Source organism: Hibiscus syriacus, unplaced genomic scaffold, assembly GCF_006381635.1.
Source record: "Hibiscus syriacus cultivar Baekdansim isolate YM2019G1 unplaced genomic scaffold, ASM638163v2 tig00110858_pilon, whole genome shotgun sequence".
Taxonomy (NCBI): Eukaryota; Viridiplantae; Streptophyta; class Magnoliopsida; order Malvales; family Malvaceae; genus Hibiscus; species Hibiscus syriacus.
Genome location: NW_024062890.1, coordinates 1,624,975 through 1,697,063, shown reverse-complemented (window position 1 = coordinate 1,697,063; position 72,089 = coordinate 1,624,975). Strand labels below are relative to the sequence as shown.

Genomic DNA, 72,089 nt, shown 5'->3' with positions numbered 1-72,089 from the left:
AAAGCGAATTCAAGTGGTTGAATGAAGCCGTTAAAAATATGAAGGTTGTTAATGCCACTCACAAGGAGTTAGAAGCCAGAGAACTCACTTTAGTCCCTGACTTGGTCATCCCACATTAATTTAGGGTACCTAATTTTGAGAAATATGATGGCACCAATTGCCCCCTAGTTAATCTGAAAATGTTTTGCAGAAAGATGCAAGGGTACTTAGATGATGATAATCTGTTGATTCATTTCTTCCATGATAGTCTTGCAGGCCCATCGGTAGTGTGGTATAATCATTTGAACAGAGAACAGATCAAGACATGGGTCAATATAGCCGATGCTTTTATGGGGCAGTATCGATATGTTAAAGGCTTAGCCCCAAAACGTCATGACCTTCAAAGGATAAGGATGAGAGCTACTGAGAGCTTTAAGGAATATGCCCTAAGATGGAGAGGAGTGACATCACAAGTTCAACCTCCTTTGCTAGAAGAAGAAATATCATGTATGTTTCACGATTCCCTCCCAGCTCTTTTCTTTGAGTTAATGCTGGGAAACTCGACGAATGGATTTAAGGATCTTATGTTGGCTGGAGAATCCATTGAAGATGCAATCAGCAAGGGCAACTTGAAAGTCACTTCCAAACATCCAACCGATCAAGAGGGAAAAGCTGATGAGGTGAATGAATGTCACGTCCAGAGCTCCCACAATAGTAAAAGAAAAGGGGCAACAAGTTACTTGAGTCGTCCAAAGAAAGTCCCAATATCAAAAAATACTTTGAAAGTGTTCCCAATTTATATCTCGGATTTGTATCCCCATTTGGTTACAGGTCAATACCTCACACTGAGGCCAGTGAAAGTGCAACCAGACCCTTCTGCTCACAGCTATGATCAAGATAGTGTTTGTGATTTTCACTTGGGGGCATTGGGGCATTATACGGGGAATTGTAGGCCGTTGTTGAAGGAGATAGAGATGCTTGTAGAAAATGGGATGTTGACACAAGAATTGGTGAAACAATGGATGACGAGCTCAAGCGGGGCACCAGAGCACAATTTGTAGCACCCGGTCAAATCAAACACCACCGCATCATAAGAATAATGGGGCATCTTGACTGCGCGAAAATCATGTCATTCATCATGAAACTTTATGTTGTGTGAAACATCTTGTTTGAACATTTTTTTAAACTTTCTCATCAGATTTGCAATGATATTTAAATGAATTCATGTTACTTTAAGGATGGTGAGCATTGAATCAAATTTATGACTTGAAATTCTTTGAATATAAACTGAATTAAAAGCTCTTTAATGATTAGAGTTATAAATCTTTGACAAAATGACAAGGTTGAAACCTGATAAAACAAATACCTTGACCTTATCCCTAAAAGATATAATCAAACATCGTACCTTTTATTACAGGGATCGATATAGACTTCTCCTATCATAAAGGAATGAACCATAGGCTTGGTATTCAGGTATGCATAGGAGCGGACAACATGGGGCATCTTTTGTGTATGACATCACAAAACTGTCTAGACCATACTTTTGTTGACGACGTTCGATGATGATTATGATCTTTACGGACAGAATAGTTGAGTAGGTGAATCTAGTTTAGGTCAGCTGCTTGGAAATTAAACTCTAACGATGAGATTTTCTGACTTTCAACAACACCTAGACTATGACAGGTTCTTCTTGATAAGCTTAAGAAATTGAATTCGCATACCCAACAATATATGTGTATATAATAAAGTTGAGCTATTCCTCTAAGGCAATTGGTCATAGAGGAAACTCGAAAGCCCTGGCTTTATGAATATATTATATTCAAACCATGACCTTGATTGGGTACTTGGCAATTCGGTGTATGCTCCACTGTGATTGTCAAGTCAAAGACTTTGTGATGAGATGAATCCTTCAGCTAGCCCGATAAAGGCAAATTACAATAAAGTTGATTTCAGCTAGCCAGAAAATGGCAAATTAAATCAATTTTATGAATAAGGAGTTTCGGTAAAGATGGACTAAGGGAGTTAAGAAACACATGTTATAGTCAATTTTACACGAGCACTCAGAAATTTCATTTTTAGACTGATATTTCTGCACTGCCTTTGTTAGAGGAGCTTATGAAGTTTGAACAAATGAAAGATTTCAGAGAACTGAAATGGAAGTATTCTAGAAAGTCTAGTAATGGATTATGCTAGTTGCGTCATTTTGTCCGCAACTGATTAAAATACCAAGTCGAGAAAGAATGGCATATTATGATGTTTACAATGATCAAGAAAGAAATGACATTTTGGTGGTCAAAACCTTAGAAGATAGGAAGCCAACCTGAAGCCAACCCCTCAATTTTTACACTTGTCAAAGAGTTATAACCTTGAAAACATTAAATAGCTATTGATTCTTTTGATATTCTGTGAACTCATGTTTATGATTTCATTTGATTACAAGCCTGAATTAAGGGGTAATGTTATAAAAATCCTTTCATTCTTTGATCTTTGAAATAAGATAAAGAAAAAAAAAACATTTTCAAACAGGACATTTCAAATGTGAAAGGTCCTTGAAGCTGGTGAAGCTCATTATGCCTCTATTGGTGAAGAAGAATAAGCAATGTCAGAATACGAAGCATTCCACAATCTTGAAGTAGATGGTCTAAAGAGATCATAATTGATGAAGAATAAGAGCTTTTAGCTTTTCCAGATGACGTTGTCAATAACCCATTAAGAAGTAGATGCTCGCCATATTTGAAAGAGGCACATATCTCAACCCGAATGAAAATGCAAGACATTGTGTTAGAAGGGTTGATCATTTCTTAAGTAGCATGAAGAAAAGACCTCAAACTAGTTGACAACACTACTGTGTAGTGACACCAAAATGAGAACATTTAAGTTATGATATGTTGGGGCCCGAATGAACCCACTTCATGTTAAGATGACAAGATTCAGAAGAATGAGGCATGAAGAATGAGCCTTACAATTTGAGGTGGTGAGGTATTTTGAAGGCCTGTACCAGTATAAGATAAGGTTGAGGCACGACTGAACCCACGTCATGATGAGAAAACAAGATTCAAACCAAGAAGTTTGAGAATGAGTCTCGCAACTTGAAGTGTCAGGGGCAGACCGTGAATTTGAGAAGAGCTTACCTTGTAAAGCAAATCAACTGAGCATCGATCAATGGCGGAGTCCTAGAAGAACAACTCTGAAAGCATAATTGAGCCAAGGATGAAAATGGGGCAACACAGTCGTATTTCTGACTATAGCGAGATGTTGAGAGAGAAAACACTTTCTCCGAAATGAAGACATAAAATAAAGATGAGAAGAAGATAAAAGAAGATCAAAGGGCTCTTCCAAAATACAAATTGGAAATTATGAGTTGCTACACGGGTATATAAAACAAACCCAGGAAAAGAATGATCAAGTAGAAGAAGACTGAGTTCACCACTTTGAGGGCAAATGAAGATTAAATCGACATTTATGTATTCATGAGAACATCATTTACATAAAAGATAATGCATTACACTGATACATTTAATTGCATTTGTGTTTCATGCATAAACACATGATTGACAGGTCTTCCATTGAAAAGAGAAGATGCAGGTTGTTAAAATCCCAAGTTGAAATGAAGATTTCAAGCCTCAAATGCAAGGAGTTACGTTTAAAGAGGCATACCCTGAAGAACAGAGAGGTCTAATCCACAGAAGAAGCATGGCTTTGAAGTGAAGACTATCAGATGTAGAAGAAAAACAAAGATTTTCATGTATGAAGAGAGACTTGCACACATGAGATTGGAGCAAAGTCAATCTTAAGCCTTCACCGAAAAGGAGTGAAGCAAATTAATCTTAAGCCTTCAGCAAAGAGGAGTGAAGCAAACCATCTTAAGCCTTCACCAAAAAGGAGGGAAGCAAATCAATTTGTAAGCCTTCACCGAAGAGTAGTGAAGCACTACCTTGAGCCTTCACAGAAGAATAATGAAGCAAACCCATCAGTAAGTCTTTTGAGCATGATGCTTAAATCCTTCGGGTCATCTGTAAGCCTTTAGAGCAAGATAATAAGTCCTTCGGGCCATCCATAAGACCTTTGGGTAGGATGTTTTCACATGAATTTGGAAATAAAAAATGATGTTTTAAGAAGATGAAATTTTTGAAAACGAAGAATGCGATTTTCAAAATTTCACAATTTATAAGTCTTTTGGGCCATCAGTAAGTCATTCGAGCATGATGCTTAAAACCTTCGGGTCATCTGTAAGCCTTTAGAGCAAGATGATAAGTCCTTCAGGCCATCCATAAGACCTTCGGGTAGGATGTTTTCACATGAATTTGGAAATAAAAAATGATGTTTTAAGAAGATGGAATTTATGAAAATGAAGAATGTGATTTTCAAAATTTCACAATTTATAAGTCCTTCGGGCCATCAGTAAGTCTTTCGAGCATGATGCTTCAAACCTTCGGGTCATCTGTAAGCCTTTAGAGCAAGATGATAAGTTCTTCAGGCCATCCATAAGACCTTCGGGTATGATGTTTTCACATGAATTTGAAAATAAAAAATGATGTTTTAAGAAGATGGAATTTTTGAAAAAGAAAAATGCAATTTTCAAAATTTCATAATTTATAAGTCCTTCGGGCCATCAGTAAGTCTTTCGAGCATGATGCTTAAATCCTTCAGGTCATCTATAAGCCTTTAGAGCAAGATGATAAATCCTTCGGGCCATCCATAAAACCTTCAGGTGGGATGTTTTCACATGAATTTGAAAATGAAAAAAAATGATGTTTTAAGAAGATGGAATTTTCAAAATTTCACAGTTTATAAGTCCTTCGGGCCATCAGTAAGTCTTTCGAGCATGATGCTTAAATTCTTCAGGTCATCTGTAAGCCTTTAGAGCAAGATGATAAGTCCTTCGGGCCATCCATAAGACCTTTGGGTAGGATGTCTTCAAATGAATTTGAAAATAAAAAATGATGTTTTAAGAAGATGAAATTTTTGGAAACTTAGAATGCGATTTTCAAAATTTCACAATTTATAAGTCCTTCGGGCCATCAGTAAGTCTTTCGAGAATGATGCTTAAATCCTTTGGGTCATTTGTAAGCCTTTAGAGCAAGATGATAAGTCCTTCGGGCCATCCATAAGACCTTCGGGTAGGATGTTTTCACATGAATTTGAAAATGAAAAAAATGATTTTTAAGAAGATGAAATTTTTTAGAAGTAAGAAGGCGATTTCCAATACTTTGCACTATATAAGTCCTTCGGGTCATCAGTAAGTCTTTCGAGCATGATGATTAAGTCCTTCGGGCCATCTTAAGCCTTCACCAAAGAGTAGTGAAGCAAATCAATCTCGAGTCCGATATCCCCTGTAGAAATAGTGGAGCGGATCCCATATCAAATTTTTAAAGCATGGAGATGGAACTGGTCAAAAACTGTGTCTTTTTAACCTTTTCCCTATTCTTGTTAACACAAGAATGCGCAAAGAGGACAGCTGTAGACACCCGGGATTGAAAAATATTATAAATATAAATTATAATAATAATAATAATAATAATAATAATAATAATAATTATTATTATTATTATTATTATTATTATTATTATTATTAATATAATTGTTTTTTTACAGGTTGCAAGACTAAACCCGGTGACAACAACTCTACCACAGTTACCCATGCCTCCCACGTGGATCTCTCCAACCGAGCAACAGTTCGTGTACGTCCTGCTCCACTACATGTTGGCCACCCACGAGCGCCCATGCTGACCCAGCTTGTGCAAACCAAGACCTGCAAACAAGCAATTAAAATTTCATCAGCAGCAACCAAAGTCAAAAGAAAAAGAAAGCAATTTAATCCCGAAAATTTTGGGATTTCACTTAACCTGCTCTAATCAAAGTCTCACCAAAATGAAGAAAATCAACATACAACGACAAAGGAAAAGGGTGAATTGGAACACAACCAGAATGCAGGAGGCAACCATAAAAAACAGAGGGAACCAGAAACCAACGGGGGGAGGCTCGATTTTTCAGCTAAAAAAATACAAAGAAGTGGGCTCTCAGTTCGACAACCAGAGATTAACGAGAAGGTTTCCAATAACCATTCGAAGGGGGTTCTCAAACAGGGGACGAAAACAGTAAAAAAATGGTGGGGGATGATAACTAAAAGGCTCTCGGTCAGGAAAACAAGAATGAGAAATTAACCAAAAAAAAGGTTTATATTCGAAGAAAGCTCATCAACAACAAGGGATAGAGTTCACGACCAAAAGGCAGCAAACACCAAAAAACACAGGGGTCTTCGGTTGTTCAGTAGAAACAGAAAAACAGATTCGACCAACAGAGAGCAAGGATTAACAAATAACCATTTTGGTATTTTTTTTTGTATTCCTTTCGATTTCCATTGTGATGTATGTATGTCTTTATTTCAAAATAAATAGAAAATCAATGTAAGGGATTTAAGCCCCTCCTTTCGAAAGTAACTAAAAAAAAAGAATAAAAAATCAATCATTACTTTCATTTTGAATCTCTTCGAAATAACACACCGAAACAGAACATTTTCAAAAGCATTTCTAACGTAAAACCAACCCAAGGGGAAAAAAAAGGGTTAGACGTACCTGGTATGTTCGAGTGTCATTGCAGGAGATAACCGAGTGTTGGTGAGTAGTGTGTTCCTTGTAAATAAGAGTGTTGTTCGTAAGTTAAAGGGATTTAGAAGCAAAAAAATAGAACGAAGATAGAAAGTGATTTGTTTACCTTAGAAGAGTGGCGCCTTGATGAGAGTGAGATGAGAGGAAGGGATGAGATAGGGAGAGAAGAGATCATTGCGGCTGTGAGGAAGAAGAGAATAGATAAATGAGGACTAGGTTTAGTTTAAGGTAAGTTTTATATTAGATTTTTAGGGATAATTGCTTTAAGGTCACTACAACTCTGCCGTTTTTTTCATTTTTGGTCCTGAAATCGAGTCCTGTTTGTTTCGTAATTTGAACTTCATCTTTTATGCACATTTGATTTTAGTCATGAATACTTGTGTATGTGTTTTCTTTCGTTTGCACATTTGGTTATCAAGTTTTTGCATGTTATATTTCAGTCATTGATTAAATCTTTTTCTTTTTTTAATTTAGTTCTCAATTGTTGCGTGCATTTAATTTTTGTCACTAAATAGAAGTTTCCAATTTTATAATTTGATCTTCACATTTGTCATTGTTTCCTTTTTAGTCATCAGTTTATGTTATTTTCTTTTTTGTTGCTGGTTTACGTATTTAACATGTAATTTTGGTGAGTTAGTGTTTTATCCTTTAAATCTAATCTGTTGTATTTTAATTTGGTCTTAGTATTTCATTTTTATTTAATTTTAGTCATAAATGTTGATTATTTTGTTTTTGTCATTTAGACATTAGAGCTCCAAATTTTTGTATGTTATATTTTGGTCCTGTAGATTTTGGGTTTATTCTGGTTTAAATCCATAATGATAATAGTAATTTATTTCAGTTGTTGGTATTCAATATGGTAATATGTGCATGTACACTTTAATTCTTATTATGTTTGTATTTAAGGTAGCGAAGTTTGGTTTGATATAATTTAATCTTTATTTTAACAAGAATGGTTAATTTCTGAAACTTGTATTTTTTTTTACTTGTTATGTTTTTGCATGTTAGTCATATTGGTGCATTACATATTAATATATGTGTTGGGTATAATTTGTGGTAATATAATACGTGTGAAATTGTTTGTATTAAAATAATAATGCATGATATTTTAATCATAATATTGGTTTAATTAATTTTTACATGACATCATTTTTGTATGATTTGCATGTTAGCCTTATGTGCATAACTCGACATATTTACATAATTTAATTAAGGGTAATATCCTTTTAATTTAAAATTGTTTTAAGTGGGTTGTCTTAACTGATTAGATATCCGCTTTTGACGATTTTAAATTAAAAGTATATTCCATTATTGACACTTTAAAAAATTTTGATCCATCGTTTTAAAATTTGGGAATAGAAGAAAAAGAAATATTCGGTTATTTAAATTTATCGAGAAAATGCAGTTAGAACTTATCTAAAATCTCGTCTCGATATTTGTAAATAATCGAGTATTCTTTATCTTTCTAAAGGCCTAGTAATTTTAATTTAATCTATTTTGGGTGCTTTTGAATGTTGTAAAATTCATGTGTTGTTTTGTCGAGGATCATAAACCAAATTAAAATCGAATTTGTAAATTTCATTGCAAAGACATTAATTAATCGACGAGGTACCGATTTAGGGCATTGTGGTGGTGCTAATCCTTCCCCACGCGTAACCGACTCCCGAACTCATTTTCTGGTAACGCAAACCTAAATTTGTTGTTTTAATTAAAATTAAGTTTTATTTAAAATGACAAAATATTTTTGGATGTCCAATCACACCCTAATCAAATATTGGTGGCGACTCTTTGAACCTGTGTTTTTATCGTGAATGAATTCTCAAATTTTCGAAACGAGAGGTTTTCTAAAATCACATTGTTTTTAATTAAAAATTGTAATCTTAAGAGATTAATTAAAATGACGCGGTTTTCCAAATCTCCCCCACTCGGAAAAAATCATTTCGACATGTTGTTCTATACTTCTTTCAAGAGGCTAAAATTCCCCCTGCTTTCAACTCCACAATTATAGCCTTGATTCCTAAAATTCAAAACCCTAGTAAAGTCAAAGATTACTGACCCATCTCTTGTTGCTCAGTGATATACAAAATTATCACAAAAATCCTTGTTAAAAGACTTTCTTTGATGCTTCCTGATCTCATTACCCTCAACCAAACTGCTTTTGTGAAAGGAAGATCTATAATGGATAATACTCTTCTTGCACAAGAATTGGTAAAGGCTATGGAAGGAAAAGCATTTCTCCAAGGGCTGCTATAAAAATTGATCTTCAAAAAGCCTTTGATTCTCTCAATTGGGATTTTATTTCCTCTACCCTCTTTGCCATTGGTCTGCCTCCCACTTTCATAGGATGGATTGAAGCTTGTTACAGAGAAGCTAGATATTCCATATCCTTTAATGGAACTTTAATAGGTTATTTCAAAGGCCATAGAGATATTAGGCAAGGGGACCCTCTTTCTCCTATACTTTTTATGATGGCTATGAACATTCTCTCTAAAATCCTTAATCTTACTGCTGCTAGAGGTATCTTTGGATACCATCCAAAATGCAAGAAGCTAGGTAACACTCATCTCTCTTTTGCTGATGATCTTTTGATTTTTTGCAAAGGTAATCTTGAGTTTATTGTTGGTATTACCACTATTCTAAACCACTTTTATACCTTGTCTGGTCTTAATCTCAATATCAATAAGACTGAATTCTATGTTGCTGGTATTTCTGCTAAAACCCTAGATTCTATCAAATCTACCACTGGTTTTAAACAAGGATTTCTTCCTGTTAGATATCTTGGTGTTCCTCTGGTTACTAGAAAACTTACTGAAACTGATTGTATGTCTCTTATTGATAACTTCAAAACTAGACTTCACAATTGGTCAGAAAAATTTTTAAGCTATGCAGGACGCCTTGAGCTTATTAAAAATGTCCTCTATAGTGTTGTTAATTTTTGGTGTCAATAGTTCCTTATTCCCCATAAGGTTATCAATCGTCTTGAACAACTATGTGCTCGTTTCCTTTAGAAAGGATTTGATAAAGCTGCCAAGGGTGCCAGAATTAGCTGGAACAGAATATGCTGCCCCAAATCTGAAAAAGATCTGGGCTTGAAAGATCTTAGCTCATGGAATAAGGCTTGCATGGTCCAACTCATTCGTAAAATCCTTGCAAGCAATGGTTCCCTGTGGGTTGCTTGGATTCATTGTTATGTTATTAAAAACAGTGGATTAAGTGACATCAATATAAGTTCTTCTTTAAGCTGGAGCTTTAAAAGACTTCTTAAAATTAGAACAGAGGCTCTCCCTATCATCTCTGCAGGAATCACTAAAACCTCTACCATTTGGGATGAACTAAGGGAGCATAGAGAAAAAGTTCCTTGGCAGAAAATGCTCTGGTTTCCTCTCCATATTCCCAAACAAAGCATTATTTCTTGGATGATTATTCTTGATCGTCTTCCTAATCGTGGCAGACTTTTCAGAATGGGAATCACTACTGATCAGATATGTATCCTTTGCAATATTGAACCCGAATCCAGAAACCATTTGTTTTTTTAATGTGCCTTTGCTTCTACTATCTGGAACTCTATCTTGTTTCTTACCAACTTACGAGATACTCACAGGACTTGAGATACAAGAATTGAATGTGCTACTCACAAATGGAAGGGAAAATCTTTACTCTCCAACATCCTAAGAATTGCTTGGAACGCTTTTAACTATTTGATTTGGGAGGAAAGAAACAGGAGGATTTTCAAAGGTGGATCTAGAACAACTGACCAAATTCTTAAGCTTGTCAAGGAATTTGTTCGTATTCAGCTTAGTGATAAAGATATTAATAGAATGGATCATGTAAATTCCAATCTTTGTAGCAATTGGGATCTCGACTAATGATTTTTTTCTTTTTTTGTTGTATAAGGGGTATTTCTACCTCTTGGGTTGCCTGTTATTTGTTGAACTTTATTCTTGGATAATAAAATCTTACTTATAAAAAAAACATGATTCAACAATATATTATCGTATTTTCTTAAAAAGAGTTCAAATGTTCTGTTATTTTACAAGAATAAAGGTTTTAAAAGTCAATGTGACATCTCGAACTCGTATTCGGGTAGGATATGGGTTGGGGTGTTACAATTTTCTTATCTTTTCCATTTATAATTAACTCGTTAAGATAAGATTCTAAATTCAGTGGGAAAACTTTTTTTCAGTTCATTCTATATAAATATATTAATTTCTGTGATTATTTATGTTATCGATAATTACTAATTCGTTGTTTAGCAGCTCCCGACACTCACATATATAATCAACCTTTGTCTTATTGGGATTTAGAGGTTCTATGGGAAAAAATGCCAGAATAATGCATGTGGTTAATATTTTTTCCCCAACTAATACCCTTTGCCTATTATTTCCCCAAATGGGGTGAAATATACAGTGCTTAATGTGGTTCTTTGGATATCTCGGCGTTTTTAGGGTTAATTTTTCCATGATTGCTTTCTCGGCGTCTTTCGGGTTATGAAACTATGGGAATGCTCGGCGTCTTCAAGCAATTGGCCTGTGGGATATCTCGGCATCTTCTGCATGCTACAAGGAATGCCAAGGTGGATCTCTCGGCGTCTTCACCTGTCGTCTGGCGGAATCTCTGCATTACTCTCTGAATCGTGCATGCATTCTGGGGGCTGAACGTCTTCATCTCTGCATGCATGCAGAGTTGATTTAACAGTTGAATATAATAATAGGAGTGCTCGGCGTCTTTAGTTAATAGGGTTACAGGGGCGTTCGATTTCCCGGCGTCTTAAGCTATATATGGAGAATATTTGGTTGCAGGTGGTCGTGATATCTCGGCGTCTTCTTCTTCCGAGATTCGTTCTACATGCGCCTGTCTTCTTTGTGTCCGAAGCGTGAGATTCGTCTGAAGCGTGAGATTCGTCTGAAGCGTGAGACTAATAATTTACTCGAAGTCTTCAATTACTTGTTATAAAATAGGGGTGGGTATTGTATTTCATTGCATGCAGTTGGTTTTAACTTACAGAAGCAAGTGAGGGATTTTTTTTTTGCATTAGATTCAATTGAAGCTGCTGCTTGAAGTGATATTGGAGATTTTTGTTGGTTCGGTAATTTTTCGAGCTTTGGTTTAACGTCGTTCAAAAACACGTAAGTTCTTTCTCGTTTCCCATGCGAACTCTGTTTTTTTCGTGTTGAAAGAATGCTCATATATGTTAGGAGAATGATACATTTAAATTTTGTTCATGAGACCATAGTAATGTAATTTAGAGTACTAATGATAATTTAAAATTAGAAAATGTAAGTTTGATGATTAGGTATACAGAAAATTTAAGTTTGAGTATTATTGTTAATTTAAATTTTCGTGTAATTTTTAGTTGTATTTTTATATAATAATTATTAGAATTTTTATTTTGATTTAGTGGGAAAAAAATTCCCATTATGTAATCCTGATATTTTTACCGTAATAATAATGTATTTAAGTATTATTTTTATAAAACAATTGTTAACATAATTTATATTTATTATTTATAGTTTTGTAAATAATTAATTTTCATTACATTATTAATGTAATTTATTCTGAATATCTATATTTTTACGTGTAGAGAAATGAGCAACAAATTTTTCACGATTGTCCATTACAATGGACATATGATGGAAAATGAGGTCGGAGTTATTTTTCAGTCTGAAACACCTATAAATATGATGTTTAAAAGGGACATCACATTTGTAGAGATCAAGGAGGGGATAGAAAGAAAAATACGTGCTAAAGTTGATGGTTTGAGGTACAGATTTATGGTATGTCCCAATCCGGTCAGGTATGCTGCAGTACCACTTGAAGAAGACGATGATATTATAACTATGGTTGTATTACATGACTCAACAAATATTCCAATTATTGAGTTATTTGTTGAGTTGTGTAATATATCTAATGTGCCTGGGTCATCAATAAATGCGGTTGAAACTTCATCTCAAATGGGTTTCGAGAGTCATTTCGATAACCCAACATATAGGTCGATGAACAGCTTTGTGGCGATGTTGGAAAGCGCAAATGAAGTTGGTGGAACATCTGGAGCCGCAGAGTATGATGCTGAAAACCGCTGGGAAGAAATACTTGAAGATTCCAGTGAAGATGAAGAAACTGAGGAACCTCTTTTGGCTGAGGATGATGCCATGTTCCATGGTGATGAAGCTGATATCAATATTGATGAATATTCGACATCGTATCAACCTACCCCTCACATGCAGGAGATTGATTATGAAGCAATGAGGGCACCTGAATTCCCAGAGATGCCACATTTAACTTCAGGCTATATGATTGAATTGTCCGATAACTCTGGTGAATTAGCAGTTGGGAAGCAATACAGAGGAAAAAAAGAAGCTACACTAGCGATTAAAGAGTATTGCATAAGAGGCCATGTAGATTGCAAGACTGCAGAGTCCAACCAGAAAACTTTGTACGCAAAGTGTGTTAAATATGGGCCCGAGTGTAAATGGTTGATCAGAGTGTCCAAAATGCAGAGGCAAGATGCTTGGGTCATCACAAGGTACAATGGTCCACACACATGTTTGCAAAACTCTATCGAACAAGACCACCGACTATTGGACTCTGATGTAATTTGTCAATATGTGAAGGTTTTGGTTGAACAAAATCCAAGGATCCCTTGCTCGGTGTTAGCTGCATCTATTCGAGACCAGTTCGGATACAATGTAAAATACAAACCCGTGTGGCATGCGAAGGAGAAGGCAAGGAGGTTGATATATGGCGATTGGGATACATCATACAATGAGTTACCTGATTTGTTACGAGCTATGAAACAATTCATACCTGGAACCATCGTGAAGTCTCAGACCATGCCTGCATACGACCGAGAAGATCAACTTGTTCAAGGGAAGAGAATATTCCATAGACTCTTTTGGGCATTCAAGTCTTGCATAGAAGGTTTTCCATTTTGCAAACGTATGGTCCAAATAGATGGTACGTGGTTATACGGTCAATACATACATATATTAGTGATAGCAGTTGCGCAGGATGGTCAACGAAATATATTCCCAATTGCATTCGCCATCGTTGAAGGAGAGACAACAGAGGCTTGGGACTTCTTTCTCAATAATCTACATAAGTATGTCGTCCGAGAAGAAGGAGTTTCCTTGATATCCGATCGAGGAACTGGCCTTTTGGCAGCAATTGAACGACCAGGAAGTCGTTGGACACCTCCGCACGCATATCCCGCATATTGTATCCGTCATATTGGTAAGAATTGTATTGAGAAGTTTCATAACGGCCGTATTCGTAGGGAGATAGTCAGCATGGGTAAGTTTTATTTTCAGCATTTGTACTCATTTATGTGTTTGTTTATAAATTGACTTTAACACAATATCTATTTTGAAACAGGATATGAACTACGCCAACCAAATTTTGACAAGAGATTGGAGGATTTGAAGGCCATAGATGAGCGTGTTTGGAAATGGGCGTCGAAAATCGAGCTGGAGAAGTGGTCGCAAGCATACGATTGTGGTCGGAGATACGGACACATGACTACAAACCTTGCTGAGGCCATTAATTCAGTACTAAAAGGTACACGACATCTCCCAATAGCGAGTGTGGTGAAAGAGACATACTTTAGGTTGGCTAAAGTTTGGTCTGATAAAGGGAAAGAGATCGAGTGTCTGATAAATCGAGGTAAAATCTGGGCTCCGGCGGTGGTAGAAGCAATGGAAGCAAATGAGCGTATGGCAACCTCAATGTTTGTTCATGACTTCGATCGAATTGGACATACTTTTGTTGTCATCGCATGCATACGTCGCAACGAAGGAGCAGATCGAGAATCATTTACTGTTAATTTACGACAAAGATGGTGTGATTGTGGCCGCTTTCAGGCGTGGAGATATCTGTGTGCTCATGCAGTCGCTGCATGTATGCATACTGGAATCAATTCATACACTTATGTTGATGAGTGCTTTCACCTACAGAGGATATTAAATATATACAACCATGAGTTCAGACCGATCCCAAATGAATCTTATTGGGACAATCGCGATCATGATGAATGGTTGCCAAATCCACTACTTCGTAGAAGTCCAACGGGTCGACCGGAATCTACTCGTATTCATACCAGTATGGATATACATATTAGAGAGAAAGGCCAACCGAAGAGGTGTGGATTATGTAGAGGTGAAGGGCATTCAAAAAGAAATTGTCCAAACCTTCCACAGTATAGACCTCAGCAGTAATCTTATTATTTTATAAATTTTTATATTATATGCGATTCAATTACTCGAGTACATATTTAATAATAATTATTTTAATGATTTAACTTTAATGATTTAATAATAATTACTTTAATGATTTAACTTTAATGATTTAATAATAATTACTTTAATGATTTAACTTTAATGATTTAATAATAATTACTTTAATGATTTAATGATTTAACTTTAATGATTTAATAATAATTACTTTAATGATTTAATGATTTAACTTTAATGATTTAATAATAATTATTTAACTTTAATGATTTAATAATAATTACTTTAATGATTTAACTTTAATGATTTAATAATAATTACTTTAATGATTTAACTTTAATGATTTAATAATAATTACTTTAATGATTTAATGATTTAACTTTAATGATTTAATAATAATAATTTAATGATTTAACTTTAATGATTTAATAATAATTACTTTAATGATTTAACTTTAATGATTTAATAATAATTACTTTAATGATTTAATGATTTAACTTTAATGATTTAATAATAATGATTTAATGATTTAACTTTAATGATTTAATAATAATTACTTTAATGATTTAACTTTAATGATTTAATAATAATTACTTTAATGATTTAACTTTAATGATTTAATAATAATTACTTTAATGATTTAATGATTTAACTTTAATGATTTAATAATAATGATTTAATGATTTAACTTTAATGATTTAATAATAATTACTTTAATGATTTAACTTTAATGATTTAATAATAATTACTTTAATGATTTAATGATTTAACTTTAATGATTTAATAATAATTACTTTAATGATTTAACTTTCATGATTTAATAATAATTACTTGACTTTAATGATTTATATTTATTGATATAATAATAGTAAATATATTCGATTCAATTACTTTAATTTGATACAAATAATTAAAATAAGGATTACAACTCTTGTCGGTGTCGGGGTGTTGTTGAGTAATAATGTCGAGGCCCACGTAGGTTTCGTTGTTGTCGTTGCACTTGTTCAGGAGTTTGTTCAGCATAACCAACCTGCTCATTCATCGAGGGCATAGGTTCTGGTGTTGTAAATACATGCCCACCACCACTATGCTCTCCCATCTGAGGACAAACACTCGTACTTGTGATCATAGATGTCATCTGATCAAAATCATTTGTTGCCCCAAACATAGGAAGGAACATGAGTGATTGATGAGGAACATGCTGAGGAGTGTAGGGCGTAACACCAGAATCACCAACCATTTGACTAAATGATCTTGTGTGATCAAAAGATTCTGGTGGGATATTATCCATTGTCTCTTGTTCTGCTCCACGGTGAGAAGAACTCCCACTCCCACTCCCACTCCCAGTCCTTCTTGGTTTCTCGGGTTTACCGAATTTTTTGGTATACTCTATAAATTGTCGCCTTTCTCTGATCGTTGTCAAGAACGGCTTTCCATGTTCCCAAAAATAATTCAGGTAATCCGAACTCTTGAAGTCAAAGTCATCTGGTTGTATGGGAGTGAGCGTTGGCAAGTATGAACCCCTGTTGTTCCAATGATTGATATGGTTAGCATGCCTCACCGACCAATCCTCACCGACCCTACCCCGCCCATCTAATCGATGGAGAGCATCATGATTCTCTGGAATGACTGGAATATGTTGGTGGAAGCCGAACTGCCTCAACACTCTATCGGCAAATTGGAACTCCACAAACATGAAATGGATCAATGGTGTAACAGCACACCAATATTCACAACCCTCCCAGACATGTTGCGGTACGCACGACATAATTTCTTGATCATGGTACGGCCTCCAAATAAACTATAAAATAAAATTATATAGTTATTATTTAATTAAATAATTATAAAAATCAACAAATTAATAAATAACAATATTATAATATAAACATAATAAAAAATAAATTCACTTATTAATTTTATATATACCTCAACTTTGCATTTGATGTCAATCTTAAACCTAAACTCTTTCACGTTGTTGTGCGCCAACCCCGTTCTTTCTATTTTATGCCTCCATCTGTATACCAATCAAAATAAAATTTTGTAATTATTTTCATTTACAAAATATTTTTTATTTAATTAAAGATAAAATATTTTAAATCAATAAAATTACCTTCCGGCAAGAGGAAAGTCAACTGCAGTTCGGCTAATCGGTGTTAACCATGGAATTCTGTACCACGCCCACGATTGTAATAACATCGTGCATCTGCCGATTTCAGTCGTGTACGCATCATTAACAATTAATGATGCCTTGCACATCTCGCGATACAAGAATGCCAATATTGCTGATCCCCAACTATATTGACGGGTCATAAAGAAGTTCTCCAAAAACGGAAGATATTGTATATGGACAAGATTACTGGATTTATCTGGCATCAAGATTCCGCCGATCAAACGTAATATATATGCTCGAGTTGCATATATAATGTCTCGCTCACTACATTGTGGATCGAGCTTAAACTCATTTGCCAACCAGGATAATCTCAGCCGTGACCCTTTTGCTACATCTTTGTCTGGTACCTTCCCAAGGTAACGCTCACATATTGCAAACATGTCAAGATCTGTATTTCCAACCACTGCCATTCCATTTGTAGGAACCCCTAGTTGTAAAGCCACATCCTCCAAAGTGATCGTACATTCACCACATGGAAGATGAAAAGTATGAGTTTCTGGTCTCCACCTTTCAATTAATGCACTTATCAAACCGGGGATCAACCGAAATTCTCTTACAAAAGCAACATCATAAAAACCCACTGTTTTCAAATTATCAACAATACGTTGATCTGGCATCTCACAGTTGATAAGTCGAGGACGAAGGACTCGTTGTTTGTCATCCTGCAATTTAGTAGTCATTGTAATTAGAATTAATACACCGTTCTCAAATAAAAAAAATAAGTCGATCATATTACCAGTTCTCCCAAATTACTCGAAATGTGTCGACCATCTAGCCTCAAAAGAACATTTTCTTCGGCCATGTTTCAACAAATCTAGACAAAAAAAAATTAAATATTACACTCAATTATTACATTGTTTTATTCAAATAATCAATTGCATGTTATCTACTTTAATAAAAAAATAAACATCAAATATAAAATGATCCCTAATTACTATTTGCTTCTCAACATTTTCAAACTTTGCAATTTAATCACTAAATTTATAAATTCTTTCAAATTTAACCAATTAAGCATATTAATACTAAATTCAAGCATAGTATACCAACTTTTTATAATTTACTCTAATTTATTAAATTCCTCAAATTTTGCAAAACGATCCCTAATTACTATTTGGTTCTCAACATTTTCAAAGTTAGCAATTTAATCTATAAATTTTAAATTCTTTCTAATTTAACCAATTAAGCATACTAATACTAAATTCCAGCATAGTATAGCAACTTTTAATAATTTACTCTTATTCCTTAAATTCCTTAAATTTTACAAAATGGTCCCTAAAACTTTACAATGTTCCAAAATGGTCCCAACCTTATTTCAAATTATGTAACAACATATAAATTATTATTTCAGAGTGTAACAACATATAATCACAAAATTAATAAACTTATGAAACTAAAATTATGAGATCAATATGAAACCCTAAACCTTTAAAACAAGAATCAAATGAGATATAGGGCTTGAGTTTAAATTACCTCAGGCTATGCTTTGTGATCTTACTGCTGATCAATCTCCCTCTCAAACTCTCACTGCTTCTGTAATTGTGAATTGCCTCAGCCCCAAACTCTCACATTGCCTCAGCCTCAGCCCGAGCATCTCTTATAAACACATTCGTAACTCATCCATATTTATTTGTTAAGAAGACGCCGAGCTATCCAGATTTCCATGCAAAGACGCCGAGAAATCCTTACCTAAATGTAAAGAAGACACCGAGAAATCCAACAGTTGCATGCCCCCCACATGCAGACGTGCAGCCTTGCAGGACCCAGGACCCGTGATTTCTCCTTGCAGAACCCGTGCTCTCTCCTTGCAGAACCCGTGATTCTCACGTCCAGTCCCATGCACAGCACTGAAGACGCCGAGAGTTCCTATGAAGAATCCAACTGAAGACGCCGAGAGATCATGCACAGCTCCCACGCTTCCACATCTGCTGAAGACGCCGGGATATCCAAGTTGAAGACGACGACAGCCTAAAGACGCCGAGCTTTCCATATTTCCTATAGCAATCACCCCATTTGGGGAAATAATAATTAAAGTGCATTATTTGGGGAATTAAACCTCCCCGTATGCATTATTCCAGCAAAATAGCCAGGTTCTATGAGCCTAATTTTTTTGTTCTTTTACAATCCCCATGCAGTCTCGGGTGTATTAATTTTTTACAGTTAATTATCCATGTTTCCCATTATATATATTGTGAAAGCACAATTATTGATTATTAGTAAAAATATGCCAATACACACATAAGCAAATTGTCAAGTTGATTGGAGATTATCTGGTTTCATCGATGTTTCAAAATTTGTTGTTATCTTTTATGGTTTTGAATTCAAGTATTGTGTATGCAGATATATAAATATTCATTATCAGGAAATTTGGAGTTTTTAAATATATATTACCTTGTATTTACCTTAAATTTATCTAGAAAAAATTCATCAATGTTTGTCCTAAAAATTGTATTTTTAAAAAAGATTTATAATAAAACTTTAGAAAATATTAAAAAAAAATCAATTGAGTCTCATTAAAAAAAATATTTTCGATCCTTATAATTAAAATTTTAATCAATCAAGTGTCTTTGTTAATGTTAAATATATTAACCGTTATTTTTTGTTGACATGAGTAATAGGAAAATTTATTATATGGACCCGATTCACCACGTTATTTGTGGTTCCAAACAATAAAATTCACCTATCTTATTTTTTTTTCAAGGTGAATCTTCACATCTTTTCTACATGTAAATAAAGAGTAAGTAGTTATTTGAAAGTTGCTTTGAAATGAATAGATCTTACTAATTGACACCACAAATGACGTGATAAGTTGAATCTATCTAAGAATTTCTCGAGTAGTAGAAACGTGTAATGGTGACCGTGTATGATTGGTTGTTTTCTTTTATATTAATGACTTAATTTATTATTTTATTTGATGTTAGGAGTCTTAATTGAATGAAAGGTTTAATTATCTATACCCTCATAGTTTTTAAAATATTTAAAATTTAATCCGTTTATTTTTATTTTTCAATAATTTAGTTTGTCTCTAATCATCATATTTGAAAAAAATTAAAGTCTAATTAATAACATTGTTAATAGATTTATGTTAAATTCAAATATGTTATATTTTAATATTCATATGTTTAATTTTAAAAATAAAAATGAGTTGATAGAACATAGTTAAATTTAGCAGAATTCAATTATCAATGTTATTAATTAGATTTTAATTTTAAAATCAGACTAGTAAAAGGCCTAAACTCCTAGACTAAATATTAGAGAGATTAAGGGGTTGTTTGTTTGGCTTTGAATGGAACCATTCAGCGCTGAATGTTGAACCGTTCAACATTCAACGTGTTTGTTTCTCACCTCTGAATGATTCAGTGCTGACTGATTCAACAAAACAGTGTTGAATGATTTATCATCAAAGTACATTCTGAATGATTCAGAGTCATTATCAAACAACATGTCACATTCAGAGCTAATTCATACAGAATCTCTGAATCATTCAGCGCTTAATCATTCTGAAGTAAACAAACAACCCCTAAATTTGAGCATTTCATAAAATATATGGACTTTTTACATAATTAGAACCATTTTTATATGTCACATATATATGGGGTCTCTGTCCTAGCACAGTAGCAAGTGCTACTCCAGATATGCTCACAAATCTATGGGTGGAAATAGTGGTCCCTCACCCTTTTCTAATATATGCAATCCACCTGAAACTCAAATTAATAATTCAGGTATAATATAAAAAAATTAAATAAAATTTGAATTTCTCCAAACCAATAATGCAGGTATATTAATGGAATATTAAAACTTTAATTATCATCAAATAATACTCCCAAACAAATGATTTCACATTAATTAGTGTCTCGACAAATGTAAAACTTCAATCTCTATCACCCAAGTTATTATTAAAGAAAAGTAGTACATGGAACATTTATGATTGTAAAAGTGTTGGCTATGCCTATGCCTAAGATAAAATTAAATTATAAATTAAGCTTCAATTACGTTACTTTTGGTATATAAATATTAATATAAAAATTTTGGTTATTAACTGTTTTTGAAATTATTTGTTTAATATAAAGGAAAATATTTCATAAATAAAAAATAATACCTCTGCAAAACTATTAATTTATTGCTTGTTTATATACTAAACACAAAGTAAAATTAACACTCTAATTAAACTTAGGGTAAACTACACATTTATTGCCTCAGCCATCATTTTTATTCAGTTTTGGTCATCCAGTTATTTTTTGTTTTAAAATCACACTTAACGTTAAGTTTTGATTTTATTTTACCAACGTGACATATTTAAAAATTTTCAAAGATGATGTGACATTACCTTATGGTGACACACCAATATTACCATTAAATTTTTAGCAATGTGTGATCGAAATAAAATCAAAACGTAATGTTAGCTATGATTTTAAAACAAAAAATAATTCAATACCCAAAACGGAATATAAGTGATAGTTGAGGTATTAGAAACATGGATTTTATCCTTAGACTTATTAGTGTTATAGTTGTGCAGAAATGGAGAGCATAGGCGGTCGTGTAGGACTTGGGTTTAGTACATTGAATCGATGGAGCAGCTAAATTCAATGGGAAAAAAGAAAATGGCTTTCAATTCATGCGTACTTGTTGGCCACTTAACCCATGAATTAAGATCACTTTTCTTATGAGGACAATAAGGCATGGTCTTTTTTTATGAATGTTATGGGGATCATTAAAATATTAATTACCTTTAGACAATAATGTAGGACGCCTCCAACTTATATCTTGAAACTAGCAACTCTAAACAGTAACTAACTCTCTCTTTTTTAATTTAAATTTTTTATTCGACCATTATCATTGGTCTGTCTGATTATGTAACATGACATTTATAATTGATTCAAATCATATTTAAATTTAAGTTTTGTTTAAACCTATTAAATTTATAACTTTAATAACATTAAATATAACACCTTTATTCGACTCGACACCATACTACAAGCATAAGATATTAAATTCAAGATTGTTATATATATATTACATTCAAGAGTTCGGCGAAAGAACCTTGGAGATGATGCAATTTGGAATACAATTATCAAAGCAATCGAGCATTTGTCATAACATGAATCAAATAGTTTTATGCAGGGCATGTTTGATAATTAATTATCAATTTGTAAATAGTTAAAGTTTCAAGGGCAAAACCCTCATTTCCAAAGTCCTCATGAATCAAATATTTTTTTTCAAGGGCATGTTTGATAATTAATTATTTTCACTTCTTATTGACATGGGTTAAAGTATATGGAAATATATGTTTTAGGATAAATTTCAATAATTTAATATTAGACTCTTATATCATTGACATTTATGATGTTTGAGCACAAAAAATTCAATAAATAATAACAATTTATTTATCATCGATGTTACTTAATTAATCTCACGATTAAGATGTGAGATTAAATATATTTAATGTTCAATATCTTTTAGTGTTAATGGTGCTTGCCAGCTCTTTTTGACAATCCAACCGTCAACATTATTACTCAAGATAATTAGGAGTTAGTTCTCGCTGCTCCAGTCATTTTTATCGTCGAACCTAATGCTTGGGTCATCTCTATCTTTTTTGAAATATTTTGATCCTTCAACATTATACTTTAAAGTAAAAGATTTTTTAACATTTGTTTAAATAAATATTTTTTCACTTATTTTTTTAGAGTATTTTAGGACTGAATGTTTTATTTTATGGTAAAAAAATATTTATTTTAAAATATTATTCATTTGTTGACTAATAATTTTAATTCATAGATATATCTTTTTATCTAAAATGAAACATTGAAAATTAAAATAAATAGAGTTCAAAAAGATTATTTAATTAAATGTTAAAAGATATTTTAATAATATTTTTAAAAATAAGTATATAAATAAAAGGAAAGAGGTAAGCCGTTACAATTTACAACTCATCGGGATTGCGGTGCACGTGCACATTTAACGAAGAAGTGACTGTTCTTATTGTTGATTATGACATCGACACGCCACACGAGTGGAAGTGTGTACTATTTTTTACACGATTCGGGTCCCACCACCGCTCACAAACGATAAATTAAGGGTCATCATCTCATCCCTTAAGCAACCACCTTAATTTATTTATTTTAAATATCAAATAAAGTAAAAAAAAAAAACGTTCGCAATAACAAGTAAGAACCATAAAATATGATGCTCAAATTAATAAATGAAATTAATATTGCGTATCATCATCATCATCCTTATGTTAAATATTTTCATTAATAAAATTTAAATTTTATACATAAACGTTGCTAGTTTTTACCCATCTTTTCAGCAAGCTGAATTAAAGGGTTACTTAGGCTACTATTTTAGCATTTTAAGCTTATAGTGGATATGCCATCTGTTCTGATCATGCGGGAGGCGAACAATAAAACAAACATTATTCCACTAATTCCTTTGAAATTTTGTTGGAAAATGACAACATCCATGCATGCATTATTATGCTCCTTCGATTTTCCCTTTTTAGTCCAAATTGAATTAACATCAACCCATCTTTTGTCTTCCACGAATGAAGAATATACTTACAAAACCAGTGTCTTAATAAGGATGGACAAGCTTTGGTTGATGGACAAAGACCATGTTAGGGAATGATGCTAACGTTTGTAACTATTTAATGACCAGTCAAGCCGACACCCATGTTACATATGGGGCCATTTTTACGTGTATATCAGTTTATATATTGCAATAAATTTAGGGTTTTTTAATTAGAATCCATTACAAAATACCCTACACTATCTAACACACTTTCCATGATATCCCTTATTAAAATACCAAGAATCCAGACAAAAAACCGTGCACATATATAATTCCATCCATTTAAATTCTTAACCCGTGCACACACATATATATATATATATATATATATATATATATATATATATATTATGTGTATATTCATGTGAGGTGTAACTTAGTGTGGACGTTCATACATCGATTTCAACACCGAGAAGGTTGCATTAAATGAAAATGTCGTTGCATGATGATTGAAGAAACACATAGGCCGAAAGCTTCTTTTTTTTGCAAGTAATTTATTTTTTACTGATTTTTATTAAATATTTTTTAAAAGTCCTTGAAGTTTTATAAAATAAGTTTGCTTGTAGTTTGAAAGGGGGGCAAGAATTCAAAGTCCAAACCCTAAAATAGGGGCCAATGAAGTCTAGGTTTAGCTCAACAGTTAGGGCCGTGAAGTCATTTTAATTCTTATCAAGTGATAGAGATGATGGTTGAAGGTGATGGATTGGAGAAGGCTTCATTCTTTGTTTTCAGTATGGAGTAATTGAAAAGTTTAATGATGGAAACAAAAGTTAATCAATAATCATAGGTGGAGACAACCTGGAGAAGCTAATTAGGTTTAGTCCAAGACACAAACGACTTAATTACTTATTTGGCTAGCCAAATTGAAAGGAACCTCTAATAATGGGCAAATCTGGCCCTACACCTTTTTCTTAATGTGTATATAAATAGCAGGATCTCAATAGATAAAGTGATGGTTATTATTTTTAGAGGTGTCGGATTTGAGTACGACATTTACATGAATGTTTGAACATTTATTACCAAATGCTTGAGAATCTTTCGAAGATATATTACCCTATAATTACTTCAGAATAATAAAAGATAAAATGTATATCAATTAATAGTGAAGTTTGTCTTCGAAGTTAAAAGTCACATTAAATTATTCATTGAAAAAGAGTGTATTTTGTTTCCATGGATCTTCGACTTTGTGAAGTAGATGGAAGTTTCTTCCGACCAGAAATCAAATGTGGTTTGTAATTAATGAAGTTAAGATAATACACACATGCTTTTGAAGACGATTGTGAAATGGGTTGGCAATGTGTCCAAAAGTGTAGTCAGTCACAAATTAACCAGTTGCTTAATGTTCCAAAAATATTCATATAATATACGGTTCCTTCCTCTTTTTCCTATAAAGTATCACTTCTTTGTTCTTTCTCCAGCTTTTCATGTATAACACACACAAAAGCATTGGGTCAAGCTTAAATCATGAATGTTGGAACTCAAATTCGGTTTGTATTTTAAGCGGCTTTAATTTTTTTTCATTCAAGTTAATTGTCATACCTAATATTTTTATCCAAATATTTTAATAGTCAAACCTGGCTTTGAGCTTAAACGAATAATCCCATGAGTAAGTGCTGAATCAGAAAATAAAAAGAATAATAAAATTAAAAGTGGGAGGTAAATAAAATATGATAAACGTACTAATTACTTTGAAGCGGAGAGTAGTCACATATATAAGTATCGGCGGATTCAGAATATTTTTTTAATTAATAATTGGTATCTGATTTATTAATCGATTAATTCAGATCAGATACTGCAGAGGAGAGGGCGACTATCCCAACCCAATTTGCTTAATTCGTAAATGTTAGAGTTCAAACTCTGACTTGTTTAAAGAATCTAATATCTCATTTCATTATATCAATTGGTTGTTGGTGACTGATTCAGAATTTTAATAATATAAAATTTTTGTACGTGCTGAATACGGATATAATTTTAAGATCGATAGTCATTCAGCGGAGGATAAAGACAAACTACAACGCGGACGTGGTTGGACATACAGTTGAACGTTTATTTTCTGTGAATATTACCAGCAAAACAGACCTTCCAAAACTCAAGTCAATAGATTTTAATTTTCAGCTTATTAATTTTATAACTTTCCCCCCAAAAGAATATTTGTGCTTATGCCAGCGTAGATCAACGAAACTTTGCTCCTAAAGCAACTATTCTTTACTGCAGCAATGCTTCTTTATGTGGATAACTTTTATACATTAGCATAGCGTCAATATAATTTTGTACTTGACCGTCTCATTTAAAGCTACTTATATATAGCATACTTTTACATTATTAATTTTTATGTTACGTATAATAATATCGAGTTTAATATTGAATATGGAGAAAGATGAGCAAAACTTGAATCGAATAGAAAAATCAGTTTTTTCAATTCAATTCGACATTTAAGAAATCGATTTAATTTGACTCAACTTAACCAAAAATTTTCAAATCAAATTTAAGTTAAAAAATCAGATTTGAATAACTCAAAATTTTTAATGATTAGTGAATCAATTTTTAAGTTTGAATCGAATCTTTCAACTCCCAATTATATATATATATATATGATTATAGAAAATTGTTTAAATTAAAATCAATTAGTATCATAAGTTCATAACATCATAAGTATTTGCAATTAAATTTAAACATAAACTCGTACAATACAATTTGACTTGGATTTTATAAACTCGACTTTAAAAAATAAATCAAATAAAATAAGTTACGAAATAAGACTTGTCAACTTAACTAACTCAAAAAAAATTTATTCGAGTCAATTCGGTTGATTGTTCACCCCTAATAAGGGGGTTTACTTTACCTGGGATGCTAGAAGTAGAAGCCACCCTAGGATTAGGCCAAGGGGAAAAAGTTACCACCAGTTGGAGCTCAGCCATACCTTTCTCTAAGGCAGGTAATGGTGGGGAAGCTTATGATCATTATTTATGGAATGTATACACAACTATCATTAATCTTTGATAACTTGCATTCCATTTAAAAAAAAAGATTAAGAAATTTCGATGCTAATTAATCTTTAACTTCACTGCAAGCTGAAATCTCTGGTTCTGTTCCAAGTACAGAAGCATCCTTTGTTCCTGATTGTTGGGGCTAATGCTGATTGCTTTTTGATGGGGACTATCTGTTCATGTACATTAAAACATAGTTGTTAAAGGACACACGTACGTCTAAAAAATGTGAGCAAAGACAGTTGTGAATATGATTCAAGTAAATTGCACAAAAGATATCAAAGAGAACAGAATCAGATTGATGCAGTTGTCCAAGGAAGATTACCAGTTTATTGTTGAGTGCTAAACCAGCTGGACAATAGGTGCTATACCAGCTGGACAATAGGTGCCATACTTACCACAGGATTATTGTTTTTGCTTTCCAACTTTGAATATCAGTAGTACGGAAGAACAACCAGTTTTGCATTTGCAATCGAATCAGCCACGATCAAATGCGGATGTGGATCCCAGCTCCAAAAACCAGAATACTTTATGTGAAAAAAACAGACACCTCTATACCACATAACAAATAAAAACTTTTAACTTCATAAATAAGATCAGTAACTTAATTCAAGTTATTTACCCCTCCCCTAGCTACCGTGTTACATTCTTCTTGCACACATGAAATCAACGATTTCTTGAACGACAGAAAAAAAATACTTGTAAGAACAACATGATAAGTTTACCCCATTAATTATTCCTACAGCATGGGTGTAACAGCTTTAAGAACATGAAAGTTCCCAAACCTTGCTGGCATCAGGAACTCTTCACTCCGAACACTAATGTTAATCATATTAACGAACATAAAATAGAGAATCATAGCTCTCCATGCCAATTCTCTTAACACCAAATAGTTAAAAATTTAAATCACATCAAATTTTAGTCATCTTCATTTTTCCCATACGCTTCACCTCTTTAACAAGTAACATTACTAAACAAACTTTTCAGATATTCCCACTAATACCCCGCCCAATGGGCATTTTCTATAAAAAAAACATTCTGTACATGTTGCTTGACGCCGGAGTCTTTCTTTTCTTTGTTGGTTTCTTCCTTTTTTCTCAAAGTTGGGATTACAGTTCACACTAATGTAAAGTATTGTACTGCAACAATGTTCAGTTGTTCACAATACTGTAGCATATTTTACTTGTAAGAGTGTGTCCAACTTATTCTGTAGCATATTTTTGCTCTCTGTGTGTGTGCTCGCTCGCGTGCATGCTTGCACATATATTCTGTGTCAAATCTACAAAAAAAGAATGATAGATTTCAATTATATTGACATCACTTATATCATGTATTTTATAAAAGCATTAACAGCAAGATAGAAGGCTTCCTTTTTCTTAACCAGATTATTTTCACCTAACAAGGTAACTGGACTATGTTTTAGACTTTGACAAAAAATTAAAATGATTAGCCACAGGAGTGAAAGGAACAAAGATATTGGCCCTATTGATTAAAGAAGTTTATCACTATAACATCTAGACCTGATGGATTATTTAAATTAAAACCAAGTGGGCACTTCAATAGTTTTAGAGAATCAGGATTAGGCTGACCATCCAGGATTCAAACAGGCAAGAAAAGAATAAAAAGTAAATTAGGTCTAAAGCAATTCATAATAAAAGTTTTTTTTTCTTCAACGTCATCAAAATGACAAAAAAATGACCATCAAATCATAGAAAATACCTACAACTTGAATTGAAGCCAATATGCAAATGCAAGAACTGTTCTTGTGAAAATTTTCCCTTGACATCAATGCTAAATTAGGTTTGTAACATTATGAAACTCGAAAAGCTTTTATCCTCCAAGTATCTTTCTTTACATTTTTTTCAAAACTCGTAATGAAACATCAGCAGGAAAACTTTTTCATTAATTAGATAATATTTGGTTGCCTACAAGTCTGCTTGAGGAATTTCAATTCTTGACCTTGCTAGAGATGCTGGACTTAGAATAGGTACAATGTCATATTGTATGAAAGAGAAAACATAAAGCATTAAGTAAAAACAAACCTAAGGATACAAAGATAAACAGGCTTACCTGCAATATATCGGTCATTAAAAAATCAGAGTACCTTTCAGCAAGTTCTTTGGAAACAAGAGGAGTCACATACAGAGACGTACGCATGATTTTATGTTGGAGGGGCAAACTTATAAAAATTTAGGGGCACGAAAGCAAAATTTCAATAGAAAATACAAAGAAAATAATTAAATTATATGAGAATTTGAAATTTCAGGAGTGAGATCCCAGTTCCATTTTTGACTTCTTATGAAGCATCATCAAGCCATTGCAGCTATAAAATAACGTCCCACCTGCCGTAACTTAAATCCCAGTAAATGACCTAGGCTCGCTAAATGTACCAAAACAGAAACTCCAAGTTTAAAATTAACAAGTATACAAGAAAAGGGAATTGAAGGGATGCACATCTACAAGGCAGAGGGATTGAGAGAAACCTAAACACAATAAATATTTCAAAACAGAAGCAACATATTTAACTAACTCATAATTCTCGAACCATTTCCGTATCCTTCCTATTTTTAAAGGTTGCACTCAACCTTTCCAATCCCCAACAATCTGATGAACTCTTAGTGGAAGAAAAAGTTTCAGATTGTTGTGAATGGGAAAAGGCTAATTGCAACCCAACCACTGGAGGAGCCATCTCATCCGACTTTTACTTAATCTTACATTCACAGTAGCTTAGCATGATTTAGTTACATTCTACAACAGCAGTTTCCTTAATCTCAACGCCTCTTTGGTTCTTCCTTTTCAGGAGTTACAAAGTCTTTCTTTGAGTGAGAATGCCGTTGATTTTGTCGGCAGCGCAGGCTCATTCACTTTCAAATTGATTACAAACTACAACATCAATATTTTTCTTTTGAATTTCCAAAATCATTTCTATTACTTGTTCATCTTAATTTAATCTAATTCCAAATATTACAATTTCTGTTTTCGAAGATTAGTTCCTTCATATTATCCAGGTCTCATCACACTACTGACAATAGTTCTCTATAAGTTTCAGAATACTAATCTGTTGCCACCAAAATTGAACCAAAAAAGTTGAGATTTTACTAAAAAATTTAGCTTTAAATTAAAAACCCAGACAGGAATCGCATTCAAAAACTGAAAAAGGGTGATTTTTTTTAAAGTTCGTATTAATTGATGGAGGTGGATTAAAAGAAGAGCTGAGCTAAAAATACTTACAAAGGTGATGGGAGGATTGGTTAGCAATCACCAGAGAGAGGTAGAGATAAATAGAAAACGGAGAGTACAAGTGGTGGTAATGGACTCTCAACGAGCTTGAAAGACGGTCCATGGCGGAAGATACTGTACGTTAGGATCAGGTGATACAGGGGCATGGAAATAAGTCAACAAGACTTCTTTGGTTAGGGTTTTAAGTTGGGATGAATATTTTATTTGAACTCAACGGGTTATGATCTGATTCGACCTAATTGGATTGATTTAAGAATAATCATAATAATACGAATTTATATGATTAGATTAAATAGGAATTTTAATAAAAAGTTAAATCAAATTTTGATTTTGATAGAATTATTTTAAATCAAAATCGAACCAAATGTGAGTGAAAAGTTCTATTTTAAAGTTGGATTATTGGATCAAAACTCAAAAACTTATCCCATGATCCTCTTTTAACTTTTAACTTTTAACTCATAAAATCTTGTTTTAAGCTCAAATTTGTGAGGAACTCCCAACAAGCCGACTAATAATAGTGATATGTAAACATATAAAATGGTATTTTTATAATATACCGAAATAATTTTTTAAAATTTAAATTCAGTCCAATTAACTGGACCTAGAAATTTAATGTAAATCTAATCCGAATCAAAGCTCTTTGGGTACAATTTTTTATCATCCCTAATCAAGCATCAATAGTGTTATTGATTTTATTTAAGTTGAAGCAAAAAAATCACAAACAGACATGAGGCATATTCCTTTGATACGTTAAAAATCATCCTTTTAAGTAGTGGGTGAGAAAACCATACGCTTTAGTGGGTTTCCTCAACTTGCCCCACAAAGGGTATAGATTACAAGGGCCATTCATTTTGTAGCTTTAGCCTTTAGGGAACCCAAGGGTTTCACTTGAGCCCAGCAGGCAATGGTTTTGCTCATCAATTGACATGGCTTACTTCAAACACTCATTCATAATCACTCACACATTTATGAAATTACTGAATAAAATAAATCATTCAATAAATAAACTTATAATTTAGTCTGAGACGATTACAAGATAATACCTACTTAAAATATTTTCGATTATTTGTTAATTAATGCTCAAAAATCCATACAGATATCATGCTTAATTAATTTTATTAAATAATGTTGAATGTAGACAGCTCCTTTAGCATGCGGACACGACTTACTTTGTTGACAGAATTGTGCGAAAGATGTGCTAAATTAAATGGATTATAATAATCCGTCTTAAAAAAATCATTTAAACACATGTTAGCCGACGTTTGATTAGAAATATTCAGAGCACACGTAAAAACCTGATAGTCTAAAGCATGGAATGTATGTTGGATGATTCCATGGGTAGAAATGGAGACTTTGGAACCTGAACGAACCATCACTGTTATAGACTCGCAGGATCAGACAAAAGAATGGGATTCTGTCAAGAACCCCATAGATATAGACATCCACTCATTACATTTAATAAAACCATGGAGATGCCGAGCAAACGTGACTTACAATGTTTGATCCCATACTAACCACGTATCTGATGTTGTTATTACCAGCCACAGATGAAACTGGATTCGGTGCCATTTCATATTTTTGTCGTGTCTTCTAACGGTGGCTAGTTAAAAGAATATTATCGCCTTCTAACGTGATTACTTGTATTGTCTGAGAATGAGGCCGAGACCATCCAACTTGTCTCAATTCCAATATCAGAATCTTGATCGATATTATTTTAAGAGGGAATAGTCGGTGATGCCTTTTCATTCCGACGTGGTGATGACATTTGAAGAATTCAAACTCCTTTTAAGATGTCGGAATATTTCATTTAACATCATTATTATTCCTCTCTACATTACTTAACCATATTGTTTACCAGTATCTTAATCTTTAATCATAAAGATGAAAAAGAAATTATTAAACTATGTTGAGTGGGATTTTACTATGAAAATAATAATAAACACAAATTTGAAAATTTCCAACTAATAATAAAGGCTCCAAGGAGCTTTATCATCTATGACTTGGAGCTTACTCATACTACTGCCCTGCCGATTCTGCTGCAATTTATAAAATATCTGATGAGAATGGAGAATAAAAAAGGAATTTGCATTACACAAAACTCTATAACAAGTTGAATCCGATGCATAATTGCATTAATTTCTGGTGCAGATCTCCTTTTGTCTTATAAAGAAACACACGAATTTTGTTCAATTGTCAAAAGATAAAACTATTTTAAGATAGCCAAAATGCAGTGGTTGAAACCAAACCACCAATAATTCCCTGTCCCACTTATCTGCTCCAATATGGAGTGGAAGAAATGACCAAACAGCTAGAAGAATCTATAATTTCAACTTATTATCACACTTAATTGGTGCTAAATTATTCCTTGTCTCCTCTTTAAATGTGTGGAGATAATGGATAATCAGCATGCTGAAGTTAGAATTTTAAAAATTAATATATAGAATTCTTATAAAATAATAAATTTATACGTTCAGCTAAACGAAATACATGATATTTTTTAAAAAAATCAACATATCCGTATTGAACACGTATAAGGTACATGACAGTCCTTCAGCTTTGAATATGGATAAGATAGCCTTCTAAGTCACTTTTTCTCATTATCTCCTGTACTGTACAAATGGGAAAATGATAATGCCTGAAATTTTGTTGGCTGTTGAAGAAGTGGATTGGTACTTTTCTTGTAGAAGTAGTGCACCCCTGAAAACTGTAATGAAAAGGGTTTGTCAATTTGGAAACAATCATAACCTAAAATGATAGTAAATCTCTACTGTTTTAATACAAAGACTTTACAGTTTGGTCAGAGTCCTTACTCAAAATCGTAGACTAAATTTCAGCATCAGAATCTTAGAGACAGAAGATTATCCTTTTGTTGTACACAAGACTGATTACTACTGCAATGACATTACTATATATAGATCCATGAACAAACAAACAGAAAGGGGAAGAAGAACAAAAGTTTGAGAAGATAAGTGATTGTTTTAAACATAAAGTTTTAAATTAAAAAATATACATATAAGTGATATTTAAATTCTTTAACATTGTAATATATACATTTGTTGCTGCTATTTTCAACACCATTCCTGCCTGGACTTTTGTAATTGCCATCATACTCAGGTAGAGTGCAAGACTCCATAGTCTATATGTGCAGTGCACTACATATTCTGGTCGTCGTTGGCAGGGTTAAATACCATCACTTTGTACAAAGGATTGTCGTCGTTAGCAGAGCACTATTTTACCCCAAAAGAGATTTTCGTAAACAATCATCTTCGTGTGATGGAGGTTGTCGTCGTAAAGAACCCTGCAGTGCCAAACTTGTGGTCTGCTTTAGTTCATATAAACATATATACATTCAGATTTCAGTGCATGAGAACCGGGTGAAAGGACCAATTCTTACGCTTGCGAGTTGCGTAACATGGGGTACATTCTGCAGGTAATCAGTTACCAATGCCGGATACTAAAATAGAAGTAAATTCGGATTTTAGGATGAACCCTTTAGGTGTGCATCCGTCACTGCGTGCCACTAACAACATGGATTAACAGTATCGGTGTAAGCACAAGCATCATATTTGGTGCATGAAAGGGAAAGGAGCGGTGTTCGTCGCCATGTTTAACTTGCTTCAAACGGTTACAGGCAGGTAAGTTATAAAACACACTGTACACATTTAAAACGAAGTATAGAGAAATGTATACCTAAATGATTCAGTATTATTGGTTATGATTGCCCTATACCTGCTCTTATGGGGGAAGGATCGAGAAAAGTCTTCCAACAAAGAACCAAGAACAATCATCTTCGCATTGTAATCAGATAATGGTTGCTGACAAGGAGACAGCTTCCAGTGGGGGAAAGTAGAACCATCAACCAAATATTCAATTAAATTTACTTCCGACAAACGAGGAAGACGAGGGTATTGCCTAAGAAACCTATTTCACCTCCTTTACATATTAATTTTTTAGGCCTTTAAATGTAGTTTTTTTTTTATTTTTGATTTTGTAACATGAATTATAAATGTTTGTTTTATAAAATTAATACATTTTATTTGGAATTATAGTTGTTATAGATATAGTTTTATAATATTTTATATCTTTTATTATCATAAAAAATAATTAATTCAACTATAATTTAATCTAAATATTATTTTTAACAATATATTAATTTTTTTGATTTGGTGTAATGCCAAGGTTTTAGATCCTTTTTCTCAAGACACTTAAATTTGACCTACGACTTGTAATTCATATTTATTCATTTTCTTTTACCAATAAAATGATGACATGTATAATCTTCCTATTATTAGAGGATGGCATTTTATTAAAGAAAATGACATATAACATGTTATTTCAGTTATTAATGTCACATCAATAGTAAACAATAGTGACCGAAATAAAAATATAATAAAAAAATTGACCACTCTAATACAAGTTTTAAAAGCATACTAATAATTATCTAGTTTGCTCTTTTTCAACTTTCATTTTATTATTATTTTTAAGTAAAAACAATTCTCTTTTTACTTTAAAAAAATCAAAAACATATTACCAATAAAAAATGTAAATAAAAATATTTAAAATATATTATAATTTGAGAATTCTAGAGGGACGTTTGCTCCCTGTTCTTTCTAGGTCCATCATGTGTTGAACCACAGGCTGATACTATAACACAGCAGAATTCGAATCAGCTGCATATCGAATAAACCTTTAGAGTTTAGACCCGGATTTCAATTTCTTTTCCTTTTTCTTTTAAACAATAAGAAATGGGCAAACAAATTAAGTCAAATGATGGAACAGTGAAAAGCAATATTTGAGGTTGGAGAGGGCACCAAGAGGGTATTAGAAGAAGATGGCGGTGGGGAGAAATTATAAGAATATTAACGCTATTAAGATTATCATAATGATTACGTAGGTAGTGCTCCAAGTTTTCAATATCATTCAAAAACCCACAAAAAAGGGTCTTGCTGTACAATCAGCATTATTCTTGGCACTTCACAATTCACTTTGCTAGGTTACATGTGTACCAAAAGACCTATAACAATGAATGACACTAAACGTCTTCTGGTGTCCCTTTTACTATACTAATCATCATGATCGGGATGAACCGAGCAACATTGAAAATGTAATTTTATTTTCTAAAACTTTTAAACTCTCGCATAGTTAAAATATTTTCTATGGTTATTTAATTTCGTATTTTTAAAATATTTTAATTTTAGATCTTTTATATTTGTAACATAATTCCTAAGTTTACACCCCGAAATAAATTCTATGTTTGTATTTACTATGGATGTATACAAAATCCATTTTTTCTTTAAAAATATCCTAAGAGGTCGTTTGGTTTACAGAATATAAGATTACTATTGGGAATAAAATTACCAGAATGTTGTATTAGTTAACACATTACTGGAAATATATATTGTATTATTTTATCTTCTTTGTTTGGTAAGAATGTAAGAGTACATTGTTTGGTTGAAGAAATATAATATAAGAAAAATGTATATTTTACTAAATTATCCTTGAGATATATTTTCTTTTTAACAAGTTGGATTCTTAATATTGAAGTTAAAATAATATATTTACATGAATTCTTATAGAAAATGTAATTTTCTATTATTTCTAATTTATATAATTTTCAATAAAATTTATACACAAATAACTTAATATATATTTTTTTTAAATATTAAAGCATACTTACATCAATATAATTATGTGTTTATTTTTAGATATCAAGATATTAAGAGATGTACATAGTCGTTTATTTGTATTAGTGTCTTATCACTTTATTTCATCCCTGGAATAATGCATTACGTAGATTAACTCAAATTGATGGGTTTAACTTTGTTCAAAAAACCGAAACAAAATCACTTAAACTAATAACGTTAAATAATTCTAATTGATCATGCAACTTTAGCTTATCTCTCATTAACAGTCCGACCAAATTAAAGTCAATTGATGGATTAAACTTTGTTCACCAAACCTAACCTAAATCACTTCAATTGACCCGTTAAATAATTCTAATGGCCACAAAATAAGGTTCTGTAAGTTGAATAAATAACTTATACCGATGTAAGAAAGTAGTGATAGTTTAGTAAATAAAAAGACTAACTTACACCGGAGAGAATCGAAAGAGTTTTAGTTTTTCTCTCAAAAGGAACCTAAATCACCAGTCCAATGAGAAATAAAAAATAGTCAAAATAGGAATTTCACATAAAAACAAAGAAAATGATATGTTTGCAATAAATATTTTATTTTAAGAGTATTTTTGTCTAAACTGACGAGAATTGTTAAATACCTAAGAAATATAAGGAAATATATTTTCGGGAAAACACTCTAAAAAATCTACTATTGGTAATACTTTAATACTCCTTTGAGGAAATGTTTTTAAAGGTTATTCCGAAAAGAAATATTTCTCTTAATAATAATCTTTTTAGCGAGCTAAACATACATAAAATTCTCTAATTTTGTTAATCATATGTATTTTGCTTAACATTGATATAGCTTGCAGTTGCCAATTTAATGTATATAACTCTTCATAATTGGCCAAATATACTTTAGATGCAGTGCCGTATATGTTAGTTATATGATAAAACCGAGTTTTAACTACCACGCCAAATCGCTTTAAATCCCCCAACTAATTTTAATGAAAATGTTAGTTTATAATATATATATATATATATATATATTATAATGGACATAGGTATAATTTTGAATTAGAGTAACGAATCTATAAAATTTTAAGGAACAAAAATAGATTTTTAATAAAAAATATCTAATATATATAATAATTTAAAATATTTTAAGGAGAATGACTGTCATCTTCGGCTCTCTTCTATTCATCTGTGTACTATATATATATATATGGTGGCAAATGTATGTGTACTTTAGGGTGGGCACATATAATGAAATTTGAATTTCTTTATATTAATTGTGTTTACACTAAAATTTTATTTATTATTATCTTATATACTTTTTTATTATTAATATATATGTGTATCTACTCTTGGATCTGCAATTATATATATTAAAAATGTTATCCGTAGTGCTCGCCGGGTACGTGAACATTTGTTAGTGCTAGCCAGATTGTGAGTAGCTCGACATAGCAATATATATAGATATATTTATTCATAATAATATAATATAATTATATTATAGATAATTATTTGGTACAACAATAATGAAAATATTTTTATAAGTACCGTTAAAATAATGCAAATGTTTGTAAAAATATTTTAAATATTTTATAAAATAAATCAATAAGACATTTATCATCTTAATAATGTTCGTAAAATTAATTTTTATCAACGGTATATGAAATAATTATTTTTATAATATGATATATAAAAAATACGAGTTGAGAGAAAATTTTGAATAAATTAAAATTTAATTTATCTGTAACATGTTATTAATGTAACATTTTAAAAAATTAAATAAATTATTATTGTTTTAGATAACAATTTATACTAATAAAAATTCATTTTATATGAAATTTATTAGCTCAATTTAACGTTTAAAAATAATTGTTTAAAATAATTAAAAATAGAGATGCATGTATTAAAAATCCCACGTGAAACTGATTGTTAATTTAAGATGTGTGCATTAATAATTATTTTAAGATTATGGATGTGAAATTTGGTTAACAGAATTTAGCAGTTAAAACTATTTTTCAATAATATACATGAGATGAGATAAGATCCAATTACATAAGGTACTTTTTTTTTAAAATTTTATATAGATTTAAGAGTGTTGGATGTGTGAAAATATATAACTAATATTAACAATAAGAGAAGATATTCACATAAAAAATAAGGAGTTAATCTTAGTCGTTTATTAGTTTTACATAGATCTAGGACTATTGGATGAGCAAAACTAGATGGATGAGATCAGAACCGTGTCAAACATTTTCGGAGCCTTGAGCGAAAACTCAAAATAGGTCCTTATAGAACAAAAGTATATTTATTACTTTCAACCATTAATTTAATATTATATAAATAAATAGTAAAAATGATTATATTTTGTTAAACAATATTTTCATTATTTTGTTAAGAAAACACCTTAAATAAAACCAAGAGAATAATAAAAAAAAGAATGATCTATTATTTTATTGTTAGATTCAGATTGGAGAAGACTACAAGTTAAAGAATATTTGATAAGCTCAAGAATGCAATTTGAAAAAAAAGAGAAAATTATGATTATATTTATTTCAAAATTAAATAAATTAGCGATAGAGATGGGGAAATGGATGTGAAATTGAGAATTTTATGGAACTTAAAAAATTAGGGCCTCGATCATAAAGGTAGAAATTGAGATTGAAAAAATTAAGGGCCTCAATTATAAAGATAGATAGTGGGATTGAAAAGGATTAGAGACCTCAATTATAAAGCTAAAAAGTGATATTGAAAAAATTAAGGACCTCAATTGTAATGGTAAAAGGTAAGATTGAAAGTTAGAGGATTCAATCATAAATGTATAAGGTGAGATTAAAAAAATTGGAGACCTCAATTATAAAAGTAAAAAATTGGATTGAGAAAATTGGAGTGAAAAAATTTGAGGCTCAATAAAAAATATGGACCCTAAGTGGGTGTCTCAGAATGCTCCCTCAACTAACCAGCTCTAACTGAGATTAATTCCTTATTTTTTAAGGACGAAGGTACTTTATCTATCCATTTAATGGTATAAACAAAGATAAATTTCGTCGAGCTGAGTAACTTACTCATAATGACAATAAAATTCTCTTAACAATTATTTAACGTGGATTAATTCATAAATTTTCGAACCCATTCAATATTGGGGGGCAGCCATTAATTAAAAACAGCTTATGGCATCGTGCACCAGAAATTTCGTGGAGGAAAATGATGCTTACAAGATAAAACACCCAAGCATATGTATATTATGTATCCCAAGCATATCTATATATGGTGAAATAGAATTTTATATCATTTTCAGCAATAGTATCAAGATGCCTTTCCTGCTTTATATATAAGCCAAGAGAAATAGGCGAAAGGTATCGTTACATAAGCAAAAGATATATGGCATACACATTGATGGCCAACTTTGCAAAATATAGGCACCATCTAAGCATGGTTCTAGTCCAAATTTTGTCTGCAATTGTCTATTTCATTACAGAAGCTGCCTTCAATGAAGGCCTAAACACTTTTGTCTATGTCAGTTATCGGTTTATCCTAGCCGGCTTGTTGATGTTTCCCGTCGCATATTTCATCGAAAGGTTCGACACTAACACAGCATGAAGTAACCAACTCTTAGCTTAATCTTGTTGATTAGCATGGGAAGATTCACTGCCTAATTTGTTCAGCTTTTTTTTTGTGTGCAGAAAATCCAGGCCAAAGATGACGTTAGTAATGTTTTTGGAGATTTTTGTGGTTTCTCTCTTCGGGTAGGCAATATACAGCTACTTTTTCACTTGTATATAATGCTAATGAATAGCATTAAAAGCACTCACAATTTTTCTCTCTGATGCAAAAAACAGGATATGTTTAACCTTCATTATGTTCTTCATAAGTATGAGATGCACTTCTCCGACATTCGTCTCAGCGGTGTACAACACGGTGTCGTCCTTGACTTTTTTGATCGCCATCCTGTTCAGGTTCAAGACTAGGAATATATAAGTATTCCTTAAAGTTTTATGAACAGTTAAAGGAGGTTTCATGAATAATATTCTATTAATGATCTTGATGCAGGATGGAGGTTGTCGATGTAAGGAGCTATCGTGGGATGGCGAAAATCCTCGGTACCTTAATATCGTTAGTTGGGGTTACCATCATCACTTTATACAAAGGACCAGCACTGCAAAATATGTGGGGCACTCCAATTCACATGAAGAGACTTTCTATTCGCGAAAACTGGATTAAAGGGTCAATCCTCACCATTGCTAGTTGCATAACATTGTCTTCATGGTACATTATGCAGGTAACAGGTTCTATTTATTCTCTATAAACTATAAGATGATTGTGATAGTTATCTGTCAACTTTTTTGTTAGTATATTTTTTTAAAAGCATGTTAATAATCCTTTGCAGTCATTTACCATGAGGAAATATCCAGCAGAGCTGTCACTCACAGCATGGATTAGCTTCATCGGAGGAATGCAATCCGCTGTTTTTGCGGTGTTGGTACAGCGTAAACCGGGTGTTTGGTCGATCAACATGCTGGGACTTGATTTTTGGGCCATTACATATTGTGTTAGTAACTTCATGACCATTACTTATCTGTGTTTTTTTCTTCTTCTTTTGAAATCAAGTACTAAGCCCTGCTATATATATTACAGGGAATTATCGGCTCGGGGCTCCTCATCTTCATTCAGTTGTGGTGCATGAAGGAGAAAGGGCCAGTCTTTGTGTCCATGTTTAATCCTCTTCAAACAGTCGTAGTTGCGGTTCTAGCATACTTCGTGTTCGGTGAAAAACTGTATACGGGCAGGTAAGAAGTGAAAGAATTAGAAATGCCAAAGCAAGGCACTGCTATGGATCATATGCTCATTAGTGTTAATTGACTTTTGTGTTTCAGCATACTAGGTGGAGTCACTGTTATCATTGGCTTATACCTTCTATTGTGGGGCAAAGAGAAAGATGAATCTTACACCAAGGGCCAAGATCTACCATCTTCGCATTCCGTGGAGCTGAAGGTATCCAACAAGGAAGAGGTAGCTTCAGCACTAAAAGTGGAACCATGAAGGAACATCAGAGAATATATTAGAATTTGGCAGTAGGAAAAATAAAATTGATTTGTCACTGATGATTGCAAATTGTATTAGAAATTAGTGTTTTGTGGGGTGGAGAGCTCAACAATATCTGTAAACCAATCCATTTCTGCTATAAATGAATGGTATTTAGTATTTACCTTATTATTGCTGATCTACTTCTCCAAGTTGTTCCAAAACAACATAAAATTATCTTTGCAAGATGAGATATCAGTGATCATATAGCTATGAACAGATGCTGAGATTCTCTGTCTCTTGTTCGGTAGATTTCAATGGAGTTTAGGGTCGCAATCTCAGGCATTCAGTACTAATGGGAAATGAGTTAGTGTATGCCACATTAAACAAGTTGTCATTTATTCTTCATACAACAAGATTCGAAGATTTTTGACAATATTCGTGAAGGGGAAATGAAGGAGACCGCTGAAAGGGTAGGCTGAAAAGTAGTACAAAATCTTGAATGTGTCAAGGGACATATATGCTCTTTTCTATATTCTTCATTCCACCTTTGTGCAGTCGGCTGTTAGTTTTCTACATCAGAATTTTATATATCATAAGAATATGATGCTGCACGGACTAGATGCGGAAACCCACATCTAATCCGGCAATGTATTGTCCGTTTCAACCCGGTAACCTAGAAAATATGGATTCTCGATGGCAATGGCATTCAAGGTGATATTTCCAAGATACATGCCACACCTGAACACCCTTCAAGCACAGATACATGTCTCCTATTTACATATTTCGTCAAAAGGTCGATCAAAAATATTCCTTTACAGTTGTTATTGTTATTTATAGGAAGGTTGTGGATTGCCTAACTGATGCCTTTCTTTTCTCTGCGGAAAATAAAGGATAAAGATGGCACTTGCGCTGTTGCTGGAAACTGGAGTTATTTTTGCTGTGTCTCATAGGGTAGGGAGTACTTATGCTTTTAATAATAGGAATATTGAGTTTCAAAGGATTGATTTTCACCATAAATTTTGAAACAACAAACACAGATTTGGTTCTAATTATTCCTTTAATGGAAAGATAAGAGTGGCAGTAACGATGAACATGTACTTTGCCAGCTTGAGATACACTTCCCCAACATTCGTTACATCTGCGGTCAACATTGTTTCTTCTCTGACCTTCGTCATAGCCATCATTCTCAGGTTCGATTAGACTGTTTATTCCATGAATAAATCTTTCTTTCTTTCTTTCTTTTTTCACATCATGCATTTGGCGCCGGGATGGAGGGTGTCGATATAAGGAGCCGCCGTGGAATGGTTGAAATTGCTGGGACTTAAACATCATTGACGGTGACTCATCACGATGGTAATCATGCCCTAAACAGTGACTTGATCAATACATTATTTTCCAAATATATATAATTTATGTGAGACAAACGAATTGTGAGTCACAAATATTTAATTTCATATTGGTTCAATTATACTAACCCTACCGTGTAACTCTATAGTAAAAGTTGAGTTATCATGCATTATTTTCCAGAGTTTTAATAGATTTTTAAAAATTAGGTCATGCATACATACTGCAGCAACTCTTTACATCAAAAGTATTCAATGAAATTAGAACAAATTTTCATAAATTTTGTTAATAGTATATGCAGGTGAACTTTGTAGGCAGTTGCTTTGAAGAAATATCCAGCGCAACTGTAACTAACGTCCTGGATGAACTGAATCGGGGCTGCGCAATCTGCTTTCTTTATGGTGCACGTACAGCGCAGCTGGCTGCATGGCCAATTAAGATGTTCGGTATCCGTTTCTGGACCGTTACATATTCTGTATTTTCATGGCTGCTGCCATATATATATATATATATATATTTGTTGGGAACATTGCCAGGGAACTGTATGCTCTGGTATTTTTATCTTCAGATTTGGTAGTTGAAAGAGAAAGCGCGAATCTTTGTTGGCTGTGATTTCTCTGCATACTTTATTCTGGGTGAAAATCTATACGTCGGTAGATAAAATAAAGCCATGGTTTGTTTCATACTTACTAAAGCATTATATTATCTCTAGAAAGCACTATTTCTTGTTTTACCATTCAGCTTACTAGGTGGAGCCACTGCTATCATCAGTTCATATTTGCTGCTGTGGAAAGGAAAAAAGTTCACATTATCATATCAAAACTCAAGACCAACAACAATTTTTTTCACATTGTGATGGTGGTAAAGGTAACAGACCAGGGGTTCGGGTTCTGGAGAAAGGGAAGTACCCTAAAAACAAGATATCAAAAGCAGTCAAGGAAAGCATTTATGTTAGCATGGTCAATAGGGGCTTTCATCTTTTCATCCCTACCATCTAAATACATAAATATGGGTTATATATACGTCTAAATTGTGTACAAAAGCTGAAGCTAGGCAGAAACTTCAAACTCCTGCTGTTAATATGAATAATATAATGAAATAACACTGATTCTCCACTCATTTTACCTATTTTGCCTCTTGAAGTCGCGTTTTTATTGATTCTGGGCTTGACACTTTACTGATTCTCCACTCATTTTACCTATTTGCCTCTTGAAGTCGCGTTTTTATTGATTCTGGGCTTGACACTTTATTGATGCTGCAAATAATGGATAATTCGATTGATTAGAAGCATTTCTTAAATACAAACATTTGTTAGATTTTGTAGTGGACAATCATCAACAATCATCAGCATGCCGAATAAGGGTAACAATTTAGTTAAGACTCACCAAACAAGTAAATCCCCAGCAGAAGCCATTTTTTCATATATCCATTCTGGAACTAGCTCTTGCAACAGTTTTAATTGCTCTTCAACTTCTCCTGTGAATGAAGATCAAAGACATAGTTCAGCTAATGTTTTCATAATCCAAGGTGCAAACTGTTTAGCAAAAAGGTTTACCTCTATTTGCAACATCACAATGACCAGCAATTAGTTTGTGCATAAGCTCCTCTTTTGTAATAACCGAGCGATTTATGGACTGGAAAAAATAGTGAATCATGTTGAAGAGCTTAGGTAGGCAGGCAATCATTCATTGCCGTCTCTTTGCTTGTGAGATTGCTGGATCTCGCTCCTCCAATGCTTTCCTCTCTTTCTCCCTTATCTGCAAGGATAATAAACGGTTACCAAATGCTTTTTACTCATGAAATCAAGGCCAAACCCTTACAACCCCCATGCACTATTTGATTTCACTTCCAATTGAATTTTGTGCTAAATGATGCCAGGAAATCTTAAGAGTAATACTGTTGGGAAATACCAGTTTATGATCCTCCATTCTCCTTGGGATAGGATAAGAAAGGTGGATGGCTCATTTCCAGATGGAAGTATTATATCTAATAGAAACTAAAACATGCATAAAATTCATGATTAAAAAAGGTGATAGCAAAAAGATATCTAAGTGGGCTTACTGAGTGTCGAAGGCTTTCAGGCAAAATAGAAAGATCATCTTTATCATTATCAACTGGTTTGCCTGCCATTTCTTGCATTTCACCAACAAGTTTCTCTTCCTTTAGAGGAGTGTCAAATTTCAAGGACCTGGTACGCGGTGGTCGGTATACAAGCTTGTTTGATGAAGTAACAGAAACCTCATCTGGGCTCATGTAACATCTCTTCTGTGGCTGTAGAGTAGGTGTGGCAGTCATCAGCCTGGCAGGAGTTGAAGCGAGTTTCACAGGAGTGGAATCGATACTAATAGCTTTCATCGGGGACTCGTCTGCAGTTTTCAATGGATTTAACTCTTTGACTGGAGTTGCAGGGAGGCAATTTTTGGGATGCGTCTCACTGGTAGTTTGTTTAGATAAAAACTTAGTTGGGGATGGAGTTGGCACAAATGTAGTGCCACCACCGGAGGCAGATCTGTCGGCACATATCTCTGATACTTGAAAATCTGAACATTTTTGCAAAGCTTCCTGTGCTTTGCTTGTGGTTTTCAGGGAAAAGCGCTTTCTAAATGATCTAGATACATGTGATGCTACCACAGGTTGCTGGTCATTAACAACACCAGATAAAGTCTCCGAAGCTAATATTGAATTGGATTTTGTTTGATTGGATGGATGTGGCTCTACTTTCTCTAGAATAACTTCATCTTGCATTGCAAAAGTTTGCTTCTCTGTGAGTGTATCAATTGATGACGCATTCGGTTGCAAATTCTGCTTTGACCGATTGAATGGCTCTGGGAGATCTTCTGGAATTTCATCACCCTGGAAGCACAATAATTGTAGTCAACACAACATGGTACTTAAAAAACAGTTAGAACAGCATTAGGTAAGTTTTATCTTTCAGAGTTAGAATGTTTTTTTAATCACTTCTCCAAAAATGTAGGCTTTCTAACACAGCCACTGTATGTTTGCTTTAACTTAGGCCTATTGTGGACTTATTAATCGTTTACTGAATAGTAGCCACAAGACTTTACTGATTAAGCTTTCATTTTCAAGTACAAGTAAAAGCGAAAAAACAAATACTATAACTAAAAAAGTACCTTGACCAGGAATGTTCCATTCTAAATAGGTGGTCAATTGCTACAAACAAATACTGAACTTTAATTAATGAATAGCTTCAGAATGATTAGTGTTTCATATTTAGAAGTATATCAAGTAACCTTAACCATCAGTACCCTAGAACTAAGCACAAATTTTTGGTACCTAAGGTTAAAAAAGTAATGGGTCAGTATGTATTTGCTATAACTAAAAGTGTACCTTGACCAGGGTGTTATTGCCAGAACCAGCCATTGGAATTCATCAATTAAAGGCTGAACAGGCCTCACATACCAGCAAATCATATCTATCAGATAGTTACTGGTACAAATAAATGAGTTTCTAGCATTTCCATATGAAATGCTTCATAACACTACTGTTTCTTAGTTTTTCCTTCATCATTTTTGGTACCTAAGGTTAAAAAAGTAACGGGTCAGTATGTATTTGCTATAACTAAAAGTATATCTTGACCAGGGGGTTATTGCTAGAACCAGCCATTGGAATTCATCAATTAAAGGCTGAACAGGCCTCACATACCAGCAAACCATATCTATCAGATAGTTACTGGTACAAATAAATGAGTTTCTAGCATTTCTATATGAAATGCTTCATAACACTACTGTTTCTTAGTTTTTCCTTCATCATTTTTTTTGGTAATTTGCAATTTCTAATTAAAAGAACATTAGGTATGTTTAAGAACTAGAATGCTAGAATTTAACCATTAGGCCTAATACAAACAGGTATTAATACTTGCAGCTGCTTAGAGCCAACTGTTAGTCCTTTTATCAGTTAAGAGCTCCTCATAAATCTAAAACTGAGAGTAAACCAACATGAATTTCAGAACTAAAATCAAATATAATGCTCCAAATATATCAACAAAGTCGGTTGACGTATAAGCATGCATAACAGCAAACTACTTCTGTGCAAAATCAAAGATTACTGCTAAGCTGAAAAGAATACCTCAGGATGAGCCTTGCTGTAGTCCACAAGACGATCTCGAAAAACCTTCCTTAACGTCAGATTCTTAGTCTCAGATTTTGAGTTGTCCCCAAAGTCAATCGCATCCAGAATGATGCTTACGTGGAGATCCGGTTTCATACAACTAGACATTTCATCAAACAAAAGAATTCTCTTTATCTCAATAGCCTCGGGTAAAATATGCTTCAATTGAGCCAAGTGACTATATAAAACCCTCCTATAAACCACATCAAACCCAAAAAATAAAATTCTCAATATAAAATAAACCAAACAGAACTTAACAAATCTATTAACCAGCACTAACTGAGATGATTAAGGTGAAATTACCTATCAGTTAAACACTCTATTTTGGGGCTGATATTTGTAAAAGTAGGCATTGGCCCCTTCGATCTTAGCAGCCGGATTGCAGAATCTAAGCTATTGTAAAACTCACACAATATCTCGTACCTGTTCCAAAAACTTTCAATCAATAACATTATTAAAAAAAGAAACTAGGGTGAGGGTCTCAACCGGACCTACTTTTCAGGGAGTTTATCGGGACGGCCACCGGAGGCCTTGGGTGGAGGAGATTCGGTGGGCCAGGATAAGATCTGCTTTCGGGCCGACTTGATCTGGACTGTAGAAGCTTTGGATCGAGTCTGAGCCACTTGCCGGACCTCCTTAATGGAGAGGGCGACCCCACGGTTACGAGCACGGTTGGGGAGCTGGGAAGAGTGCTTTTCTGGGGTTTTGGTAACCGGCGATTTCGAGGTTAGGCTCCGCGAAGTCTTGGATTTCAAAGGGGTTGCTTTGAGAGAATCTGAGGAGCTCATAGGTAAAAATTTACAGAGCAGACAGACAATAGACATCAAAAAGAAAATGGAGGTGACTTTACGGTGGAGGAAGTAAGGGTGTGAGTATATAAGAAAGATGGGTTTCTTTTTCTGGCGGGAAGGAACAGCTATCTATACTTGACACGTGTATTCCCGCCAATTTGGTACGTTACCTCCCGCGGATTCTTTGAAGTCTTGTTTGGAGATTACCGTAAACGGTTATATTGTTTGGAGATTACAGGGAGAAATCAGACCCAAAATGAACTTGTCGATGGCCCAACAAATTAAAAGAGTTCCCAATTTCTCGGAATGGCCCATTGGGTTTAAACTAAACTAAAACATGTTGGAGGCCAGGACTGTTATTTTTGTGTTCATTGTAACAAGAAAACAAAGACAGAAAGTTCTCCCTTTTGCCTTCGGCTGCTCAGACCGAAACAACAAGAGGTATTACTCGCCTTGACGTCTCCTTCATTCATTTTTAATTTTTAATTGTCACAGAGGAGGAGAAGGAGAGGAAGAGAAGCCCAAATAAACCCATTTCTTTAACTTCTTAAATTGATTAACTTTATGGTTTTAAAAACGATTCACTAAAAGATTGAATCTTTTGTTTCTTATTTTCTTCCACGCAACAAACCCCTCTCCTCCCTTCCTTTTCTTTCTTGGAGTTCTCCTTGTACCGGTCAACCCTCTGCTGTATTGATTTTTTGTGGAATAATCCTTAGTGGGTGTTGGCCTCTTTTGTTCTTTTGGTGTTATGGAGCTGCTCGTTGGTGCGTCGGAGGTGAATTCCTATACTTTTTGTCATTTATTTTCATGAACGGATAATCTTGGCGTGATATTTTGTTTTGCCACTTTCTTTTTATTCTGCAGAATTTATTTTGTTTCTTATTTGACTTAAAATTCGCCAAGATTTACCTTCTTTCTTAGCATGTATAGAACATTATTTGCAAAGAATAAGAACCAATTCATCTGCTAAAATTTATCTCAGTTTGGTGTTTTCATTCCATATATTATTCACTTATGTTTTATGGTTAGTCTATAATGTTTGTGCATTTGGTGGCTACTATTTGTGTTCAGGATCGCAATTAAGTTTCCTTGATCAAATTGCTGCATCTTGTTGCTTGTTGCCAGCTGGTTCTTCTAAGGAAAGATTGTGGCTTTTCTCCAACTTATGATTTGCAGGTATTTGAACTCAGTTAGTTTTGTAAGGATTAGTAAAAATCTTTGGTAATGATTGGTTTCTTTCATTTCTTGTTCTATTTGTTGTTTCAATAGTTGAGTTTTATATTATAATGATCTCCACTAAGTTTTGTGTACTTCATAATGTTGTTTAGACCCTTCATTGTTCTGATTTATATATTATAAGGGATTAACTTTCAGTTTTTCTTCTGTTTACCTCCGCTTTCAGTGCATGTGAATGTTTTCATACATACCATGCAAAAATGAATTTATCTGATTTTCTTCTTTTTGGCAGAATTTTGCAATAAGCATTTGGGTTTTTGGGATGGACCGGTTGTTTTTCCCTGCCATCAAGATTTATAAATGATGTTCCGTGGGCAAAAGACTGCAAATTCTATTGGCATATTCAAGTGGAAATGGGGCGGTGAATCCTCTTTGACAACAGGCTTACTAGGTGATGTGGCTCCTGAAATTGAGTTATCTGGATATGGAAGAGTACCACCAAGTCCTGGTAGTGAGAGCCCTTCAGGGCTTCTTAATGGCGAGACTCTGAATGTGGAACCGATTGCTGACTTGGACTTGTTCTTTGAACGGCTCTATAGCTACTATTGCGAGAAAGGCCTTTGGTGCATTATTATAAAATGGATAGTTGAACTTCTTAGCCTAGGTTTTACCATATGTTTCTCTGGGTTTTTCTTATTGTTTGTCGATTGGAATGGTCTCCAAAATGCAAAGTGTGGTATGGATGCATTTGAATCTGGAAGTAAGCAATGTGATCTTTCTAAGGAAGCTCTTCACCATCACCCATTAACCCCTTTAACACTTTCAAAAGCAATTATAGCTGGATATTTGGGGCTATTTTCCATCTACTGGTTATTCTGTTTTTTGAGGTTTTTTGCACAATTAAAGGATACTCTTGGAATACGTCATTTCTACTATAATAGGTAAGTTTATATTTGATAAGTTACAAGATACACTGGAAGCTTTAATTTTGCACCACATTAGCAGCTTCTTATAAATGATTAATGACTAATTATATTTTTGAAATTATATTTTGCAGTCTCCGTGTTACTGACAATGAAATTCAAACCATGCCTTGGGCAACGATCCTTGAAAGGGTTGTCCGATTACAAATCTCACAGCAACTCTGTGTAGTCAAGGATCTTTCTGCTCATGATGTGGTTATGCGCTTGATGCGGAAGGAGAACTACTTGATTGGAATGCTTAATAAAGGAGTTCTTGCCTTTCCTCTCTCAACCTGGGTTCCAGGTGCTGGTCCAACTTTCAAACTTGGCCCTGATGGAATGCAGCATCATTTAATACTAACAAAGACGCTTGAATGGACCTTAAATTGGTGTATACTGCAAAGCATGTTTGACCGGTATGTCTAATTTTCAATGAGCATTTTGATTTTCTGCTTTATGTATGTACTTCCTCTTGCATTTGTTCCAACATGTATATTTAGCAAAGTAATCTACGGAAGTGTCATGAATTCCTACCATCATACTAATAATAAAACTACTTATTTCTTCATTTTTTTTCATTTTGTAATAATTCATGTTCTAGAATATTACACAATCCTTTCTTTGCAAAGAGGCATACTAAAATGCAGTTTTTGTGTTGGGAGGGGCTTTTTTGGATAACTCTGCGTAAATGATCCATGTGTAGCTTTGCCATTTTTGTGGTAAAGGAATGATGTACTTTTTCTTTGTATCATACTGTTCATGTTTTCCACACGTAATGCTGGGTTTTTAATGGTTGATATCGTTTCATAAGTAGCTAGAAGGAGTTGATCATAATAATTTTTCTTTGGCAAGAAACAAATTTATGAAGTACTTAAAAGTTAAAAATATTATGCTGAAATTAACACTGGTTAGTTTTCCTTTTTTTGAAGAAAAGAAAAACTACTAAACTTTTGGGGGTTATAACCAACTTCTTTTGGGAATGCATTTCATTTCTTTTTTACAGAAATTTCTGTATTAGAGGGGACTTCATTTCTAATCCTAGAACATTGAAGAAGAGGCTCATGGTTGTCGGGCTTGCTATGCTTCTTCTCTCCCCGTTCCTTGTTATATTCATGATGGTTTATCTCTTCTTAAGACATGCTGAACAATTCTATAATCACCCAAGCACAGCTTCATCCCGGAGATGGTCAAATTTGGCAAAGTGGATGTTTAGGGAATTCAATGAGGTACCATCATCCCCTTTTCTAAGGATTGATCCACTACCTAACCTCACAAGTTTGCTATTACGAACTAGGACTCTCGAGTGTTAGTCATTTGTTTGAAGTTACATTCTTATGTTTTTGTGAATGTTTTAATTTTTACAAATCCAATATATATGAATATATATATATATATAAAGAATAATTATTTGGAACCTACTGTGAAAATGGATGACAACAATTTTTTCTTCAGTTGGATATTTTACACTTCTAGATTTTCTTGTTTTCACATACTGTAATGCTGTATTTTTGCATATGCTGTTGTCTTTAACTTACAGGTTGACCATTTATTCAAGCATCGGATTAATAGCAGTGTAATGCATGCGTCTGAGTACCTAAAGCAATTCCCCTCACCAATTATTTCTATCATTGCAAAGTTTATCTCATTTGTATCTGGTGGCTTTGCTGCTGTCTTGATCATCATTGCCTTTTTGGAAGAATCTTTGTTAGAGGGCCATGTAATGTTTTTGAACTTCCATCTTTTCAGAGTCTTCTATTTAAATCTGTATTTCATTTCAGTTATTTATTTTTTATTTTGTTTTTGAATGTATAGATATTTGGTCGGAACTTGTTTTGGTATGCAGCTGTTTTTGGAACTATAACAGCTATTAGCCGGGCTGCTGTTACAGATGAACTTTTGGTCCTTGATCCAGAAGGAGCAATGTCTGTGGCGGTGCAACATACACATTATATGCCAATGAGATGGCGTGGTAAAGAAAATACTGAAACAGTCCGAATAGAGTTTGAAACTCTGTTTCAGGTAATCCAGCTTGGTTCCTATCTTTGTATTACCAGTAATCTAGGAGTTGCATGCTTGTTCAATTGTAAAAATCTTGGAATATAAGATGTTTTAACTTCCATATAGCCATATGAATAGTTTGCATTTCTCATTACTTTCCTAGGTGTTTTGAAGCTCAGTTTAAATGATGTGTTCCCTAGGTATTTATTTTTGCATCTCCAAGAAGTCTCAAGGATTTTTATGTAACAAAATAGCTTTTGTTCTTGTCTCTTTACTTCATACTTTTTGAATTATTTTTACTCCACGTATTTTTTTTTAATGTTGTGATGCAGTATACTGGAATGATGTTGCTGGAGGAGATGGCCTCAATTTTCCTCACTCCATTCTTGCTTCTAGTTGTTGTGCCAAAGGTTTTTTTTCTTTTTCTTTTTTCCTGACATTATTTTTATTGTTGTCTTATTCCTGGCATCTTAATTTTTGAACTAAAATGTTGTTTGTTTATTCTGCAGCGGGTGGATGATATCTTGCAGTTCATTGCTGATTTTACAGTGGATGTTGAAGGGGTTGGTCACGTTTGCAGGTAGAGATTCTTTTGGTACCAGTTCTTTCTTATCTCATTCATGTCCAGGTAAATCGAGATAATGTGTCTAATTACTATTCCTCTCCTTGTTTGCAGTTTTAGTGTCTTTGATTTCCAGAAACATGGCAATAGTAATTATGGCTCTCCACACAATGCACCTCGTCAACAGAGGAGCTCCCAGGGGAAAATGGAGAAATCATTCTTGAGGTATGGTTAGGTTAAACAAATTTCTATTATTGCTCTGTCCTACACCTGCACATATCATTCTTGCTCTTCGGTGAAATAAGTTTTGTAAATCCAAGATTACCTTAATTCAGTCACGTTCATCAATTTTTTTTTCCAATTTCCATAGCTATTTAGAATTTCCCCTCCAAGTATTCTCTGTGATAAAAACTGACAGCAGGCTTTGAATATACTAATGTTTTGTAAGAAATGCTCTACAACTTACTATTATTTCTTGGTTGATTGCTTCAAATGCCTTCGTATTCTTTGTAATTATTTCCCCCAAATCTTTCATTAGTTATTTTCCATTATTTTAAAGTTCAGTTTTGTGATTATTCATCGTTATTCTCCAGTTTATATTGTTGCATCGAATCTCCTCTAATGTCTGATTTCATCTTTAATTTTATTGCAATTGCAGTTTCCAGAGTAGCTACCCTTCATGGGAACCAGATGCTCAGGGTAAACAGTTTCTGTTAAATATTAGAACTTTCAGGGAGCAAATGTTGCCAGTGCAAGGAGCTAGACATGCTTATTCTTCAGATAGACATTGGCGAGGTAGCCCTCTGAGAGCTTACGGAGATAGAAACGGCCTTCTATCAATGCAAACACTACAGAATATTCAGGGCACGGGCTACAATCTGGGTTCTTTATGGCTACTTGAGGCTGATCAAAAGAATCACCCATATCTTCTAGATTTGTATTATACCTCTCGAGCTCACTATGTGCCAAGTTATGGAAGAGACACTTCAACAAGGCCATTAGAACCAGCTGAGGAACAGCATGATGATTATTGGGTGCCGATCAACACAACACATAACGAAGCAAGAGATGAAGAATACCGGCCACATCTCTTTGATGATGGGTCACGGTCATATCTTGAAGCTTCGACGTCAGCTCCTTTCTTCCATGAGAGTGTACTTCAGCATCACGATACAAATGAAACGATGCAACATACACGGAGCTGTTGGTGGCTTAGAACTGATCCACACGGTGTAGAACCCCAAACAAGTTTCCTTGAGCCTCCAGATTTCAACCGCTATCCTTCAAACCATCCTTACAATAACAATTCAGAGAGAGGTGTAGAAGAGCATGATCAATTCCTCGATTGGAGAGATTCTCAGGGGTTATCCCGGACAACTTACTTGGACGATCTTGAAGCCGGAGAGGATGTAAAACTTCATTTCGATGATATTTACAGTGGACCTCCTGAAACCCCCACTGTAAATTTAAGGCCCCCGAGTATCAATTGATCTGTAAGGCACATAGCTTTTTGTGTGGTACTTTCCTTCTGATGAATGAAATGTAAATGGGGGTTTCCAGTGCTCAACTAGGTTTTAAGTCGATGGAAGAAACTCTGTATTCTTTGTTGTATATAGATTCATGATGATAAGGCTGGTTCTTGAAAGGCCTCATCTCAAGATTTAGGAACATGCTAAGATGATTCACTATTAGCTTTGTGATGTGTGTATAAAACTAACAATTACAAGTCATTGATCATTTTAAAATTTCATTCAATTTCCATGTGATTTCTTATTGATCCAGCTTAATTAACTAACGTTGACAAGTTTAGTAGAGCTCTAATTATGAAACGACGGCGTTTCTGTATTTATAATTTTTCGTAATTTGATTATATTTTTCTCACATCATGTTTCATATTCCCCCAGTCTCTTTCCTACTCAATCACTCTTCAATTCTTTCTCAAGTTCCTTTTATGTGATATTCATCTTTCAAGTACATATTTTGCTTATGGCACCAGGCCACAACCTGGGATTTCAATCTCTTTCACTCATAAGAGATCAGCCTCCCTTGCCTGCTTCAGACCCTGCATTTCCAGTACTAGCCATTGTTGTGCTAAGCATATCATGTGTACAACTTTCTTGCTGGCCGCGTATTTTGTTTTTGTGAGCAAATGTTGCACCTATGACTGGTACCAACTTAACCTGCTAAGTCGAATATCTTTGTTTCGACCGAGACAGGAGGAGGATACGTTCATTGCTTTCTCTCCGATGATGTGGAATCATGGCCTCGATGAATCAGCCATTCGAGAGATACCGGCTTTTCAGTTCAAAAGAGAAGGCAACGAGATAAGCATGTATGGTTGTGTGGTTTGTCTGAATGAGTTTCAAGAGCATGACACGCTTAGAGTTCTTCCCAAATGCAGCCATGCTTTTCACTTGGATTGCATCGATATATGGCTCCAAAGCAACACGAATTGTCCCCTATGCAGAACGAGCATTTCGAGCAGTTTGCAGTATCCCATCAATCATATCATTGCACCTAGCTCTTCACCTCAAGATCCACAGCCATACAGTACCGACAGCTTGATCGGCGGGGACGATGACTTTGTAGTGATAGAACTCGGAGATGGAGATGCCCTATTGCCATATAGACAACAAGAAAGGACAGTTTGAGAGAATCGTCGTCGCGGTTGCAGCTTAGGGGTCAATCACCAAGAAAGCTGGAGCAGAAGCATAGGAACTTAAAATCAAGAAAACAGCATCAGCACCATCTCTCAATTATGGGAGACGAGTGCATTGACGTCAGATAGAAAGATGATAACTTCTCAATCCAACCTATCAGGAGATCTTTCTCGTTAGATTCTGCCGTCGACCGACAGCTTCACCTATTGGTTCAAGCCATAGTTCAACAAAACAGACATCCTGGAGGGAGTAATACCACGGAAGAATGCAGTACTAGAGCTCGGACATCTTTATTTCCATTTTAACATGGCCGGAGACCCAGAAACGTGGTACTTCCTGCCTGAATTTTGATTTGTAATTAGCGATTGCTTAACGTTAGCTTTTTGTTGTTTTGCTTTCTTTAAGATGGAATTTCTTATTGAGGGAAATGAGGAAAGCAAAAATGAGTGTTGAGTGACTTCTTAGTGATATTTTACATAGTGAGAAAAAATGCAGGCATGGGTGTGGGAAATCATTGCTTAAGGCACTTTGTGGGGATCAGATTGATTTCATTCCATTTTTGAGGGCTCGCTCTTTATAAACGATAATGATTGCAACATGACAATCTAGCTTTGAGTTGTTGAGAAAGACAGAGGGATAGAGAAGGGGCATTTTAATGGAGTCCAGAGAGAAGGGACCCAGTATTGAGTACATTATAATTCTACCATGTTACACAAATGAAGCCAACTTCTTTTGTCTTGTAGTAATCATTTTGCTGGACGAATGATTTTGTTCAGTTCTAACTAATCGTTTGACTCGTTACTAACATTGCTCGACTCTTACCTTTTCTTCAAGTATTCATGTTTGACATTTGTATCTAATGCTTATTTAGACTTGTCCCTCTTCAAACCTATACTCGAGTTGTATCTCATAAACCCGAACTTGTATAACATAACCATGATGACATATAAGAATATAAATGAACAGAACACTCATAAACTGTTTGTATAATGTTTGTTTATATTCATTTATTAAACTAAACAAGTGAGTATAAACAAAATTTTTATAATTATTTACTAAACTATCGAACACGAACAAAAATTATATTCAACTCGTTCATGTTCACGAACAAGATCATTTGAAAACTCATTTATAAGCTCGTCTATTCAATTCTTTTTCCCCTTTTTTATTGTTTTAAATATTAATAAAGATAAAGGCTAAATTGAACACAATGTGAGCTTTAAAGTTAAAATTGTGAAACCTAATGAGCTTAAGGATAAATAACGTAATTTCACAAATTTTTCTACACATATAAACGAATACATTGATAAACACTAAATGAATATGTCGGCGAAATATATAACGAACATGTTCGTGAATATTAAACAAATATACTCACGAATGTTAAACGAACATGTTCACAAACACTTGGCGAAACATATAACGAACATGTTCGTAAACAATAAACAAATATGCTCACGAATGTTAAACGAATAAGTTCACAAACACTAAACGAATCAAACACGAACACCTTATTTGGTTGGTTTTCTTTGCACTGTTTGAAAGAGAGCGAGAGGGCCTTATCTTGCAGGTGACGACGATGTCGTGTTGGCGGCGGAGAAAGACTCGGCATTCAGGCGAGCCACCCGGTTGTGTGGTACGTAGCGGGTTTAGTACGCCCCGCCAAAACGGCTCCAAAACAAACAAAGAGGTGCGTGCAAAAAATAAACAAACACAGCCATAACATTTTTTGTTCAAGCCAGTTTCATTTACACCCCTAATGACATAGCAAGGCATCACAGCCTGGGAACATATTACAATGTTGCTTTGAACTCAATAACGTAAAATCAAGGATGGGAAAGCTTTAATGAGCAATGATGGTACTAAAACTATTTTTCAAACAATCTCACTGACAAAGGAAACAAAAAGCTTACTCCATGAAAGAGGAAAACTTGCAGCTTAGAATGTGTTCCTAGCTATTTCAAATGACAAAGTCAAGACCAAAGCGACACTGCACTAACATGTTGATCACATAGCTTAATAATACTATAAGTCTACCGTATTAAACTGCCTGAATTCTGGTTAAGAGGAACATTGGGTTGCAAATTTCTTGAAGCAAGACTATGTTGAGGCAAAGGCAAGGGGCTTTGTAGGAAGCAGGTTAGTTGATTTACCACGGGCCTTTATCTTTAACTCTTCAAGGACTTCTTGTGCTTCTCTGAGTTCCACTTCAGCAGTTGCTCCATGACCTTCCCAGGCATCGATAACTCGCTGCTGGAATTCAATTGCAAGGGGATAGCTGCACCATCCGAAAATTAAAATTCCAGATCCAATTTTAACAACTCAAAGCCAATTCACATTGTAAGGCAGATTCGTTTCAGTTGATATTTCCACAAGAATGTTTACTGGCAGGCAAACAATATGCTAATACATCTACATGTGTCATTCTAGACTCTTACGTACTAGACAAGAATAAGAGCAACATGTATGGATGTTTTGTATGGCATACAATAGAATCCAGATACATCTATCAAAGAGGAAATATTTCTGAAGCTAGAAGAATTAAGAACAGCTTAATGAATGTATATGACCATAGAATATCCTGTCATTTTATTACAGTATTGACCCTTGAAATTTTAACCTTTAGACCTCTTTCATATCTATTTGCCCCTTAAAATTCCATTTCATTCCCTTTCTAGTATAGATGAGAGCTTATTTCACTTCAGCTCTGCCCCAGGCTACTCCCATGTCATGGTACTCCTGAATGTGACCCCAAATAATTTCCATTTATTTACCTTTTGAAACTCCTTTTATCCATTACTTTTAATTCATATAACAATAGAAAATGTGATTGACCATTAGAAAACAATATTTCAACAAGATAGAAGCATCAAGTGTTTCAGTAAAATGCAATCCTCATTGTTTCTCAGTTAACAATCAAGTATAAGGTAATCGTTTTTTGATGCAAGAAGTTTAGGTAAATATGGCTGTTCAGGGGACTTATCTCAACCTCCCCGAAGATGAAGGCTTCAGCGTTCAGGTAAGGACATAATCAGACATAGCAAGAATGATTCACCGCATTACTAGTGTAATAGTGACATGCACCGAAAATAAAAGAAAAAGGCCAAGCAAAACATCTTACCTTCCCATTGCACTATAAGCCTTGGAAAGATTCTGGCAAGCTTCTATAGAATCCACATGATGAGGACCAAGTGAGACATCCATGATGTCTTTTGCAACCGCAAACATCTGTGCTGCTGACTGAGGTCTATCTAACTCTAAGTATGCTGCCCCTAAATTGTTGTAAATATACCCGACACCAAAATGCTTGGAACCAAAGCTCTCTTTCATTATCTCTGCTGCACTCTCCAAGTATGGAATTGCCTGTGGCACATCACCTGTCAAAAGGAGTAACCACCCTATTCTAGCCGAAACACTTCCCTCAGAGTGCTGCTCCTGAGGTTGCTTTGCTAGCAAAGCCAATGCTCTCTTTAACAACGAAATTGCAGTCTCAAACTCATTCATACTCTCATATTGCATTGATATCTCTGAGTATGCCTCGGCAACTTCAATTGGGGAAACCGTCTCTTTCTTGTCAAGAATTCCACAAGCAATCTCCAAACACCTCTTTGAATCAGCAAATTTTTCCTGACTGCACAGAGCTTTCCCCATCGAAATAAACACCAGAGCTCGATTCTCACTATCTTTGTCTGTCTTCTGAGCTATGCCTTTCAAAGTATTAACAGCTTCATCATACTTCCCCAATGCGATCTGCATATTTGCGGCATCAATTTCTGCACGAAGCAAATCTGTACTAAGGCCCCAGTTCTTCAAAACCTTCTGTGACAACTCATTCTGCTCCAATGCCTTTGCATGCTCCTCCATACCAGTATATATAACACCAAGAATCCTCCTATCATGAGCAACCTCCACCGAATTATGGCCCAACTCCTTTATATGAATCTCCAGTGCCTTCGAACCAAAAGGCAAGGCCTCCTTCAAATTTAGAACCGAAACATAAGCTTCAGCCAAATCCCTATAAGCCACCCCCAATTCCTTACTGTCCTTCTCCAAAGTCATCTCCTTAATTTCCAAAGCCTTCTTAAGGTTCTCAAGAGCCTCCTCTCTCCTCCCCATAGCTGTCTTCACATTCCCCAATTCAAGCTGCACAGCATGCAGCACCGGCCTGATATCCTCGACGTTAGCAGCCTTCTCTTCCTCTAATCTACCAAGCAACCTATTAGCCCTATTTAGATAGCCTAAACTATCACTAAACCTTTTTAGAGTATAATTAACAGAACCCATCAATTGTAAAGCCATGGCAACGAGTAAGGAAGGTTTACCATCTTGGTCCAATGCTCTCAATGCTTTTTCAGCAAAAGATAGAGCCTTTTCAGGATCTTCACCTTCTTGGTCAAGTTTGAGTCCAACTTTGAGTGAAGCTAAACCCAGATCTCTCTCGTCAAAACAAGCTTCCATATCTTTAAATGCTTTGAGCATTTCTTCAGAAGTGTTGGCAGACTCAAAAGCTTCCTCAAGATCAGATTTTTCTCTCAGTTTTCTCTGCCTAGAAGACAATTGCGTTGGTTTTTCAGCAAGTCTACAGATATTACGAAATGGGTTTGTATGGAATTGAATGGTTTTAAGGATAGAGACGTGGGTTTTGGCACAGGATTGGATACGACGATCTATTGAGTGAAGTGGTGAAGCAGAAGAAGACGATGATGGAGAATTAACAGAAATATAATCTCTGCTGAGGAGAGAGGAAATTCCCCTGAATCTTTGACGATTGAAATTTGAAATAAGTGAACGTGAAGCCTTTTCCATGGTGAAATGGAGAAGTTTTGAGGGATTTTGGTCGCTTTGGGGCTAAAGTTCTTCGCTTTCCGATAAACCCTTGCAAAACCCTTCTTAATGTGTCTTTCTTTGTTGGATAAAATGTGCATATAGTCCCTTTCGAATAGAGAGATTTTCTTGAGTCCTCTAACTTAAAAAAGTAATAAAGTAATCCATTTTCATGAAAATTTTGTTAATAAAATTTTAGGGTAAGCTTGTATTTAGTCACCCCAACTATTTCCATAGTTCTATTTTGATCATCCAACTAATTTTTTAAAATCATACCTAAAGTTACATTTTGATTCTGTTTTCGTTTTGGTCACAGTCTTTAAAAAGTTAACGTGACATGGACGAATCACCTTAAGATAATATCAAGTTATTATTGAAAAAGTTAATAAAATTACCGCATCTTTAACATTAGATGTGATTTTAGAAAAATATAATAGAGTAACCAAAACAAAACAACAAAAATAAATTAGGTAACTAAATAAGTACTTTATCCTAAAATTTATCTACTAATTTAACCCTCAAATTTTATACTTTATCATAATTTGCTTCTAATTTTGAAAATTAACCCTTAATATTTAAATATGATATCAATTTAATCATGATTCTAACACGTTTTCTGTTTTATCTCCTTTCCATTCACTTTTGCACCATTTATCTTTCGTATCGAAATTTGTCATCATCACCGTCGTCGCAGCAACAATCATGTATGATGATTTAGAATCAAATAATATATGTACATATTCTTCTCGTTAATGACAGAAACAAATAACTTAAGGGCTTAGCTATAAGCTCTGTTTTGAAAACTAGACCGGACCGGCCGTTTTAACCGGGAACCGTTATTTAGTCCGGTTCAATCTAAACCGGTTGAACCGCTATTAGTGAACCGACCAGAACCGCTGAACTGTTCGAACCGGACTGGCTGAAAACCGGAAAAAACCGGGATTTTTATTTTTATTTTTTAAAAAATTAAACCAAACAACGTCGCTTGTTAAAAGAGCCAAGTCGAACTCGAGTATTGCTGAGCTCGACTCGAACTTGAAAACTTTAAAAGTAAGCTCAATTCAACTCAAACTCACAAGCTAAAAATTATCAAGTTCAACTCAAACTCGAAATATAATATTGAAACTTGAACTCAAAAAGGCTTGAACTCAAAAAAAAATTAAAAGCTCGATTGAAGCCTAAAATTCGAGCTTGATTGAAGTGAAAGAATAGTTCACTCAATGCTCACCAAAAGGCTCTATGATTTTGAATGTCAAATTACCTATATTATTTATAGAAGTTAGTTGTAATGCGCTTCTATATTTCTTAGCAATGTGAGATTGTTTTGTTCTCATATTTTTACTCTTTAGACTTTTGGGATGCTCTTCTATGTTTCTTAGCCATGTGAGATTGTTTAAAAAAAAATTAAACCAAACAATATCATTTTGTTATGATTTTTTAACTCAAATTTTATTTTTTAATTATAGTTATATAATTATATTTATTATTTAATATGTTTTACCTTAAATATTATGTTGTAGTTAATTTGAATCATTTTGTTTCACTTGATTTTATAGTTTTTAACTTATATATGTTATGACTTGCTTTGAATATGACTTGTGATTTAAAAAATTATTTTTTATTAAATATTTTTGGTATTTTTATTTAATTTTTTAAATAATTATGACGTCGTCCGATTCTTCTGACCGATCGAATCGGTTCAACCAGTTGAACCAATAAACCGATAGCATGACCGGTTCACTAACCGATCCGGTTCTGAAAACTATGGCTACAAGTTAATTTAATACATCTTTAAAGACGAGATTGAAAAGGAAAAGATTCTGAATGATAAAAAAACACGAACCACAAGATGAAAAATAATGAAAAACACCCTTTGATTGTACACGTGCAAAGAGATTGCTTTATCGAAGTAGAAATTTAACATATTGAACAAAAGAGTCGTATCAGAAATTTAACAACACGCTTTAGATTCGTTCCCTAGATTGGTTTTAGGGGAAAATGTTTTCATGCCATGTCGTTTTTCGATAACTTTTGATTAGATCCTTAATTCGTTTAATAATTGTCAACTTATAACCTGGATTTCATATTTTAAGCCTTGGACTCCTAATATATTTCACTTCAGTCCTAATTTGATAGCATAATAAAATTGTCGCCTTTATGTTTATGGTCGATTTTGATTTTATCCTAATTTAGTTTTTAAATAATAATTTAGTCACAAGTCTTTAATTATTTTTAATTCAGTCCGTGAGAATGTGTATTGCATGTCTAAGTTATTTATTTATACTTTTTATTTTATTCTTAGTATCTGATTTAATATAAACATTATTATTGGGATTACTAGCTCTGTCTTTAAAACTATTTATTATTTTTTTAAAAGCGAAACAACATTCTATCTTTTAAAGTGTAAATTTTTTGACACAATGATATATTTTAATTTTCTTCGCACGTAGTCGATTTACAGACTCTAATTTTTATTTTGTTTAAATATAGACCTTCAGAATTATCATTTTCAAATAAAATTATCGAAATTTTTTTTATAATGATGTTTTGGAATGTATTCAATCGTGCCTAATTTAAAAAATTAATGGTAATTTTCTTTTAGTAAAGCACACTAATATTCGATCTATTGATCGAATAATAATGATTTTCCTTTTTTAAAACATGTACAAATTTTCAAGAAAATTATTTTCAAAACTACAAAATTACTATTTTAAAGGAAAATATTTTTAAAAAATCAACTGTACTAATTTAGATACAACATTTCCTACCAAATAGATCCCACAAAATATTAAATTATTTGCTTTTATGCTACTGATAATACTTTTTTTTAATTATATGGTAATATGATTTAGATAAACCCACCTATAATTAAATTATTTCCTTTTTTGTAATTATTTTTATTAAACGGGTAATAGTATTTTTAAAAGGGTAAAGTACACGATTGGTCCCTCGACTATAGGGTGTTACTTTGTTGAATCCTCTAACTATTAAAAGTTACAAAATATTGACTCGACTATTCATATGTTCCAAACTAATCATTTTATGTTAGAAAATTGGTGGCAATATGAGATGGACGTTAACCTGTTGACTGATATATGATAAAATCTTATCCTAGAATCGTTTTAGATTTATTTTGCATATTGAATCTTCGTTTACATTATACCATCGAGTCAATGCTTGAAACATTATGCTGGCGAGCTGATGCTTGAAAGCAACGGTGGTGCCAATAGTTAATAGACATGATTAAAATATGATTTTTATCATATCTCAGACAATATGTTAACGTCCAGCTCAGACGGGCGTCAAATTTTTAATGAAAATGATGATTTTTGAACATATGAGTACTCATATGACTATTTTATAACTTGTAATAGTCAGGGGACTCAACAAAATAATGTTTTATAGTTTGGGACCATTTTGTAACTTTTAATATTTAAGGAACTCAACAAAATAACACCCTGAAAACCATTTATGTACTTCATTCTTTTTTAAATGCATGGTATTGTATGATTTAGATACAACATTTCTTTTATGGCAATATATATATATATATATATATATATATATATATATATATATATATATATATATATATATATATATATATTTGGTAAACATGGCAATAATAATTTTTGAACTATACGGTAATATGATCTGGACAACATTTTTATCAATTAATGTTATATATATACAAACAATTCTTCGAAGAAAAAGCTAAATTCATTTAGTGACTTTAACGGTTAAAGTGAATTTTGTTCTTTTTTAAAATTTTGGATTTAGGAAGTTATATTTGTAGGGTGTATGTTGATTTGTTGGTTTTATTTGTGGTTTATTAAAAACATGATAAATTATCGGATCCGAATTAGTCGATCAATAAATTGGATACCAGTGGTTATACAAAAAAAAGGGTAAATTACATGTTTAGTATCTAAACTATTATTTTTGTTATGTTTTGGTATTCAAACTTTATTTTTGTTTCAAAATCATACTTAACGTCTAGTTTAAGTTTCATTTTGGTACCCACCGTTAAAAACTTAACGTTATGTTGACGTGTCACCATAAGGTAATACCATATCATCATTGGAAAAAATAAAAAAATGTCACGTCAATAGTTTTGTTAATTTTTTAAATGCGGGTGCCAAATTGAAACTTAAACTAAATGTTAGGTATGATATTGAAAAAAATAAATTTTAAGTACCAAAATGGAACAAAAGTAATAATTTAGGTACTAAACGTGTAATTTACCCTTAAAATATATTATGAAATAAATAAAAATAATTAATTTCGTATTAATAAATAATAATAATAATAATTACTTAAATAAATAAAAATAAAATTATATACTTAATTAAATAAAAAAAATAATCATAAACGTAAACTATCCTTTTGATTGGCATTGTAGGGGGCTAATATTTCCTTACATGTAATCAAATTTCCAAACTTAGAAATGATTAAATAAACTAGAGTTTATATTCCTTTTAGGACTTTCTTGGAGTAAATTTTAAATTTAGTATAGTGAGATGAGATACTAAATCTTTTAAGTAATGAATGAAGTAATATCAATCCTATAATAAACCTGTACAATATTTGATATGGATTAAGTAATCAGTATTCGAGAACCTAAATTTAACTTCAACAGTGGAGGAAGGACAAAAACAGTATACCATATAAAAATATGGATGAATACAGAGTTTTCACCATATTTAGTTAGAACAGATACAATGAATGAGTAATCGCAACTAACAAAAGGATCAGTAGGCAGTAACTATCTGAATTTATATTTAGTCCAAATTCCATTTGGCACGCTACTCCAACAACAGCTCTTAAAAGGGAAAAAAAAACTTTATCTTCGATAGTTTGTTGTTAGTTTCTTTGCACCGCGTTTTGCAAATGCAGAGAACATTTGGTTGGGACTTAGTTGTCTCGTCCCAGTCATCCATGCTGTTGTTCATCTGGTGGTTTGCCGATACGTGATTATCGGATATTCTATAAGTAAATACTTATTCCTTATACATATGTTTCCTTTTAACATAAGTTTTAGCCCAAAAAAACAGACTTTTATATTCTACTCCGTGAAGTAAGAAACAAAATTTGGAAATACTCTTTATCTTTTTTTCTTGAGAGAGACAAAAACAAGCGATTCTTGTGAGTTTGCATTTGGGACTCAACTTTAGCCACTTGAAGGAAAGCTATCACTTGAATGATTTGCTTTTTGATAATCTTTTTATTTGTCTTACATTTTAATTTTTTTTAATTATCTGAGCTGATTACAAGGTAATATTTGTTAAGAACGTTCTTAATCTACTGATAACACACACCTTGCATACGAAATTGTTCGAACCTAAGACCTCTAGGGAGAACTGTAGATGCTCAATTTGTCCGGGGTGTTATTTGAATTTTATTTGAGTCTATTATTTTTAATGTTATTATAAGTTTGGATATTAATATATATATTTGCAAATTAGTAATTAAGTAATTATAATATAACATTCACTAAATCCATGTTTTTATGTTTACAGGCCCAAATTAAAAATCAGATTACAACAGTGGAACTCAAGACAAACCCAAGACCCGAGCACCCCACGTGAAGGCCTTGTTCTGCTCAACAATTGAGCATCCCACCCGGTCACCAGCTGTGCAAACCTCTCCCTCGTGATGCATCACAGTTGAGCAACATTCATGGCTCCCACATGGATCACTTCAATCGAGCAGCATGCTCCACGACATCCCATATGCAGCTCAACTACCAAAACAACAAGCCCAAAGTAATGTCACCCACGTTCAGCCTTGAGCACCACGCCGACAACATCGAGCAGACCAAGGCTCGTCGCCCACCATCGACATCACCACTGTCCATGCCCTGCAGTACAAAAACCAAGACAGAGAACCGAGACAAGTGGGGGGACGATAATAAACAATTACAACGGGGGGCTCGGTTCAGCAATAGGGGAGGCACGAGAGCAAAAAGAAAAACCAGAATCATAGAGGGGGATCAGCCATAAAAAAAACCAGGAGCAGTAACCAAACACGGGGGTTCTTGGTTCTCAAACAGCAAACCAGTGGCGATCAGTAACAACTGGGGGGGTTCAGCGACAAGAAACAAAGGGGGAAACAAAACATTTGTAACAGGGGCTTTTACTTCTCATCTGGAATTTTCTGTTTTGAAAGCAGTGTATTAGGGGTTTCGGCCTACCCCCCGTTTTGGCCATTAGAATGAAAACATGTTTTTTTATTTTCTCTTGCAATCACAAATCAAAACACTAAACTCTCAACAATCCATAAATCACTCATCACAAATAACATCAAATAATCATACGGGAGAACAAAGAAAAGAGAGAGAGAGGTTTACCTCTCTGTCGAAGTGTGTACCCTCATCGGGGTCCAAGACCGAAGCATGGAAGGAGCAAGGTGGCCTCACTGGGGCAAATATCGGGGTTTAAAGCTGAAGAATCTCGTTGACTTAGAACTTAGGGGTTGTTACATGTAAGTTTGGTTCGATTTCTGGGTTTAGGGAGATAGAACGAGTGCCAAGGTTTAGTTTTCGCTTGAGTCGATAACCATTGACGGTAGTAGAAGGGGAGAGCCTCTTCGGTTCATTGTCTTCTAAATCCGGTTCGCAGAGGTCCTGGTAAAGAAGAGAACCCTCGGGTTTCATCCTTTGTGTGTTGGATCTTCATCGGAGAACCCCAAAGCAGGGCCTTGGTCGTAGGTGGCCATGGTCTCCATCTTCTCTTCAAGGAAAGTGTAAGGCGAAGGTCATGGAAGCCTTTGGAGGTTCTCGGCTGTGAAAGGAGTGGAGAAGAGGGAGAACGGCGCAGAGAAGTGTGTGTTTACAAATGAAGATTAGGGTAAGTTTTCATCTAAAGTTTATTTATATCAATTCTTCAAAACGGCGTCGTGTAGAACCTGGGTCTGTGATGGGTTCAATTCGTAAAGGCTCCCTTTAATTTGAAGGCGTTGTGATTTGGTCCCTGCTTCGAGTTTCTGTTGTTTTTTAAAATATGGATCTTAATTTCAGGCGTATTTCATTTCAGTCCCCTTTGTTATTTATATTGTTCCAAGTATTTGATCTCCAAAGATTGCATGTTTATATTTCTGTTTATTTATTTTACCCGAATTTAATTTTAGCCCTGAATTAGTAATGTGTTCATTTCAGTTTGTTTAGACATGTTGCTTTTATCTCATTTATGTTTCGTTTTAGTCCCTAGGTCGAAGTTTGTGTGTTTCAAATTTTGTCTATTTATTTTTATGATTATTTAGTTTTCGTCCTTAATGTTGATTTGTTTAATTTCTGTTGTTTAGATATTGGACTTTAAGGTTTTTGCATGTTATATTTTAGTCATGTGGGTATGTTTTTAAGTTTGTGTGATGTTGCATATTTGGCGTAGCATTTTCCCGGCTTTCATTTTAGTTTTATAGGTAGTCTCGAGTTTACTTTGATCTTAGTATATGTAATGCATTGATAGATATTTTTTTGAGATCTTTGTTTAATAGTGATTTTAGCTCTAGATTTATTTACTCATTTATTTTAATCACATGTTTAATTAATTTTTGCATTAACATCACTTTGTATGATTTGCATGATAACCTCACGTGCATAACTCGACCTAATCACATAATCGGATTAAGGGTAATACCCTTTTAATTTAAAATTGTCGGAACGGCTTTTCTTAACTTACAGGAAAGTTGTTCTTGACGATTTTAAATTACAAGTGTATCCCATCAGTGACATCAAAAATTCGATTTCTTCACTTTAAAATTTGGGAGTGAAAGAAAAGGAAATGTTCGTTTATTTAAATTTTTTGAGAAAAGGTCGTTATAACTGACCTAAAGATCTGGTCTCAATATATTTAAATAATCGAACATTCTTTATCTTTCTAATGGCTTGGTAATTTTAATTTAACTTATTTCGTTGTTTTTGAATGTTATAAAATTAGCATTTTTGTTATTTAAAGGGATCATTAATCAAATTAAACTCGAACTTGTGAAATTCGTTGCAAAGACATTAATTAATCGACTAGGTACTGATTTAGGGCGTTGTAGGGGTGCTAATCCTTCCCCACACGTAACCAACTCTCGAACTTGGATTTTGGTAACGTAGACCGTAAATTTGTCGTTTTAATTAAAATTAATTTTTATTTAAAATGACAACGTTTTTGGGTGCCCAATCACACCCTAATCAAAGATTGGTGGCGACTCCTCGAATCATATATTTTTACCGTAAAGGAATTTCCAATTTCTCGAAACGAGAGGTTTTCTAAAATTACATTGTTTTTAATTAAAATTCGATTGAAAAGAGAATAATTAAAAATGGCGCGGTTTCCAAAATCTCTCCCCCACCAGGTTCAAAAATCGTTTTGACAGCTTGGCGACTCCGCTGGGGACTTTTTTAGAGAGTCAGGGCTAGAGTCGATTAATTATTTGTCTTTGCAAACGAAAGTTAGAAATTCGTTTTAATTTGGTTTTTGATCCCTAGTTTGTTTTAATTTTTGTTTGCATTTTAATTTGTGATTTGGTTAACAAATAAATAGTTGTACTAACGTGTGATCTGCATGTTTCAGTTTTCTGACCATCATTTTAGCTTGTGTGTTTCTTCGATCGAGACAAAGGATTATGAGTTTCCCCATTATTGCTATAACTTTTTCTAGAGCCTTCTAATTGTGCTCTGTCCCGTTAGGTAGGGGTGGAAGCTACGCTTACGTGAGAAAAATTATTTTTCTTCGCACGGGCTTTAGCTAGTAACCTTTGGGATACATGCCTTATGTCTACGAGAAAACATTGAGTTTCCTCGCATGGATATAGGGAAATGTATCCTCTCGAATTGAACTTGATCCGTTTTAAGCCTATAATGGGTGAGGATCGAGGGTCTGTCAAGCCCAATGGGGCACCAGTAAAGGATAATTCGAGGACCCTTTTAGTGATATCGAAACTCTGCCCGTTTTATGTTGAATCCTTGTCTGCAAACACGGAGGGGAAACTCATTCTAACCTTTTCCTCGAATTTATTTATTTTTGCAAAAAGTATGCGAACTAGAGATCATGTGGTTAGGTTTATTTTTCAAGCAAGCATGTGAATTAGATACCATGTGGTTAGGATTTTTTGTGAATGACAAAGCACGTGGGTAGATATCATGTTGGGTAGGATCTACTAAAGCATGATTGGGTAGCCAGCATGTGAGGGTAGGTTTTATTTGATGTTTATTGTACCTACTATTTTGTTGTTTATCTTATGTGTACTAACCCGTGTTTGTTCTATGTCTATTTTATTTTGATTTTATTGCATTTGCATCCTCATGTCATCAAGGGGTGTTCATTCGCAAGTGATTGACAAAGAAGAAGGTTGAACATATTGAGTCGAGAAATTCTCCACTATGTAGTCAAAACTAGGAGATCCAGAGATGTTCAAACGATCCATGAAGGAGGACATCCGATGAACGAAGAGATCTGAAGCTGATTGAAGAATTCCTTTAAAGCTGCAAAGGCCAAGATGTTGACTCAAGGGATAGATACAATCATACCAAGGACGAGAAGACCTTTATAAATATGAGAAGACCACTTCACATTGGAGGTAAGAATGGAGATTTCAAGATTCAATTTAAAGACATTTGACATCATCAATGGTAATGAAATACGCCGACAACTTTGGAGGTGCAATACCAGATCCCATGAAGAGTACGACTCAAGGAAATGAAGAGATGAAGAATCGCAGTTGTATTTTGACAACATGGTGTACTTACGAAATTCTTGTTGTCTAAGTGAACGGTTGTTCTTAAGTGGTCACTTCTGGTATTAACACCTAGTGCATTTGCATTTGCATTTGCATTTTTCATTGCATGTATTTGTTTAAGTATTTTACATGCATTAATTATGAAGACCTGGAAATAAATTTTGGGAGGTTATGTGACAGTAATAACAAGATCATTCATTCATACTAATTCCACATCATCATGAACAAACAAATGGAAGCAATGGAGCAATCTAATCAGGAATCGCAAGATCAGTTGCAAGAGAAGTCGCTTGAGTTACAATAAGGTACGCGGAATCAAGCATCGACTTCTCTGCAAGGCGCATCGAATCAAATGATCCAGGTGTTGGCACCACGAGCTGTTGGTAAAAAATGATGGATGATAAAGGAAATCAATGGCATCATACTAATGCATCAAGAGTGATAATTTGCCCCGGAGCATCTAACTCAAACAAAGGGAAGAGCCTCGTAAATTATGAGCAATTTGAAAACGAATTCAAGTGGTTGAATGAAGCCGTTAAAATATGAAGGTTGTTAATGCCTCTCACAAAGAGTTAGATGCCAGAGAACTCAGTTTGGTCCCTGATTTGGTCATCCCACGTGAGTTTAGGGTGCCTAATTTTGAGAAATATGATGGCACCAGTTGCCCCTAAATCATCTAAAAATGTTTTGCAGAAAGATGGAAGGGTATTAAATAATAATAATCTATTGATTCATTACTTCCATGATAGTCTTGCTGGGCCAGCTGTAGTATGGTATAACCACTTGGACAAGGAGCAAATCAAGACATGGGTTAACCTAGTTGATACTTTTCTGGGGCAATATCAATATGTTAAAGGCTTAGCCCCAAAACGTCATGCCCTTCAGAGGATAAGTATGGGAGCTACTAGAGCTTTAAAGATTATTCCCTAAGATGGAAAGGAGTGGCAGCACAAGTTCAGCCTCATTTGCTAAAAGAAGAAGTATCATGTATGTGTCACGATTCTCTTCCAGCTCCTTTCTTTGGGTTAATGTTGGGAAATTCGACGAATGGCTTTAAAGGATCTTATAATGGCTGGAGAATTAATTGAAGATGCAATCAACAAAGGAAACTTGAAAGTCACTTCCAAAAGCTTGAGAAATCAAGAGGGAAGAGTTGATGAGGTGAATGAATGTCGTGTCCAGAGCTCTCACAGTCGTAAAAGAAAAGGGGCAGCAGGGTGCTCGAGTCGTCCGAAGAAAGTCCCAGGATCGAAAGATACTTTGAAGGTGTTCCAAATTCCTATCTTAGATTTGTACCCACATTTGATTAAATGTCAACACCTAAAACCGAAGCCAATAAAATTACCAGCAAACCCTTCTGCCCACAATTACGATCCAGATAGTGTCTGTGATTTTCACTTGTGGGGCATTGAGGCATTTTACGGGGAATTGTAGGCCGTTGTTGAAGGAGATAAATATGTTTGTGGAAAATGGGACGTTGACACAAGAATTGGTGAAAAAATGGATGACGAGCTCGAGTGGGGCACCAGAGCTAAATGCGTAACACCTGATCGAGTTAAACGCCGATGCATCAGAAGAATAACGGGGCATCCTAATTATGCAAAAATCATTTTGTTCATCATGAAACTTTTTGTCATTTGCAACATCTTGTATGAACATGTTTTTTTCCGTTTTTCTCAACTTTTTGAAAGGATTTTTAAAATGAACTTACGTCATTTTCCAAAGGTCATGAGCAATGAATCAAGTTTTAATCTTGTAATTCTTTGAATATCAAATGAGTTAAAGGTTGTTTTGCTACTTCATTAATTATATGCTTTTGACAAGAGGCAAGATTAGACCTTCCATGTCCCATCCAAAGCCGAAAGAACCATTGTTGGGGTTTTTACATGAAATAACACCGAGACTGAACATATACATCACTTCCCCAACCTCAATAAATCCTAAGAGCATGACGAGGACCTTTTATGCGAGAAAGACAAGATGGAGTGTTACAGATCAAAGACATACAAAGACCACGTAGAAGAAGAAGAAATAAAGAAAATCATTGAAATAATTCTATCATGCATTAATTATATTATTTTCACGTAAATAAGGTTAATCATGAATATACGTCCCCCTGGGGATACCTCTTTTACAAAGACTTCCATGTCTGATATGAGGAACGTCTTTGTTTCATATATCCCTTCAAATATATGTATATATATACCCTTTGTCGTCCCCTTTTGAGCCTATAATATTTTTCTTCTAATTCAACCCAAACCAAGGATCACCCTCCACACTGGGGGGCAAAGGCAGACCAAGTACAAAGCGCTCTAATATCGAATTGAGTTGACATCATGAAGAGAAAGAAGAGCAATGTTAAAAAATAGGAAAAAAGAAAAGAAAATTGGAAAAAAGGAAAGAAAGAAAACTCACCAAATACTTCAAGACGAGCGGTTCAAACATCTCAAGTCTATCGTGAAATATTGAAGGAAAAAAGAAGAATATAAGATGCACGAGCATATTCAAATAAGCCAGAGCAAGGTTGAAGACAGTAGAATGAATTGATCCTTGGTTCGATCACCCTTAAACACTTGTTTGAGCCTATTTATCCTTTTCTTTCATAACCATGAGCTATGGCCTACATTACGTGCCTAAAAAGTCCCTTCTAATCATACGTAGATTTCTAAGTGGAGAGGCTATCTTTAGATTTCATTCCGCCCTTCAGGTTTAATTTTATTTGTAAATAGTTTTTTAGAAAAAAATCTTTAATGCATGATAAAAACAATAAAATGAGGGTTCAAGACGTAAAATTTTAAATGACGTCTTGAAACCAAAAGAGAATTCGAGTTGAAAACCTGAAAAGGCTGCTCGAACATAAAGATCGTCAACCACTGTACAGAAGGGTGATCCAACACATCTCTTGATAAAGTACCCCACAGTACAAAGGCGCTCACGAAGAATGAGAACCAGTGAACATTCCCAAAAGAGAAGCAAAATGCTTGCCTTATCATATCAATAAAACGCCAGAATCAAGGGTGAAAAAAGCTAACCAAACACATTTCCTTCCCATGTTAGCCTAAGCCTTTTGTCAGCAATAACCTTTACTCTTTTCAAATGTATATAATTTTTGAAGGATTAAAAGAGAATTTGTCTTATTTGATATTCATTGAACTCTTGTTTTACAATTTGTTTTGTGAGTCTGAAGAAAATGACAGCATTTTTTAAATTTATTTATAAATTTTTCACATTCCCTAAAAATAAGAGAATGGATAAAAACATTTTCAAACAAGACAAGTTTCAAATGAGAAAAGTCCTTGCAGTGGGTGAGGCTTATTATGCCTCTATTGGAAGAAAGAGAAGAAGAGGTGTCAGAACATGAAGCATTCTGCGTTTTTGAAGCAGATGGTCTAAAGAGATCAGAATGAATGAAGAATAAGAGCTTTTAGCATTTCCAGATGACGTTGTCAGTAACCCACCAAGAAGGAGATGACCTCATTGTTCAGAAAGG

At 33.9% G+C, this 72,089-nt stretch overlaps 2 protein-coding genes, 1 long non-coding RNA gene and 3 pseudogenes across 3 annotated transcripts; 3 read left to right on the top strand and 3 right to left on the bottom strand.

Annotated features, from left to right (window-relative positions):
- Nucleotides 1-26,488: 26,488 nt before the first annotated feature.
- LOC120143533 lies at nucleotides 26,489-29,939 on the bottom strand. The gene is made up of 2 exons (XR_005517948.1): nucleotides 29,765-29,939; nucleotides 26,489-27,812 (listed from the first exon to the last, which is right to left on the bottom strand). It is a non-coding gene; the product is annotated as an uncharacterized LOC120143533 (long non-coding RNA).
- Nucleotides 29,940-38,751: 8,812 nt separating this feature from the next.
- LOC120143581 (WAT1-related protein At1g43650-like) lies at nucleotides 38,752-40,615 on the top strand. The gene is made up of 7 exons (XM_039157889.1): nucleotides 38,752-38,978; nucleotides 39,084-39,146; nucleotides 39,240-39,356; nucleotides 39,451-39,679; nucleotides 39,788-39,949; nucleotides 40,036-40,187; nucleotides 40,275-40,615. Exons 1-7 carry the CDS (start codon nucleotides 38,782-38,784, stop codon nucleotides 40,438-40,440), a joined length of 1,086 nt encoding a protein of 361 aa, XP_039013820.1. The 5' UTR covers nucleotides 38,752-38,781; the 3' UTR covers nucleotides 40,441-40,615.
- Nucleotides 40,616-42,651: 2,036 nt separating this feature from the next.
- Nucleotides 42,652-46,729, bottom strand: LOC120143583 (annotated as a pseudogene).
- A 515-nt stretch (nucleotides 46,730-47,244) lies between these two features.
- LOC120143579 (autophagy-related protein 9-like) lies at nucleotides 47,245-52,931 on the top strand. Its single transcript, XM_039157887.1, has 11 exons — nucleotides 47,245-47,466; nucleotides 47,763-47,867; nucleotides 48,160-48,808; nucleotides 48,925-49,245; nucleotides 49,833-50,055; nucleotides 50,367-50,546; nucleotides 50,642-50,848; nucleotides 51,160-51,237; nucleotides 51,337-51,407; nucleotides 51,504-51,614; nucleotides 52,048-52,931. Exons 3-11 carry the CDS (start codon nucleotides 48,228-48,230, stop codon nucleotides 52,877-52,879), a joined length of 2,604 nt encoding a protein of 867 aa, XP_039013818.1. The 5' UTR covers nucleotides 47,245-47,466; nucleotides 47,763-47,867; nucleotides 48,160-48,227; the 3' UTR covers nucleotides 52,880-52,931.
- Nucleotides 52,932-53,331: 400 nt separating this feature from the next.
- Nucleotides 53,332-54,800, top strand: LOC120143582 (annotated as a pseudogene).
- Nucleotides 54,801-55,972: 1,172 nt separating this feature from the next.
- On the bottom strand, nucleotides 55,973-58,931 carry LOC120143580 (annotated as a pseudogene).
- Between the last annotated feature and the right edge of the window lie 13,158 nt (nucleotides 58,932-72,089).

Excerpts from the sequence above, each read along its gene's own strand:
- LOC120143581 (XM_039157889.1), top strand. The coding sequence starts at position 38,782 with ATGGCATACACATTGATGGCCAACTTTGCAAAATATAGGCACCATCTA. Across the intron at positions 38,979-39,083 it reads GTCGCATATTTCATCGAAAG|AAAATCCAGGCCAAAGATGA; the intron begins GTTCGACACTAA and ends TTTTGTGTGCAG. Across the intron at positions 39,357-39,450 it reads TTGATCGCCATCCTGTTCAG|GATGGAGGTTGTCGATGTAA; the intron begins GTTCAAGACTAG and ends ATCTTGATGCAG.
- LOC120143579 (XM_039157887.1), top strand. The coding sequence starts at position 48,228 with ATGATGTTCCGTGGGCAAAAGACTGCAAATTCTATTGGCATATTCAAG. Across the intron at positions 50,056-50,366 it reads TGTTTAGGGAATTCAATGAG|GTTGACCATTTATTCAAGCA; the intron begins GTACCATCATCC and ends TTTAACTTACAG. Across the intron at positions 50,547-50,641 it reads AATCTTTGTTAGAGGGCCAT|ATATTTGGTCGGAACTTGTT; the intron begins GTAATGTTTTTG and ends TTGAATGTATAG.